Genomic DNA, 72,089 nt, shown 5'->3' with positions numbered 1-72,089 from the left:
AACTCTCTAAATAATAAAATATTTATAATATATGATAATAAGATAATAATTGCTGGTGTTTATTTAGCACAAACTACATGCCAGACATTTCACTAAATGCCTAATACCTTAATCTTAATTAATTAGTCAATTAGGATAGTATCCTAATTAAAAAAACAATTCTGTGAGGTAGTGTTACTGCCCCATTTCTTGAGTTTAAAGTGGTTAAGTAGCTGTTGTTAAAAACTCTTATAGAGGTAGCATAACATATAATTATGTATTTATAAAAATAAATATTTATTTATAAAAAATAAAGATATTTTAGTAATGTGGGAGTTGTCAACATTCATTGCCACCTGGAGCTCAGGGTTTTGTTTATGTGACAACAAAATAAATGATGTTGTTTGTGGCAGAGATGAGGCACAGTAAAATGAGCATAGATTTGGAATCAGGCAGTCCTTGGTTTGCATCTCATCATCACCATTTACTAGCTTCAGTCTCATCTTAGGCAAATTATTTCACATCTCTGAGCCTCAGTTCTCTTATCAGTTAAGTGTGGATATAGTATAATCTCTGCCTTACAGTGTGTGGAGGAAAGGCTAGATAGGAAAATATATGGAAAGTGCCTACCCCAGTGACTGGCATGTAATAAGTTATAGTTCAAGAAATCATAGCTTTTACTATTTTTCTTATAAGTGTCTTCATCTGAGAATAACAGATGTTCATTTTGTGGATACTATGGGTAAAACCTGTATTTTGATCATGGTAGTAGATCAAGATACATAAGAGCAATGTCAAGTTCATACCTGAATGAACTTAAAACTTATCTATGGACAGTTTACATGACAAAGATTACTTTCAAAATTTTTGAGAATATTTCCATTGAGGAGCTAAGAATTAAGATCATATATCTTGTACTCAGACAACATTTTTCAAGCACCTTTGGTGCTTGGGTATGGTATAAAGAAGGTAGAGAGAGAAATGAGGTTCACTATCATCTTTTCATGTTTGCTACTACTTACCAGTTACTAATACTGATACATGACTTTGACTTCTTGCTTAGAGTCTTTTAATAGCTTCCAAAAATCATGTCTCCATTTCAGTCTCCCTTATACAAGCCTGAGAGATGAATACTGCTAAAAGCGTAACTCAAACTGTCACAGCTTGCCCAAGCATCCGCAGTTTCCGTAGCCTGCCAAAGTCAGAATACATGAATTTTGGTTAGTGTCATGTTGTAGAATATTTCCCCCATTTTTACTTTAAAGTATGCCTTTGTATGTATCCAAAGCAAGATACATACAGATATGTGGGAACACAAAGTAATGTCCCAATTGAAGTTTTTTATTTTGGAAATATTTATAAATTTATTTAACAGGGTGGAGTGAAATAGATTTTTATTTTATACTTTAATAAATGTTTAAAATTCAGGAAAATACAAAGAATAGTCTAACAACACTCTTATGCTTCTGATATAGGATTAATCATTGCTAATTTTTTGTCACAGCACAGGTTTTTAAAGGGATAAAATATTACTGCTTAAGCTTACACCCTAAGAAACTAAAGACACCCCCTGTCCTGTTCACCTTTTTAGCCCCACTGAAGCTTCCTCTATGAAAAGTTTAATGTGTCTTCTTGCCCAAACAATTTTTAAAATAGTTTTGATTACTATATATGTTTACAAGCAAATATGGTATATTTTGTGTGGGTTTTAAATTATGTACATGATATTGTACTGTACCTGTCATTCTGTAATTTTCCTTACTTGATATTTTATATTTGAAATCTGTTTAATATAGATGAGAGACAGATATAATCTATTTCTTTTAGCTGTTGCATAGGCTGATATCATGAATACACCATATTTTATTTGTCTAGTCTCCTGTTGGACACTTAAATTATTTACTGTTTTCACTCTAAAAAACCATGCTGTAGTGAACATATCCTGAAATGCAAATATAAGAGTTTCTCTAGGGGTCTACCTGTAAGTGTGTGCTTATTTTTTATTTTACAAAATACAACCAAATTGCCTTCAGCAGGTCATTTTTTCCTCCCATTTTCACCAAAACTTTATAGATATTATTATTGAGTGGAAATAGTATTTTCATGTTTCTTTTAATCTGCATTTCTCTGGTTATATTTGATATTGAGACTCTTTTTTCTAATATGGTTGGTTTTTTAAAATTTTCTTCTCTGTAAAGTGCAAGTTATGTCCTTTGCTGAATTTTTGTTGTTGTTGAGTTATCTTTCTTTCTTTTATTCCCCCCCTTTTTTTATTGGATCTGAAAATAATGCCATGTGTATACCAGGAGGCAAGAACCACTGAGGATCAATTTTAAAAGATGGCTACCACAAAGTATTTTTTTCTTTCTTTTTTATTGAAGTATAGCTGATATACACTCTTATATAGGTTTCAAGTATACAACACAGTGCTGTTCAACAGTTACCCATATTGTTATATCCTCACCCCCACTAGTGTTGTTACTATCTGTCAACATAAGAAGATGTTACAGAACCATTGGCTATATTGTCCACGCTGTAACCATTTCTGTAACCAGCTTATATTATGATTGAGAATTTTTGTGCCCTTTTATCCCATATATACACTCCCCACCCTCCCATCCCAACCCCTCACACATGGTAACCACCAGTCACTTCTCATTGTCTATGAGTCTACTTGCATTTTGTTCATTTTTGTTTTGTTTTGTTTTTAGATTGCACAGGTAAGTGAAATCATATGGTATTTATCTTTCTCTACCTGGGTTATTTCACTTAGCAGAACACCCTTTAGATCCATCCATGTTGTTGCAAATGTCAGGATTTCTTTTCTTTATGGATGAATAATATTCCATTGTGTATATGTACCACCTCTTCTTTATCCATTCATCTATTGATGAACATTTTGGTTGCTCCCATATCTTGGCTATTGTAAATAATGTGGCAGTAACATAGGGGTGTATTTATCTGTTCAAATCAGGGATTTTGTTTCCTTCAGGTAAATTCCTAGGAGTGGAATTACTGGGCCATATAGTATTTCTATTTTTTGTTTTTTTTTTCAGAAGCCTCCATACCTTTTTCTACAGTGGCTTCACCATTCACATTCCCACTAACAGGTAATAAAATTGCCTTTTCTCCACGTCCTCACCAACAATTGTTATTTCTTGTCTTTTGAATAGTGGCCATTCTACCTGATATGAGGTGACACCTCATTGTGGTTTTGATCTGTATTTCCCTGAAAATTACCAAAGGTGGAATATCTTTTCATGTGCCTGTTGCCCATCTATATTTCTTTGGAAAAATGTCTGTTCAGGTCTTCTGCCCATTTTTTAATCAGGTTATTTGTTTTTTTGGTGTTGAGGTATATGAGTTCTTTGTATATTTTGGGTCTTAACCCCCTTATTACTTAAATCATTTACGAATATGTTCTCCCATACTGCAGGTTACCTTTTTGTTCTATTGATGTTGTCTTTTGCTGTACAGAAGCTTCTTAGTTTGATATAGTCCCACTTGTTCATTTTTTATTTTATTTTGTTTCCCTTGCCCAAGGAGATGTGTCCAAGAAAAAACTGCTCATGCTCATATTCAAGAGATTTTTGCCTATGTTTTCTTCTAAGAGTGTTATGGTTTCATGTCTTACATTTAGGTCTTTATCCATTTCAAATTTACTTGTGTGTATTGAGTTAGACAATAATCCATTCATTCTCTTGCATGTATTTGTCCAGTTCTCCTAACACCAGTTATTGAAAAGAGTTTGTTTTCCCCATTGTATATTTATGGCTTCTTTATCCTATATTAATTGACCATATGGGCATGGGTTAATATCTGGGCTTTCTATTCTGTTCCATTGATCTATGCGTCTATTCTTGTGTTGGTACCATACTGTTTTCATTACTGTAGCTTTGTAGTATAACTTAAAGTCAGGGCGCTAATACCCCCAGGTTTATTATTCTTTCTCAGGATGTCTTTGGCTATTCAGGATCTTTTGTGGTTCCATATGAATTTTAGGATTATTTGGTTTAGCTCATTGAAAAATGCCATTGGTATTTTGGTAGGGGTTGCATTAAATCTGTAAATTGCTTTTGCAGGTTGGCCATTTTGACAATATTAATTCTTCCTATCCATGAGCATGGAATAGATTTCCATTTATTTGGGTCTTGTTTAATTTCTCTAATGTGTGTCTTATAGTTTTAAGGGTACATACCTCTTATGTACTCAAAAAAGGTATTTCATTCTTTTTGATGCAATTGTAAATGTAACTGTTTTCCTGATTTCTCTTTCTGCTAGTTTGTTGTTAGTGTATAGGAATACAATGATTTCTGTGTATTAATTTTGTATCCTGCAACTTTGCTGAATCCAGTTACTAGTTCTAATAGTTTTTTGGTGGTTTCTCTGAAGGGTTTTCTATATGTAATACCATGTCATCTGCGAAGAGTGAGAATTTAACTCCTTCCTTAACAATTTGGATGCCTTTTATCTCTTTATCATGTTTGATTGCTGTGACTATGACCTCCAGTACTATGTTAAATAGAAGTGGTGAGAGTGGATATTCTTGTCCTATTTCTGACCTTAGAGGAAAAGATTTTAGCTTTTTGCCATTGAAGTATGATGTTAACTGTGAGTTGTCATATATGGCCTTTATTATGTTGAGGTATGAACCTCCCTTTATAACCATTTTGTTGAGAGTTTTACTTAATAGTCATAGGATTCTTAGCAAAAGCTATGTGACACTTTTAGGGTTCAGTTTCTCTTCTGTGATATTGGAATAATTATGGATGTTTAAATGAGGTATATATAGAAAGTACTTCACAATAAGCGCCCACTAATTATTACCCATTATTGTTAAATGTTATATACTATATTATGCTGTAAATTTTTGCCAATTATATTACTATGTTTTCACTGGTTTCTGTGGTAAAACTCTAAATATAGTCTTCCTGTGTTCAGTTGGGGAGTGAGGAGTCTCTGAGTCTGTCCAAAAAGGACTAGAGGAGGACTGTCTGTTGGAAGTAAAACTATGAAGTCTTTGGAATGCTCTCTGACTACTTCCATCTACTGACAGTATCATTTTTTTACCAGCCAGGTTTAGGTGTGGTTTCATGCATAAATCTGCTGAAATACATCATTAGAAGTAATCTTTTTTTCTTTCAAGCTTATTTGAACTTATCCCATACTACCTTATTGCATTTGTTATTATTAATATACATAGTAGACTTCCCCTACTATATTATGAACTCCTTGGAGAGAAGAGATTTCCTTGTCCTGAGTTTAACCATTCTCAATTTGAATTTCCTTAACTGTAAAATGTGGACAGTATTATGTATCTGGAAGGAGCTTTGAAGGTTAAATGAAATGATATGTGTGAAAGCATTTATTGTAAGTGCTTGGTACATAGTAGGTCCCCAATTAATGTTTATTCCTTGCTTTTTCTTTCTCTTTAAATTCATATGAAAAAATATGAGTGATTCTATGTGTCATACACAGTGTTCTGCTTTTTAATGGGTACAGAAATGACTAACACACAAGCACTACCTCCAAATAACTTGCAGACTCATTGCATGAATTAGATTAGAATAAAAAAGATTAAAATTCTGTAAGATAGTTACACAGTGCTGGAGAGCCCAAAGTTGGGGGAATAGATCCTATATGATTGAGGGAATCAGAAAAGGTTGTAAGGGCAGACCATTCTTCGGGGTGAAGTATGGAGAAGTTAGCTCCAATTTTGCCCCTTCCTGAAAGTGTGATCTGTGCTTTTAAAGAATATGCAACATAAACACTTTTTAAAGGGGTGAATCAGTGAATATTACTCTTGAAAATTATTGTGAAAGTAGTTTATTTTTGTTTCTGTTATAGACTAGTAGTTGATCCAAGACAGTGAAGATCCAAGAGAATATGGATTGCTATGAATCAGTAGAATTGAAGTGTCTGTTCATATCCTCTGCCTATTTTTTAATAGGGTTATTTGCTTTCTGTGTGTTGAGGTGTGTGAGCTCTTTATATATTTTGGATGTTAACCCCTTGTCAAATATGTCATTTACAAATTCATTTACCCATACTGTATGCTACCTTTTTGTTCTACTGATGGTGTCCTTTTTCTTTGCATTACAGAAGCTTTTTAGTTTGATGTAGTCCCATTTGTTCATTTCTGCTTTTGTTTCCATTGCCTGAGGAGATGTGTTCAGGGAAAAGTCGCTCATATTTATATTCAAGAGATTTTTGCCTGTGTTTTCTTCTATGAGTTTACAGTTTCATGACTTACATTCAGGTCTTTGATCGATTTTGATATACTTTTGTGTATGGGGTTAGACAGTAATCCAGTTTCATTCTCTTACATGTAGCTGTCCAGTTTTGCCAACACCAGCTGTTGAAGAGGCTGTCATTTCCTCATTGTATATCCATGGCTCCTTTATTGTATATTAATTGACCACATATGTTTGGGTTTATATCTGGGCTCTATATTCTGTTCCATTGATCTATGGGTCTGTTCTTGTGCCAGTACCAAATTGTCTTGATTACTGTGGCTTTGTAGTAGAGCTTGAAGTTGCTGAGCATAATCCCCCCAGCTTTATTCTTCCTTCTCAGGATTGCTTTGGCTATTTGGGGTGTTTTGTGGTACCATATGAATTTTAGAACTATTTGTTCTAGTTTGTTGAAGAATGCTGTTGGAATTTTCATAGGGATTGCACTGAATTTGTAAATTGCTTTAGGCAGGATATTAATTCTTCCTAGCCATGAGCATGGATTGTGTTTCCATTTATTGGGGTCTTCTTTAATTTCTCTTATGAGTGTCTTGTAGTTTTCAGGGTATAGGTCTTTCACCTCCTTGGTTAGGTTTATTCCTAGGTATTTTATTCTTTTTGATGCATTTGTGAATGGAGTTATTTTCCTGATTTCTCTTTCTGTTAGTTCATTGTTAGTATATAGGAATGCCACAGATTTCTATTAATTTTGTATTCTGCAACTTTGCTGGGTTCAGCTATTAGTTGTAGTAGTTTTGGGGTGGATTCTTTAGGTTTTTTTTATGTACAATATCATGTCATCTGCAAACAGTGACAGTTTATCCTCCTCATTACCAATCTGGGTGCCTTCTATTTCTTTGTGTTGTCTGATTGCCGTGACTAGGACCTACAGTACTATGTTGAATAAAAGCAGGGAGAATGGGCATCCTTGTCTTGTTCCTGATCTTAAAGGAAAAGCTTTCAGCTTCTCACTGTTAGGTATGTTGTTGGCTGTGGGTTTGACATATATAGCCTTTATTATGTTGAGGTACTTGCCCTCCATACCCATTTTGTTGAGAGTTTTTATCATGAATGGATGTTAAATTTTGTCAAATGCTTTTTCAGCATCTATGGAGATGGTCATGTGGTTTTTGTCCTTTTTGTTGATGTGGTGGATGATGTTGATGTATTTTTTAATGTTGTACCATCCTTGCATCCCTAGGATGAATCCCACTTGATCATGTTGGATCACCTTTTTGATGTATTTTTGAATTCAGTTTGCTAATATTTTGTTGATTATTTTTGCATCTATGTTCATCAGAGATATTGGTCTGTAATTTTCTTTTTGTGGTGTCTTTGCCTGGTTTTGGCATTAGAATGATGCTGGCTTCATAGAATGAGTTTGGAAGTATTCCCTCTTCTTCTACTCTTTGGAAAACTTTAAGAAGGATGGGTATTAGGTCTTTACTAAATGTTTGATAAAATTCAGCGGTGAAGCCATCTGGTCCAGGAGTTTTGTTCTTAGGTAGGTTTTTGATTACCAGTTCAATTTTGTTGTTGGTAATTGGTCTGTTCAGATTTTCTGTTTCTTTCTGTGTCAGCCTTGGAAGGTTGTATTTTTCTAGAAAGTTGTCCATTTCTTCTAAGTTATCCAGTTTGTTAGCATATATTTTTTCATAGTATTCTCTAATATCTTTGTATTTCTGTGGTGTCCATAGTGATTTTTCCTTTCTCATTTCTGATTGTGTTTATGTGAGTAGACTCTCTTTTTTTCTTGATAAGTCTGGCTAGTGGTTTATCTATTTTGTTTATGTTCTCTAAGGACCAGCTTCTGCTTTCATTGATTCTTTCTATTGTTTTATTTTTCTCGATTTTGTTTATTTACAGTCTAATCTTTATTATGTCCCTCCTTCTACTGACTTTGGGCCTCATTTGTTATTCTTTTTCTAGTTGTGTTAATTGTGAGTTTAGACTGCTCATATGGGATTATTCTTCTTTCCTGAGGTAGGCCTGTATTGCAGTATACTTTCCTCTTAGCATGGCCTTTGCTATGTCCCACAGATTTTGCAGTGTTGAATTATTGTTGTCATTTGTCTGTATATATTGCTTAATCTCTGTTTTAATTTGGTCATTGATCCATTGGTTATTTAGGAGCATGCTGTGAAGCCCCCATGTGTTTGTGGTATTTTTTATTTACTTTGCATAATTTATTTCTACTTTCATACCCTCGTGGTCTGAGAAGCTGGTTGGTACAATTTCAATCTTTTTGAATTTACCAAGGCTCTTTTTGTGGCCTAGTATATGATCTATTCTTAAAAATGTTCCATGTGCACTTGAGAAGAATGTATATTCTGCTGCTTTTGGGTGAAGAGTTCTGTAGATGTCTGTTAGGTCCATCTGTTCTAATGTGTTGTTCAGTGCGTCTGTCTCCTTACTTATTTTCTGTCTGGTTGATCTGTCCTTAAGAGTTCATGGAGTGTTGAAGTCTCCTAAAATTAATGCATTGCATTCTATTTCCCCTTTTAATTCTGTTAGTATTTGTTTCACATATGTAGGTGTTCCTGTGTTGGGCACATCGATAGTTATAATAGTTATATCTTCTTGTTGGTTTGACCCCTTTGTCATTATATAATGTCCTTCTTTGTCTCTTCTGACTTTCTTTGTTTTTGTAGTCTATTTTGTCTGATACAAGTACTGCAACTCCTGCTTTTTTCTCCCTATTAGTTGCATGAAATATCTTTTTCCATCCCTTCACTTTTATTCTGTGTATGTCTTTGGGTTTAAAGTGAGTCTCTTTTAGGTAGCATATAGATGGGTCTTGTTTTTTTATCCATTCAGTGACTCTGTGTCTTTTGATTGGTGCGTTCAGTCCATTTACATTTAGGGTGATTATTGATAGGTATGTACTTATTGCCATCGCAGACTTTAGATTCGTGGTTACCAAATATTCAAGGTTAACTTCCTTACTATCTGAGAGTTTAACTTAACTCACTTAATATGCTATTACAAATGCAATCTAAAGGTTCTTTTTTTTTTTTCTCTTCCTTTTTCTTCCTCCTCCATTCTTTATATATTAGGTATCATAGTCTGTACTGTTTGTCATTGACTTTGGGGATAGTTAATTTAATTTTGCATTTGCTTAGTAATTAGCCATTCTATTTTCTGTAGTGTTGTCTTATTATCTCTGGTAACAGCTCTTAAACCTTAGGAACACTTCCATCTATAGCAGTCCCTCCAAAATACAATATAGAGATGGTTTGTGGGAGGAAAATTCTCTCAGCTTTTGCTTATCTGAAAATTGTTTAATTCCCCCTTCAAATTTAAATGATGATCTTGGCAGATAAAGTAATCTTGGTTCAAGGCCCTTCTGCTTCATTGCATTTAGTACATCATGACACTCCCTTCTGGCCTATAAGTTTTCCGTTTAGAAGTCTGATGATAGCCTGATGGGCTTTCCTTTGTATGTGATCTTATTTCTCTCTCTGGCTGCTTTTAATAGTATGTCCTTATCCTTGATCTTTGCCATTTTAATTGCTATATATCTTGGTGTTGACTTCCTTGGGTCCCTTGTGTTGGGAGATCTGTGGATCTCTGTGGCCTGAGAGACTATCTCCTTCCCCAGACTGGGGAAGTTTTCAGCAGTTACCTCCTCAAAGACACTTTCTATCCCTTTTTCTCTCTCTTCTTCTTCTGGTACTGCTATAATGCGAATATTGTTCCTTTTGGATTGGTCAGACAGTTCTCTCAATATTCTTTTGTTCTTAGAGATCCTTTTTTCTCTCTGTGTCTCAGCTTCTTTGTATTCCTCTTCTCTAGGTTCTATTTCATTTATCGTCTCCACCACCATATCTAATCTGCTTTTAGTACCCTCCATTGTGCTTTTCAATGATTGGAACTCTGACCGGAATTCATTCCTGAGTTCTTGAATATCTTTCTGTACCTCCATGAGTACATTAATGATTTTTATTTTGAACTCCCTTTCAGGAAGATTCATGAGGTCGATGTCTTTTACATCTTTCTCAGGAGTTGTATTAGTAATTTTACTCTGGACCAGGTTCCTTTGGTGTTTCATATTTGTATATGGCACCCTCTAGTGTCTGGAAGCTCTACTCTCTAGAGCTCCTCAGCCCCTGAAGCAATGTCAGGGATCACAGGGGAGTGGTATTGTTGCCTGGGGGGAGGAAAGAGCTGTTTCCTGCTTCTCGGCTGCTATGCCTGTCTTCACTGTCCGAGAGCAGCCGGATATGGATCCCTACTTTCCATAAGTGGCTGGAATCTCAGTCTCTATAGGAATTCTGCGTGTCTTAGCTTTCCAACCCTCTAATCACAAGAGTATAATGTAAGCACCATGAAATGTAGGTTTGTGCTCCCAGAGCAGATCTCTGAAGTTAGGTATTCAGCAGTCCCAGGCCTCCACTCCCTCCCCACTCCCTTTCTCTTCCTCCCACCGGTAAGCTGGGGTGGGGGAAGGACTTGGGTCCTGCCAGGCCACAGCTTTGTTATATATATATATATATATATATATATATATATATATATGGAACCACCGCTGTTCCATAAGATCTGCTCTTTTCTCCAGGTGTATGCGGTCTGATGCAGTCCTCTTTCCTGTTGCTCTTTCAGGATTAGTAGTATTAATTATATTTTTGTATTATATGATGTTTTAGAAGGAAGCCTCTGTCTCAGCTCTCACACAGCTATGTTTAATCCCTCTTTCTCTCTGGGTGCCTTTAATACCCTGTCCTTATCCTTGATCTTTGCCATTTTAATTACTGTATGTCTTGGTGTTGTCTTCCTGGGTCCACTGTTTTGGGAGATCTGTGTACCTCCATGGCCTGAGAGATTATCTCCTTCCCAGATTGGGGAAATTTTCAGCAATTAGCTTCTCAAAGACACTTTCTATCACTTTTTCACCCTCTTCTTCTTCTGGTATCCCTGTAATGTGAATATTGTTCTGTTTGAATTGGTCACACAGTTCTCTCAATATTCTTTCAATCCTAGAGATCCTTTTTTCTCTCTTTTTTTCAGCTTCTTTGTATTCCTTTTCTCTATTTTCTATTTCATTTGCCGTCTTCTTTACCTCATGTAATCTGCTTTTAAATCCCTCCTTTGTATGTTTCATTTTGAATACTGTATTTTTCAAAACTTTCTTGAATTCCTCCCTGCAGTCTTGACTATTTTCTATAGCTTTGTGAGCATGTTTATGATTTTTATTTTGAAATCTTTCTCAGGATGATTGGTGATTTCATTTTCACTTAGCCCTCTTTTTGGTGTTTGTGGGATTTTGGGTTGTACCTTGTTCTTTTGACATTTCATATTTGTAATGTAATATGGAAGAGTAACTTTGTGTATGCAGCACCCTTTGTGCCCAAAAGCTCTACTTTCTGGAGCTGCTTGGCCCCTGTAACGATGTTGAGGGTCACAGGTGAGTGGTGCTGGTGCCTGCAGAGAGGAAAGAGCTCTTTCCTGTTTCCTGGCTGCAGTGTGTGCCTGCACTGCCAGGTCCAGTGGGCCAAGCATGCAGGGAGCAGCATCTCTCCTATTCCCCTGTAGCTGCCATAGGCGGGGCCACTGTCAGCTGGCCTGGCACACTGGTGGGGGTAGCAAGTTTGGGAGCTGGTTCCAGCTGGGAGGAAGGAGTGGCAGGCTGCTTATTGCAGTCTAGGGCCTCAGGAGTGCTTTGCCCACCAGAGGGATGGAGTGCCTGAAGCTCCTGAATGTTTCCAACCTTTTGGGCTAAGTTCTCCAGGACAATTTTATCGCCCTGATCTTTCTCCTGGGCAGCAATCCTTTCCCCTTTAGCAGCTGTCTCTCTGTTAGGAAGTCTCTCAGAGTGCCTGCATTTCTTTTGTCCCAGAGCAGCCAGTTGTGGGTAACTGTTCTCCACAAGTGGCTATAATCTCAGTCTCTCTGAGTTTTCTGCCTGTTTTAGTTTTCCAAACCCACTAATCTCCAAAGCACGATGTAATGTAGGTTTGTCCTCCCAGAGCAGATCTACAGGGCTGGGTGTTTAGCAGTCTTATACCTCTATCCTCTTCCTGCTTCTTTTCTCTTCCTCCCACCACTGAGCTGAGTTGGGAAAGGGCTTGTTTCCCACCAGATCACAGCTTTGATACTTTACCCTTTTCCATGAGATCTTCTCTTTTTGCCAGATGGTATGCAGTCTGTCATACTCTTTCCTGTTGCTCTGTCAAGATTAGTTGTATTTGCTATATTTTCATATTATATGTGGTTTTGGGAGGAAGTTACTGTCTCATTTCTCATGCCACCACCTTAAATCCCTTTTCCTATCCATTTCTTCTTTTATACCATCACTTTTGGAATATCATTCTATTGCCATAAATATTTATGCTATTTGCTTATGAATATTCTCATCACTCTTTTAATTTATTAATCTGTTTGTTCATCCATTTATTCATTTATAGGCATACCTCATTTTATTGAGCTTTGTTTTATTGCATTTTGCATGCAGATACTGTTTTCACAAATTGAAGGTTTGTGGCATCTCTGTGTTGAGCCAAGTCTATTGGCACCATTTTTCCAACAGCATTTGCTCACTTCATGTCTCTGTTAAATTTAGGTAATTCTCACAGTATTTCAAACTTTTTTATTGTGATTATATTTGTTAGGGTAATCTGTGATCAGTGATTATGGCTCACAGAAAGTTCAAATGATGGTTAGCAATTTTAGCATCAAAGTCAGTTTTTAGCAAAAGTCAGTTTTTAATTAAGATAAGTACATTGATTCCTGTTTTAGACATAATGCTGTTGCATACTTAATAGACTACAGTGTAGTGTAAACATAACTTTTATATGCACTGGGAAGCCAAAGAATTCACTTGGCTTGCTTTCTGTGATATTTGCTTTATTTCAGGGGTCTGGAACAAAATCTGTAATATCTACAATGTATGCCCATATTTATTCAACAATCTTAATGGACCTGTGTGATATGTCCATCACTCTGATAGGCAAGGGTGTATAATATTGATAAGCTTATGATCCCCACCTTCCTCAAGTGTTCTGATCTAGGTGGGATCCTGGACTCTAGAATTATTTTGGTTGATTTTCTGTTGTTCTTTCTACAATATTGAGCATTATCTTAATCTGGAGAATGCTCTGATTAATTATTATTCAACTTAATATTGTAATTTTTGTACTTAACATTATTGCAAGCCAACTTTGTTAACTCCTGTGTTACTGTAGCATATATTATAAGTTGCCTCAATATCTGCTTACCCTTTACACCTTGCTAATAAAACTTTAATTTAATTTGATATCCTCAGTGCTCATGTGATTGAAATGAAGGTTACTCCTATCTTAAGCTCAAGGGTTAATTCAGGTTGATTTAAGCCCATGGCCCTCAAAGTGTGGTTTGTAGACCCCTAAAAGTCTCCAGGACTCTTTCAGAGGTTCTCAAAGGTCAAAACTATCTTGATGATAATGCTAAGAATTATTTGTATTTTTTAATGAGTTGGCATTTAATAGTGAGACAGGAGAGGCAGAGGATAAAGCTGTTGGACCTTAGCACATACACAAGCAGTGACATTAAATTGTACTTAGTCATTGAATTCCTCACTGCCAAGCCCTTGCAGTATAAAATAATGCCTGTTTCACTTAAGAATGGAATTGATGAAGCAGTAAAAATTAATTTTATTAAATTTCTAAACTTGAATAAACCTTTTTGTTATTTGTGATTAAAAGCACTTCTGCTCTATAGCAAAGTACAGTGTTTGTACTCGAGGAAAACCATCTGGGCAAAAGGTGAGACCTGAACTAACACCATTTTAACTTGAAAGAAGTACATAAAAACTGTATTTATTCACACTTAGCTATTTGGAAAATATGTTCTCAAATAAGTTATGTAAAGGAAGAAAACCAACAGTATTTGTTGCCAGTGATAAAATCTGAGCTTTTATAAGTTAGAATTTTGGAAAACTTTATCTGTTATTGCAAGTTTGACCACTTCCTAATACTTGAAGACTTCTCTGATGAGGTTGTTGGTGGTATGTATTGATTTGAGGTTTTGGTATTGTATAATGAAATGTGTCAACATTTGGAAGATCTGTATAACTCAGGGAACCAATATTTTCCAAATCACCAATGCATGATATTAAAAAATCATATATAAAGTGTTACATATATACAAATATACAATTTTACAAGGGTAAAAGATCCATTCAAAATATAAAATATACCAATTGATATTTATTTAAGAGAGTAGCCATTTACTTGATTGTGATATGTTTTCTGAATCAGTGGATGGTTAAAAACACTTATTTTTAAATTTCAGTAAATCTCATGTCACTTAAAATTTAAATACTGATATCATTAAATTTCACTTTTATAAGGATGTTTTCTTTATTTATTACTTATTTGCAATTGGATACTCAGAATTTTCAAGTAAAATTGCTCCAATCCTACCCTTTTAAGTACTTGAATATTTTCTGTAAATATACGTTGTGGAATATTTAGAATTTTTTTCAGACTTCCTGGTCAGTCCTTCTCAAACAGCTCTGTTGTCTCTTCCTACTCTGCCTGATCACCAAAGCTTAGGGACCTCCACCCTACCAAGGTTTTATTTAGCTATATTCTTGTTTTAAGGTGATTTCATCAAGTCTTATAGGTGTAAATGCTATTTATAGGCTGATGATTCTCAGGTTTGATGTGTATGTACTGGAAATTACAGATTGATAAAATCTAATATCTTCTTGACATCTTTATTGGGATGGGTAATAAGTATCTTTAACCTGACATCCTAAACAGTTCTAAAGTTTTCTCTTTTTTGACAATAACAAATTCTTATTCCCTTAGGAAGGGACGGAATGATCTTTGGTCATGATAAAATTAACAGCATAAGATTTTATACTCATCCAAATGGATTAATGACAGCTTCCTACTTCCTACTAGGTCATATACCTCTAAAAGCCAGGCAAACAATAACAGCCTTACTCCAGTGACAATTACATGGCCATAGGTCAGTCAATCATTAAATACTCCCAACTGTGATATTTCACCATTTCTCCAAATCCATGGTCCCACAAACCCAAAATGATATTGATAGTTTGTTTCCCTCAGAGGCTTCATCTGGAAACAAAACTCTCCTTTGTTTAACGCACAAAAAAGTCAGATTTTGCTATTAGTTACTTAAGGAGGCCTTTTCCTTAAACAACCTCCAGACATTATCCTTTTCCAGTTTTCCTCACCCCATTATGGCAGCATCTCTTTGATTTTTCTCTTCAGCTTGTTTTGCACATTTTACATACATATCAGTAACTTCTGGCAACTGTATATTCAAAATTTGTTCTGAATTTATCCAGCAGAGCACAATGGTCAAGTATATAGATTAAAGCCAGACTACCAGCCTTCCTACTACTACACATGTCACTTAAGCTTTTTGTACATTTGAGTAATAACAGTACTTACTTCATAGGAACAGTGGGAGGATTAAATAAATCAAATAATATAAAGTACCTAGAACATAATGAATGACATATACACATTATCATTGTGATTAATACCCTAATCCAAGCTACTGTTATCTCTGCAATAAACCCTTAAATAGTGTGCTTACTTCCATCCTTGTCTGAGCAAAATCCAATTTCCACATAGTAGCCAAAATGATCTTTTTAGAAAATCAATTTTATTGAGGTATAATTTACATACAAGAATGTATCCATTTTAAACATAGATCTCTGTAAATTTTGAAAATTTATACACCCATATAACTATAACCACATTCAAGATATAGAACATTTTCATTATGCCAAATAGTTCTTGTATCTCTTTTTAGCCAGTCCTCCTCTCTAAACCCTAGCCCCAGGCAACCACTACTCTAATTACTGTCACTATAGATTAGTTTATACTTACTAGAATTTTATATAACTGGAATTGTACATTATGTGTTCTTTGGTGCCTGGCTCCTTTAAATCAGCATAATGTTTCTGAGATTCATCGTGTTGTTGTATATATCAGTAGCTCATTACTTTTTCATGTTGATTGGTACTCCACTTTATGAATACACTACAGTTTGCTTGTCTATTTATCAGTTGATGAATATTTGTTTTTTCCCCTACATTTTTGGTTATATTTTTTCTTCTTCTTCTATTTGTTTCTGTTTGTTTGTTTGTTTATGATTAAAGCTACAGTGGATATTTGTCTAAAACTCTTTGAGTGGAATACGTTTTTATTTTTCTCAGGTAATTCTAGGAATAGAATAATAAGGTAGAATAGTAAGTGCATGTATAATTTCAAAAGAAGCTGCCAAACTGTTTACCAAAGTACTTTTACTAATTTACATTCCTACCAAACATGTATGAGAGTTTCAGTTTTTCTATATCCTTGTTTACTTTTGATATTGCTGGTTTTTAAAATGTTAGCCATTGTTAAGTTTATATAGTAGTATCACATTGTGGATAATTTTAATTGGATTGTTTATTTGGTATTGAACTATGTGAGTTCTTTATATATTTTGGTTTTTAACTGCTTGTCAGATATATGATTTGCAAGTATTTTTTTCCCATGTGCTAAGTTGCCTTTTCATTTCATTGATAGTTTCCATTGCTGTGCAGAATCTTTTTAATTGTTGCCTTTGTTTTTGTTGTCGAATCTGAAAAACATTGGTAAGACCAATAGCAAGGGAATTACTCTTTCTATTTTCTTCTAGTTTTATGGTTTTAGGTCTTTAATCCATTTTTAGTTGATTTTTGTGTATGGTGTAAGATAGGGGTCTAGTTACATTCTTTTGCATGTGGCTGTCCAGTTCTTCTAATACCACTTATTGGAGAGAATATCCTTTCCCCACTGTATATTTGCTTCCTTTGTTATAAATTAAATGCATAAGTTTATTTCTGTGCTATCTAATCTTTCTTTGATCTATGTGTGTATGTTTATGCTAATAGCATACTGTTTTGATTCCTATAGCTTTATGATATAGTTTGAAATCAGGAAGGGTGATGTCTCCAGACTTGTTCTTCTTTCCCAAGATTGCGTTGTCTATTCTAGATCTTTGTGTTCCATATGAATTTTAGTATTTTTTTTTCTATTTCTATGAAAAATGACATTGGAATTTTAATAGGGATTGTATTGAATTGCTTTGGGTAATATGGACATTTTAATTATATTAATTCTTCAAAACCATTAGCACAGAATTTTCTTTCCATTTATTTGAGTCTTCTTTAATTTCTTTCATCAGTATCTCATGTTTTCAGTGTACTGTAATTTCAAAGTAAGTCTTGAAATCAGATAGTGTAAGTTCTTCAAGGCTGTTCTTTTCTTTCAGAAAATTTTTTGATTATTCTAATTCCTTGTAATTTCCGTATAAGTCCATATGAATTTTAGAATCGTCTTCTCACTTTCTGCCAAAGAAACAAGAAGTCAGTTACAAAAAATATGTACTATATGAATCCACTTACATAAGGTACATAAACAGATAAAAACAATTTATGCTGTTAGAAGGCAAGGTAATGTTTACCTTTCAGGGATATAATGACTGGAAGAGAACAGAAAGGAGCTTCTGGGATACAGGTAATGTTTTCTTGATACTGGTTCTGATACACATTGGTGTATTTGTTTGTGGAAATTCGTCTAGCCAATGACAAAAGCCAAGGTTTGCATGTCTAGAGAGGAGTAGGAAAAAATGTCAACAGTATAGTGTGGAATAAATAACTTCAAATAGCCCACCTTGGCCTTATTCTATGTCCTCATGTGTAAGAACATATGTAAAATAACACTCTTCCCTTATTTCTTTGTTCAATAGTTGATTATTGAAAATTTACTATGTGTCAGATCTAGTTTTAGCTCATGAAGTGGATAAAACCAATAGTTTACTGCTTTCATGGAATTTATAATCCAGGGGGAAAGATAACAATTAAACATTGTAACATTCCATTGAAAATTAAAATAAATCAGCTAGTGTTAAAAGTTATACAAAGAACTTATAATGAGAGACATGATGGTGACTCAGCTGCTACTTAAGGCTGGGTTGACAGAGAATGCCTAGCTGAAGAGATATTTAAACAGGGATGTGAAAAGGTGTCAGCCTTAAAAAAAAACCAAACAGGTAGAGGTAACAGCAATTTCAAAGAAAAAATGACTTCTGTGTTTGGACACAGGCAGCTGGGTGAATCGGTGTTGCTGTTTACGTAGGAGTACAGGAAGAGCATCTGGCTGGTGCAGTGGTAGGGATGGGCTGCTGCATTTCTCAAGTATGAAATAAGGTTTTAGCTGCTTTTGAATGACTTTGTCCTTGATATCTTTGAAATTAATTTGAAGAATTCAAGTCCTCAGCAGGTGTAAACAGGGTTATACAAGGAATTGGGATTGGAGGAATATACTAGGCAGAAGAAAATTCATATAAAATTTGAATCAACCTAAAAAGAGGCTGAAGGCTAGTTGGGAGATTAATTAAAAGGAAATGTTAAACCAAAGTTTGTTATTGCAGTAACAATGAGGATATAGTTTAAGATACTTTTTCCTTATAAGGTGGAGTGTTTGTTTAAGGGTATAATCTTGTTTAAAGGTTTAATATTGTCTTCTTGTGGCTTAAGCTCATACAGTAAAGTTGTTCCTGGGTCCTTTGTGTCAGCTCTGGGATTGATTCGTTACAACTGATACTCTGGGGAAGACAGATTCCATGCTTTCATTTAACAAATATTTATTGAGCTTGGTAATTCTTCAACTGCATGTTTAAAAACCCATTGTTTGCTCTAAGAAGATGGTTTTGTTCTTTGGTCTAATCTAATGGGATATCCAGTAATACTGGTCCTCTATTAACTCACCTAACTACCTATCCATCCACAGAAGTCCTTGATTCCTACTTCACAAAGAGAATAAAAGCTACTAGACATGACCTACCCCAAATGCTTGCCTTCACATGTTCAAATACATCTTTATCTGGATTGTCCTTTTCCTTAAGCCTCAGAGAACACTGATAATTAACTTTTTAAAAATTAATTTCCATGTGCTTGTGCTCTTTATCCTCCAGTTTCCTCCAGTACCTTAATAATCCATCATTTGTTGCCTCCCTCTCTTTTTTTTTTATCTCCCTTTCTATTGGCTTCCTATTCCTCTCTATTCCCTCTCACCAGAGCATTTGAAAGTGGATACAAAACATTCTCATTTTAAAAAAGAAAATATTAATTGGATATGTTTTTTCATTCAATGAACAGTTTGGAGTACTCAGTTTGTTTGACCTCTCTATAATAATTGATGTTGATCATCCCTCTTTTCTGAAACTGCTTCCTTTCTTCATTGACATGATCCACTCCCAAGTATAATTGCAAATCTCTGTCTGTTGATTCTCAATCTAGTTCACAATGCCTCTTTCTTTAACCCCCCCTTAAGTGTTGACTTCTCAAGACTTCATTCTTGGCTCTCTTTTCTTTGCCTTTTCTGTGTTCCAGTTAGTGATCTCACTCCCACACATGGCTTCAGTTATCCTCTGCACCCTGATGATGACCGACTACACATCTAGCTCAGCCTTCTCAACAACAACTCTAGGTACAAGAAGCAATGAAATACTATCTTCAAAGTATTGAAAGAAAAAAATTAAACCTAATATCTTAAAATTATCACTTAAATATCAGAGTGAAGTAAAAATAATGTCAAAAATACTAGGTTTCAGATGACCTAAAATATACTCTAAATAAACACTCTTGGAGAAACTTCTTTAGCAAAAAATGCAAAATAACTAGAGAAGAATCAATAAGATATGGGAACTAAATGTTAATAAATAATTTAGTAAAATTTCTTGTCTAAATAAGCAATGAAAATGCCAACTTGAGGGAGGTTGGTGGTAGAGTTCAGAGGAAGAAAAGAACCTGTTAAAGTATTTCTTTTGCAGGTGAAGGGGATAAGGGTACTGTAGATATTGATAAGCTCTTGAATTGTATTACTATAGGAAATAAATACATGAATAATAAATATAAGAGTGGATTTTAATAAGTTGACATAACTACCAGAGACTGAAATCATGTGTGATTTTCAAAAAAGCAGAGTAAAATACAGTCTACCTAATGGAAGTTAGGAAAGGAGGTGAACAGAAGAAACAAAAAAGAAATAAGTGAAATGGAGAATATGAATGAAGATAGCAGAAACAAGTTCTAACAAATAAACCTACATGAATTTGTTAAATTCCCTTATAATAAGATGGGACTCTCAGATTTTGAAAAGATGCAATAATATGGTAAAAATATATATATTTTTGGTTTTATGTGCCTTTAATACTTTTTTTCCTTTCCTCTGTGTTCACTAAACAATTAAAATTTTTTTTGTAAAGCTACTTTCCATAGCCTTTTGGTTTCCCTTTGTATTTATCATGCTTTTAATTTCTTCTCTGAAGAGGAATTTTCTGAATCTGTATCTTCCAATTCGACTTGGATATTAATTGGATATGTTTTGAGACCTTTTGAGACCACTATGGCCATGAACAGCCCTGCTGCTGTCTGTGTCTGGGGGGTCAGTGAGGTCCTCTCTTGTTCCAGCACCGGGGGGTCTCACAGGCCATTTCAGACCCACAACAATCTTTGTGTAGGAGTGCTATTAATAGAGACACACTTCAAATGATAATATTATAACAGTTCCAAAATTACCTATGTGTAAAAGAAAACATGATAAATGTGTTATACTTGTAGCAGGTAAATGAAAAAGACAAGATCAGTGGACTCTGAAAGATTTTATTTTGCTTTATTATAACTTTACACAATAGTTCACTAGTTCAAAGATTGTCTTAACAGAACTCCTTGTCTCTTTCCTGATTCCTCCCAATATATTCTGCAGCACCCTCTTTTTAAATAAACCATGATCTTGTCCTCCAGCATTTTTACTATCATTCCCCCATTGCCTACAGGATAAAGCCCAAGGTCTTTGGCATTTTATTCAAGGCCTTCCTTGATTTGTAGCTTAGCTACTTCCTCATTGCCTCCCTACTCCTCAGCCTACTTCCCTCTCCTCTTCCTGCTTTGGGAACACAGAAATGTTTTCACTTTTCCAAATGGACCATTCCATCTCTTGTTTCTGTGCCTTTCCCTATTTGGCTCTTTCTGATTGGAATTTCCTTCTTCCCTTTCTATTTGTCCTTCACGACTTAGATGAGGTGCTACCTCTCCTATGATACTTTCTCCTTTATACTCCTCTAATTATATTACATCATATCTCATCACATTAAATTGCTTTGTCTTCTTGACTAAACTGTAAGCCACTGGAGGAGCAGCCTCCAGCATGGTACCTCTCATACAGTACAAACTGTGCTCAATGGATAAACTGAATCCAAGTCTACAATTATGTTCCAGGTGCTAGATGGTGCTAGACTCAGACCAATAGGTAAGAAACAAAAATTTAGGAAATTATGTGTACAAAGGTTATAATGAGTTATTTATTCAGCTCAAATTTCTTCTAGTGCATTTCAGATGAAGTCTAGAAAATGCTTTAGGAGCAAAGAATTTGTTCTTTGGTTGAGTTAAGAAAGAAACATTTCCACAAATCAGCTTTTCTCTATCTTCTCTGCATTTAAGGACTTTTAAAAAATCAGATTGTGTCTTGATTACTAGTTTAAAAAGGGACAATTGCAGATTCTCAAGTAATTTAAGGACAATTCCAAAGGAACATTGGCTTCTTATAGAGATTTATGTCATTGTCAATGAATTAAGTCAAAATATGATAGTCTTTTTTTCTATTAGACCTGCTTTTTTACTTGATTTAAACCATTTCAGAAGGTAATTTTTTTCTTTTAACACAGAAAAGGAGTAAGAATGTAAAGTGTCCAAAGCCACTTTCAGGATTCTGATTTAGTCTTGTTAGACTCTCAAACCAGCTACCCCAAGATGTTAGGTCACCTGATTTAAAAATCATATTTATTAAAATAACTTTATTTAACATCTTTTATAAGAGTGGGAGATTCATTTATATGTAAATAAAAAACGGAGAATTGAGAGTTTTCTAGATCACAAAATAGGCTTCTGCACTGTGGGAAATGAGTAATTTTAGAGCCTTCCCCAGATTTTCTGCCTATCCTGTTGCTCATACGATTATCAAATACTCTGTACCACGTTAGGTAGACATGGTTAAAACCTGTGGAAAGACAGCCCATTCTATTGGATACATCCAACTAACTGATACCCTTCTTATTATTGTGTGCCATTGAATCGGTGATTTACAGGACACTTCATAGTATGTAGTGAAGGAACCATGTTGCCATAGACAGACTGAAGAAATAAATACCATTGAGTTGGTTGAATTATTATGTGACCTGCAATCTCATTGACTTGGGTTATTCTAGTGATACAGTAATTTTAAGGAATATGGCTTCTTGTGTTTATGTTGAAGCATTTCTCTTTTATCTTCTGAACATGAGGCAGTACTGTTACCAAAGCAGCAACTATCCATTTGAATTTTCATGAAACTAGAGTAGCCAAGAGCCCTTTCCATTTGGTCCAAAGATTTACTGGAAGGCAGCCAATTGTTTCTACTTCAGAAAGTAACTCACAGAAAGCTCAGAACCAGCCCAACTTCAGATTATCCAGGATCCAGTGCAGTATTGTTTTGTTGCTAAGGTTTTCGATCCAGATCAGGTTCTGAAACTATCTGGGGGATGATTTCCTGAAGTCTGGAATGGTCTCAGGTGGGCAGATGCATTAGGCTGTTCTGGGAGAATGAGTCTTAGCCAGTCTGATACTTCTCATTAGTATTTCTATTGTATCTGTCAGCTTCCATTATCTGTAATCAATCAGGAATAAATAACATGACTGAACTTTTCACTTAACTGACATCTAACTCACTAAGCAAACTTAATTTTAACTGATTTCATGCCTCTCTTTCTAAAAGGGAGTATATTGAGTAGGATTTATTGAAGATAACTTGGGTAATGTAATGGGACCTGAGTGAGTGCAGGTTCCAAGAATCTTTATGGATGCCCTCTGGTAGGCACCAAGATCACATACTCCCAATATTTAGCCAAAAGGACAAACTTTTTATTGAGGCACACAAATATTTTCACAGAGAGAAAGTGCCAGATTTTCAATATTTTAGTTATTTCAAAAAAGTTCATATGGTTATTAGTTATGGAGCAAGGGAGTGAAATACAACAATACAAACTGCTAGACAAACAGGTTATGTTATATTAGCAAATTTGATCCACATACTATCATTTACTTGGCTTCTTCTTTGAGTGTGTCTTGGTTTTTCCCCTCTGTGGCATCTTTTATTTACTGTTCAAATTAGTTTAGGTTCAAACTTGGGATCATCATTCTCTAAATCAACTTTTGGGGTCTCCCCTGGAGACCAATACAGTGTTCTTGGTAATCTGCTAATCTCTGTAGACGTGTGTGGTGTTTCGTGGGCCTTTAGCCTGGGACAGTGGCCCCTGAAGGCACCAATGAATGTTGTCCTTATGTTGCAGAGATGAATATTATCCATTTTCCTCATTTCTGCCTCTTTTCTGCCATCCCAATATCCATTCCTTGTTGCCATGTTGAATTTCTGGCAACACTCTTATGTTTTTTTTTCTTAACATGTTTTCACTTTTGTCTGTGTAAATTGTTTCTCTTTTAAATGTAAAATCTTTGTTCTGATGATAAATAATATGTTTATTCTAAAAAAATGGGAAATATTACAAGGTTTGAAGAAGGAAATGTTAATTACCCATTATCTTATAGACACATTTTTTTCTTAAGCAATTAAGGACATATTGTATATTCAGTTTTGTAAACATTAAAAACTGAACATATAAACATTGAATGACTGTTTTGGAATGAGAAGAAAGATGATGATGGAGGTGATGAAATAATAAATATTTACTTAGTGATTCCTCTGTGCCAGGCAATCCTGTTCTAGCCATTCTGCTTATATTCAATCAGTTAATCTTTACCTCGGTCCTATGCTGCAAGACTGTTATTATTTCCACATTACAGATAAAGAAGCTATGGTACCAAGAGATAAGTAACTTGCCAAATGTTCCATAACTAATGAGTATATATATTTTTAAAGCATTTTCTAATGTCAATAACATATTTCATAAATCCTATTTTAAGTGATGAGTAGAATTTCATCACATGAAAACATCATAATTGACTATTATTGTTAGAGAATGAAATTGTTCCCAATTTGGTTATCTTTCAGATAATGCTGGTATGACCATCTTTGTTGGTAATTTTAATTATTTCCTCTTGATGGATGTCTGGACATTAACTGATGTGTCAAGGGGTGAAGATTTTTATGGGCCTTGATATTGCCAGTTGCTTTCTAGAAAGAAAATGTCCATTTATATTTCATCCAATAGTATTTGAGAATATACACCTCATTTCACTTTACAAGTATTAACATTTAAAGATATCTTTGTTAGCTTGAAAAGTAAAAATAGTGCTCTCTATACATTTTTAATTTTGTTAACATGGATTTTGTTGTTACCAATCAATGGGTTTGGCAATAAAAACATTTGGGCTAGAAAATACCCTCATTCTCAGATGAAGAAATGGATTGAACCAATTAATCCTAGTGCTTAGGATATTCCATTTGTTATTCTTGGTTACCTCTGTCACTGTTTGTTACTCAGGATCACTGATTCATTAGCAGGTTTGCATATTTGATATATGACTTTCCACATAGATCCAATCCCATCCACTAACAAAACCGCAACAATACAAACTGCTAGACAAACAGGTTATGTAGTATTAGCAAATTTGATCCACATACTATCCTGCACTAAAACACAAACAAACAGGCAAGCTAGGCAACGAACTCTATACGTTAAATAAGCAAATTTGATTGACACTCAATTCTGGAGTTAATAGATATGTTGAGAACACTCTTTTGCAACAATTCTTCTGTGAGTCAGCAGGGTTTTCCCCTAGTTTACTGGTTCATGGGTGTACTGTAAGTGTAGATAAGGAAGAAACATAGGACATTGAATTAAATGTAAAATATTTCCTGCGTAGGGAAACTTAGCTACATGATAAAAAATTAGGTCTATAATGGGAGCATTTAAAAATTCTTTTCTGAAAAGTAAAATGCAAGGAAAACTGGCTAATGTGAGGTTTTTGTTAGTTATGTCAGACAAAGTAAAATGCTATTAAAAGTCCCCATACTATTATTCTAGAAATATTTATTGATCATCTTGTCTGGATCAGTTTCTTCAGTTCCACCTGCCTGCAAGTAGACCTCACTAATATAGAGATAGATCTATGTACAGAGAGAGGTGGTTCAAAGTAGCAGAACTACCTGGGTTCCAAATGCTGACTTTGTCACTAACTAGTGGGTGACCTTAATCAGTTTGTTGGACCACTCTTTGCCTCAATTTCCTTATTTGTAAAATGTGGATAATAATATTACCAACCTCATAGAGTTTTTGTGAAGAAAGAATGAGATAATAGGGTACAGCAGAAGCTCTTACAGCAGTACCTGGCATACTAAGTGCCAAGTATTAGCTTTTCTTAATATTACTACTAAGTAATAACAAGTATTCTTGTTATTTCACATATGCTAATTATTTTACTAAGAAAATTTCCTTGTTTCCTTTCTCTTCATCAAGCTAATGTTTTATGAGTAGCATTTCTGTAATTGCAACTATGTTTCTGGAGCCAGCCTGCCAATGAATCAACCTGCAAGAGCCTCTTGGCTATGGGGAAAAGAACACCTGACAATCTGAGGTTTGTGCAGTGTTGGCCCAGTTCATGCTTCTGTTTCAAGAGGGAGTTGGTAAACTGATTGAAGAGGTTGGTCTCCAGATTTCAACTCACTGGTTTACTTACTACTTGTCACTTACCAGTTGAAACTGTAGGCAGATTACTTAACTCTGAGCAGTAGCTGCCCATTGATGCAGCCTTTTGATATGACATTCCTTCACTTTAGAACGCTGTGGTCTGGCCCTTTGCTGGCTGAGTTTCTCCCAGGGCTGCCTTCACAGGCGTGACCTGGGTAGTCACATATGACCCTGAACTCAGAAAGGTCCTGTGCTTGGTTTAATGCTTTGCTGTAGTTGTCTTGAAATCTGAAACAATTTTGATTTGGAGCTTATGTTTTGTAAGTGAAGCCTGATGGGACAATGGATCATGTCTTTAAGTAGAAGAAATACATGCAATACGTGTGTCCACCCTTTCGAGCCACCCGATTTGCATAATAGCATTCAGGATATCCCATAAACACAGAATTTGGGTGGACCACTATGCATTGGACTTCAGTGAGACTCAAAGTGAGTACACGGTAAACATGTTACATCTGCAAGGGAGTTGGCGGCCCCCTGACAGCCCTGAGAGGCTGTGCTCTCAGACCCAGAGCTTTGAACTCACAAAGATGGCAGTGACATTCTAAGAAACACAGATGACCCAAAACTTCATTGTAGCCTTTCCTGTTCATGTTATTTCCCTTTGTTAATCAACTACTTATATTGAAAATGATGACAGAAGGAAAGGGAAGAACAGGGCAACCATAGCTCCTCTTCCTTCCAGACTTTTGTCACTCACCAATGAGCCACAGGTAGCGACCATATAGCAAGATGTGAAACAAAGCCACTTGACTCAGTTTTGTCTGGTGTTTTGACTATTCTGGCAAAAATGGAATACATGTGCATGTATAAGCTACAAAATAAAAATTGTGTATTCCACAAGTTAAATGCTTAAATTTGCATTTGAAACTGGCATTGTATAATATAAAGATAAATGGTAAAATTTGTCTTTAAAATTTGTAATTTTTCTTTATTTAGAAAAACTTTAAATAACAAAAACACCATGACAGATGAGAAAAATGAAGGGAAAAGCTTTCTATATTATATATATATATATATACACATATATATATTTTAGTAGCTTCAATAGTATTTTTATTTTTATATTAAATATATGTATTTAGCTTTAATAGCTTTATTTTTTTACTGCTGCTTGAACAAGGGATCCTACATATTTATGTTGCACTGGGTTCCCCAAATTATGTAAGTAGCTCTGCCCTCTTCCTATGTAATTGACACTCCTTCTACAGTCTGCATGGCCCAGAACTGATTGGGTGCCAGGGTCAGTTCTCTCCAGGGCAGACTGTATTAAAGGTGTGTGCACTTCAAGGCTGGAGTGATGGACAAAGGCAGCTGTTGATGTGTGTTTGGGCTGCAGAGGGCACACCATGAGCATGAGGACCCTCGAGGTGAGGACAAGGTGGAGAGGGTAGGATGGAAAGAGGGTGCTCCATGGTCCATCTGTTCCTGAGCTGCCATGTTCCAGCATGACACTGACAAGAGGCCAGGAAGTTTAAATTTGAACCTGGCCTTCCAAGACACTATGAATGTCTGTTTCTCAAGATAAGACATAAACACCTTTTAACAGCTTGTTAGCCTAATTTATAGTGTTTGTGTATTTAGATACATGATATGTGATCTCCATTTGTACTTTTGTCTCAGGCCCTTCAAATATTAGGGGAAAGCCTGGATATGAGTATGTGAAACACTCCATGTTTGGCACTTAGTGAAAACCCTGTAAATGGTGGCTACTACCAGCACCAAATAATATGACCAATGATGATAGTAATAGTGTAACACCATTCTCTTCTTGGTCAAGGCCCTGAAACCCTACTCACTGCTCCCTCCTCCTACACTTCTCCCTCACACACACAGTTGGTGGGGTGGTAGTATTCTGCTTTCCAACCCCCAGATACTAAAGCCTTGCTCTGCATAGATGGGCCATCTGGATCCTAATGTGCTGCCCTGCATCCCGCAGCAGCACCCCAGGAGTAGGATGAGGTGTGGTCCTGTGCCTGCCTGGATTGTGCAAGAACTTGCTGTGCCCTCTGCAGTTTGGGTTGTGCTGTCCATTCTGGAGCTCATCACTTGCTTTTGTTTTTTTCCTAATGGATTTGGAATTACTTTTGAAATTTAGGAAAAGATTTACCTGTAGTGACAGTTTAAATAGGCTAAGAAGACCATTTAACATGTTTCTCTTTTTGCATTGGGTGTCAGGAATTGGGCTAAATAGATTTTTCTCCATTACAATAACTGTGCTTTGCTTAGGCTTTCTAATTCAGTAATTTTTTGTCCTCATTATCTGATTCTTACCTGGATTGCCATCTTTGACTCTTTCTGTGAAATTTTACTGTAAGCCTCCTTGAACATTGTTTTGTTAATTTGCCTTCTCTTTCTTTGTCTTAATGAATCACTCTAACAAACATGCTTGGAAGTCTGAAACCATATAAAGTTATTTGGGGGCAGGTATAATTCATTGAAGCCATATGTCAGGTAGTAGTGCTTATATGCTCACTCTCTCTCCCTTATTCTTTTGCTGGTATTGATATCATCAGATTATACTCAAGTGAATGAAAAGAATTAGATCTCTAGAGTCATTCCAGATTGCACCTGGCAGTAGATTTTGCCCAAACGTGTAAGATGTAGTATTGTTTAGAGAAATGGAGTTTTGATTAGGGTTATTTTGCTCCTTTTCTATCCCTTAAAATTTTATACTAAACACATATATTTTGTAGCTTTAATAACATTATTTTTTACTGCTGTTTGAACAAGGGGTCCTTCATTTTCATGTTGCACTTGGTTCTCCAAATTTTGTAGCTGTCCCTGTCCTCTGTCTTTGGGGTGAGACGTGCCTTCCTTATTGTATACTTAAAGCCAAGCACCATGAAAGTGGAAGCATCACTTCTTTTGGTATAGATTAGCTACCAAACCATGGGCTCTTAAAATAGATGTTTCCCCTAAAATAGCACCTATATATTATGTGTTGTTAATTGTGTTTGCTTGTGTATATGCCTGATTGGCCATAAACTCCATAAATGCCCAAACTATATCTGGCTTGTTTTTACTCATTGTATCCTTGGCGTCTACTATAGTGCTTGGGACACAATGTGGACACTTAAAAATTATTTGTTGAATGGATACATGAATGCCTCAGGCACACAAACAGTATGCTTAATGCGAAGCTAGAATTTTGAGGACAGGTATAAAAAAAATAGATGAGGGAGTTAAAGGATTTGTTAAAAGAGGACTTGAGGTCATACACCAAGACATATAGAGCTGTATAGAGGAAATAATGGACTGGATAAAAAGAGACAATCAAGTGAAGAGAGGTCATCATGAAATTGCAAAACCTGTTCAGTGGGTTAGGAACTGAGTAATTCAGAGTTAGGAGGTTGTGGCCAGAATAGGTTTCTGGATGTTAAGGTTTCATAGGTGGAGTTGTTTTAGACTATTACTAGGTCCAGATTGTGTCAAACAATATGAAATTGACAACATTCTATCATTTTTTATTTATATAAAGGCACTTGCATGAGTTGATCCATTAGTTTGCTAAAGCTTAGTGGAGATGGGGTAAAGGTCAAGGAATTTTGAGGCTAAGGTATTGATTGACTTATTCATATAGATTCTGATACAAGGCACAGTGATTTTAGGAGGTAATGGGGGAGAAGTGTTGTGACCCAGAAAACTGTCTTGGATGAGATGACAGTGAAGAGAAGGGGTGAAGGATGGCATGGATCAATAACATAGGATAAAGTCTTTTACAAAAAAAAAAAAAATGAGACCATAGTAGCAATGGCCTTTGGAAGTTGCAAAGGATGCTTGGAGAATACTTCTCCCCACCCACCTCTGGTACTTGGGTATTAGAAGAAGGAGTTGCCACTTCTAGAAGAAAGGGAGCCTTCCAATAAAAGTTCAGGCTTGGTTAGATGAGGGAGGCAGAAAAAACATCCACAGAGAAGTGGGGTAAAGCTGTGGTTCCAGATGAGAAAGCCTAGGTAAGTCAGACCTTTAGTTGAAAGTCCTAAATTATCAAAATCTAGGGTACATTTATCAGATTTACCTAATCAATCACTTAATTGACCTATCAGAAACTAAAGAAAATTAAGGTCATTGTAGGGTAATGATGTCATAAAGCAAAATTTTGGCTTATTTTTTCATATATGATAGTCCAGATCCATTCTGCAAGAAGCCGCTCTATATCCGGAGTACCTAAGAATGTTTTCCTTTGTTGTTCTCTACTGTCTTATCTACATGTTGACATTTACCTCTTTTCTTTGAAGTAACATCACACATACCTATGTAGTTCCCACTATATTCCATGGTGCATTCCACTGAGTTCAACCAAATGGGAAATTCAGATCTCAACAACTGACATAAAAATTCTCCAGGTCAGCCCCATGGCATCCATGTTCTATGGCACTGAGCTGTGGCCTTGGACTCATTTGTCCACACGAGGCAGGTGAGTGGCCCTCTAGTTAGGTATGTGCCCTCGTTTGGTTTTGTAATTTTCAGAACACTTCAGTCAGACCCTCTGTCTATTTGATTGACATGCCCTCAATAAATAATACTGAATTTTAGCACAGCAGTGTTTTCCTAGCCTCAGAACTTTCTGCTATTCAATTATTATAAGAAACTTGTGTGTGAGAAAAACTAGTCATAGAAAATGGCCTAAAGAACTTAAAATACAGTCACTCCAAAATTTATCTTTGGTGCAAACTTAAGAACTACTTGCTAGGCTTGTATTGTTTGAGCCCTTGTGTAATTGTCTTCTCTGAGAATGCTGGGTGTCACTCCATTGCAACAGCACAGTGAAGTGTGATGGCAGTGAAGGATGTTGTGATCGGTGCTATATTAAACTTTGATTATTATATGACTGGTATTCAGGCTGCACAACTTAATATCTCAGTACCCAAATTACTGAAGATTGGAGATAAGCCTTCACAGGGGTCTCAACTAGAAAAAGCCATGCTTCTCCTAAACTTCTGGTTTGTTTTTCACTGTAGACTCTTAATTTTGTTAGTCTCTGTGTATCTCCTTTGTTCTGCCTGCTCAAAATAAAATGTGTGTCCCGGCTGTAGCAATTGTATAAAACATTACAGTAAGCATTGGATACGCTGAACCTTCCTCTTGTTTTTATTATATATTCACTTTATTTTTTTGTTCTTTTATAATGTAAATCCTGTTTTGAAGTAAGGAAAATGTATAAAGAAATAAATTTGTAGTTTATGTAGAAACAATCTCCTAGATATTTTGTTTTCAGTCAGAGCCACCAACATCTTGAACTCATTATGTTAATGAGCTCAGAACTTGAAACACCTTTTCCAGGAATACTTCCCTTGGAGGCCCTGGAATCTGTGATTAGTTGTTAATGGGGACTGTCATACTGACAAGTCTATTTGGCTCCTTTTTACCTTTTCTTCTGCTTCCTCTTTTATCTGTCATGCCACTAGCCTCTCCCAACTTTATTCAGTTCTTTACGTGGTCCTCAAAAAGCTCCCTTTCCCAAGCACAGCTCTGATTATATTGATCTCCTATTTTTAAAAATTCCTCAAATTGACTACAAGAAAAAGGCCAAACCATACTCATCTTTTTGTATTCAGGACCTAGCATAGGCCTGGGATATACTAAGCAGCTGATAAATGTTTGTTGAATGAACTGAATTGTATTATGTAAGATAATTCACATAAGGCATTTGTAGAGCATTTGGCACAAAGTACACAAGAATATTTATTCTTCAGTCACTTTCTTAAAAACCTGGACTGAACCTACCTCTTCCACCTCATTTTCCACCACTGTGGGTTTAAGCAAAAATCACTGGTTCTTCTAATTTCATGCATATAACATACAGTTCTTTGCCTGTTGTAGCCTTCATCATGCTGTTTTATCTTTCTACAATGCCGTCTTTTCCTTATCTATCATCCTTGCCCAAATCTAGAGAAAGGAATGCATATCCTAGTGATGTTGATCTGAATCTCCTCTGTAAGAAACCATGTCTTTTATATTTAAATAGTTTGACCTAGTTGGATATTTCTGGCATCTTTCACATGCAACTACATGTTCTTTCTAATTGGCAAAGCTCTTAAAATGAATTAAAACATAGTTCCATTTATTGAAGCAAGCACCCCTTCTTTCTAGTATTCAAAATCTTTAATAAATGACTTAACAGTGATTAAACTTCTGGATTTGAATAGTTTTATACATGTGTATCCAGTTGTTTAGCATTTTATTTCATTATATCTCCCTCTACAGGAAGTCTAAAATACATTGTAGACATTTTTATAGTGAAAAGGATGGATTAATTACTTATCTCACAAAAACTTAGCCCAAGGCTACTGACAGCTGCAGTTCTCCTAGCCACTTCCACATAATTTTTAAAATGTGAATACCAGGAATGGTGCTGTTGATGTTAATATCAGGACAAGGCAAAGAAGGACTAGGTGTCTCTGAAGGAGTTGGTGGGGGAATAAACAAAGATACTCGTGCAATGTTGGAGATTTCTGACTTCAAGTTGACCTTATCAATAGCTTGAATAGCAATGAAGAGATCTGTGCCATTTTCAAAAGTGATGTTTTCTGGTTTAAACACAAAGACTTCCTCAGAGTTGGCTTCCTTTGGGATGAGATCAGTAGTGTTCACTTGAAGTGAATCATTGAAGTTGTCTCTGAGTTCAAGAATATTTGTACTTATTCCAATGATATACTGGTGAGCTAAAGAAAGAAAAGGATATGAAGACATTAACTGTAGTTCTCAAGTCTTAAAGAAGTTTTGAAAGTCTGTTAGAAACTATATCACCATCCCATAAAGTTCCAATGAATAAATATAATTGATAGTCCATTTTTACAAGTGTTAGTATACTTTTTACATTCTTGTTTGTGTATCTTGACAGAGTGATAAATGCAAAGCTGGATCAGGCATGAGCTAAAGCCTTGGTCAGTATTTCTGGGCATAGTGCCTGGCTGAGAGAGGAGGTTGCTTAATTAGTGCTTATTTATATTTTGTTATTTATACAGGAGATTTTGGTACCAGGCTTCTCAAACTTTAATGTGCATACAAATCACCCAAGAATCATAAAATGCAGACTCTGGTTCAGTAAGTCTGGAGTGGGACCTGAAGTTCTTCATTTCTAAGAAGTTGAATTTATCAATAGCTTGAATTGCATGAAGAGATCTGTGCCTTTTTCAAAAATGATGTTTTCTGGTTTCTGTGATGGCCATACTGCAGTCCCAAGACTATGCTTTTAAAGGCAAAGTCTAGGACCTAAGATTTCTGCCAAAGGACAGCTCTCCTGTATAGATATCTATGCCCTGTTCCCAATCCTCTCCATGACTCATGACTGAAAGTGCGAGTTCTTGAGAGACAGTTTGGCAAGATTTCAGGAAAAAACTGAATTGTCTGTTCCTGGTTGAAACTTCTTACAACTAAAGTAGGCAGGTTTTTCATATACAAATCCTTTCATATTTAAAAATCTTAACCTTTCATTTCAGAGGACGTTCAAGATTCCTGCTGCCTTATACCCTCCATATGCATCACAACACACCTGCCTTCCTCTCCTCCTCCTGCACTTCGCTTGGCTGCTAAACTCCTCTAAAGGGTCCATACCACATTCATCTTACCTCTTCCATAATCATAATCATCCCCAGGAGCCGTCCAAGTCAGATTAATGAACTTGTCGCCTTGGATTTTTGCCTTCAGGTCGGTGATTTGACACGGTGGGAAGAGATCAGGTATGGGAGCCTTTGGGACATTGGAAGCCACAAATGAGCCTCCTGAGGATGTTCTGCTGAAGCACACTTGCTTTCCTTGATGATCATCCTTATTGATTTGAGGTCTTGGTGGATTCCATTTTACTTCACCTGCATTACATTATAATACCTGGTAAGCAACACCACTATAAGGCTATACTTCCCTACTGTTTTATTATCAGTTTACCCTCCCCCTTTCCTTCCTTCTTCCCACATACAAAATTCATTTTAACTATTTGTTGTAAAGGTCCCAAATTGGTTTGCATCAGACAGAAATAAAGCAAAGAGACAATCACAGTTCTTTATCTCACACATATTTCCTGGATGTATAGTAGAATGACTGGTAATTTATTTTTATAACACTTGTCATGGAATTATTTTTTTTCCTATTTTTTTGCTTTTTGAGGTCAATTTAAATACTACCTCTGTTTTAAACCTTTACACACTGCCTCAAGAAGTCTCTTTAAACTAAATGATATGGTTGATTTCATTATCTTTCCTATTTATTTGGTAATTAATCATCTGGGCCTTTAAAAATTGCCTTGATCATTTGTTCTGTGTGTTTTTTTTCTCTTCCAACATGTTTGTATTTTATCTTTCTTATTAGATTGTAGATTCTCATGAAAGTTTTATATTAGGGATTCTCAAATTTTATGCTTTTGAAGGACTTCTGATTTTGTCAACATATACATAGGAATCTAGTTTTTGTAGCAATCCCAATTTCCTTCACATTCTTGTTGAAAGGTTGTATAAAAGTAGTCCTGGAATTCAAAGAACACCCTGGCCTGCTCAGTCAGTAGGGTTCTCTGATGGTCTCTTTAGTAAAACTCTTCCATAATACCCTAACATGGGCACTATACAAAATTTATTTTCTCAGAAGCTTTACTGCTTTAGCCCTTAAAGATTTTGTTTATAAAGACAGATTGATTTTCATGCTCATTAATCTGGTCTTGGGCAAAGATGAAGTGGGTACTTTAGCAGGACATTTTTAGTATTCAGTTCACTAATACTGAATTAAAGGATGGAGGAAAGAACATGGCTTCCCAATGCCAAGCCAGGTGCTATCACTATTAGTTATGTGGTCCAATAACCCCTCTAGCCTCTGTAAAATGAGATGATTAGGAGAAAGCAATGTACTTACGTAAGTAAAGCACTGAGCATAAGGTTAGATACAGCCCCTAAACCAATCCCCTCCTTGCCTTCCTCCCCTAACTCAAAAAGAAGGGCAAATGAGAATAAAATAAGCTGAAATACATGAAAGAGCTTCGGAAGCAATAGTGTCCTTTAAACCGTTTTTTTCTATGATCACCTTTGCATGAGGAGATATCACATGTCACAGAATTTTCCCTTTACTGAGCATAAACTCAAGAAAGAAGACGGTGGGAAGCTTCATGGAGGAGCTTCTCTTGTTACACATCAGCACTAGGAAAAGACCTGCCCAGGACAGAGGAGAGATCGATGGCCAACTGGTCCATCAGGGATGATCGTGGTCCCAGTTCCAGCTCTAGGCCAGGACAAGTGTTCATGACCAAGAGTATAGTGGGGCTGTGGTTCTTAGAGCAAAATCTTCCCACCCGCTGACATGTGGGCTCAGTGTGCCGGCCAGGATTGTGTACATCTACTGTTCTCCCTGGTCTGAGCCAGAGGACAAATGAGGAAAGGAGGCAGTGGGCTTATGGTGATGTTGACATAGATAACAAGCCCGAATTTGTGTGTTGTTGTTATTCTATGGAAGTGCCAATATCATGGAGTTACATTACAGAATGTTTTAAAATTTATCAAAAAGAATAAACATTTATTGGACATTTATTATTTACCAGCAAAAGCTTATTAGGTGCATTTCCTTGTTTATTCCTCATAACCATCCTATGGGGTAATATTATACCTACTTTCCAACTGAGGAAAGTGAAGCCCAAAATACTGTATCTGGGAGAGGGCTGGCATTTGAACTGAGGCGGTCAAAAACGACTTGCGATCTGTGGTTTTTAACTGGGGCTAGTTTGCCCTCAGAGGACAGAGGATGATGTCTGGAGACATTGTTGATTGTCATGACTGTGGGTGCTGCTTCTGATAGCTGGTGAGTAGAGGCCAGGAATGATACTAGAATCCTACAATGCACAGGGCAGCCCTCCATAGCAAAGAATGATGTGACCTAAAATATCAATAATGCTACCTTTGGGAAACCCTGATTTAATCCTGTACCATTATCCACACAGGCTTAATAGTTTCCCCTGATCCCAAGCCCTTTCACTTAAGCCAGGTGTGCTATTCCAGATTACTTACCATTCTCAATCCAGCCAGGAATGTACATGGCTCCATTCTGCTGGCGCATCGCCCTTTGGCTGGCTGCATTCTTTCCTCCTAGAGCCCACACTTTTGTACTGTATCTACCATTTGTATCATAAGCAGTAAAATACCTTGAATAGACACCATCATCCTTAGTAGCATCAGCACCTTGTCGGGGAAATGAAGGAATTAATGAATATCCTAAATGTTACTGGACATTTGTATATTTCCAACTCATATGTGGGTTAAAAATTTTCAAAGCAAAGATAATCCAGCATTATCTCCCGTAGTTTAGAACTTTACTTCTTGTGTGTGTGTGTGTGTGTGTGTGTGTGTGTGTGTGTGTGTAGTTTCATATGTGTACATCTTCTCTTCCTAAATTACTGTTTTTATTTTGGAAGTCAGAGATTCATATCATGTGTCTCTGTTACATCCAACACAGAACAAAGTAACAGTACAGAACTGAACAGAATTGCTGTATATTACAGGGGATGAAGAAATGTTATATGATAATTTTTCAAAAGTTCACAGCTTCTCACCAGGGCAGATTTAGGTAGGGAATTCAGTTACAGAATTTGTTCTAATAAGGTTACTTGCATCACAGTAATCCTTGAAGTTCCTCCCAGAAGGAGATGTAGAACTCTCTTTCTCCCTCTCCCCTGTTAGATCTCTTAAATACAAAAACAATGGGCAGGATTTTCACTTTGGGGGCAAGATAATATAGAGTCCATTAGATACAGGATTAACATATAACTGCACTCATATCAGTCTCTGCTGCTTCAAATGGGAAAGCCTCATGTCTTCATCTGTAGTGTAGGGATAATATCTTGAAAGTGTGTGGTGAAGATGAAAATGAAGATATATATACATATATATATTTTCACACAAAAACCTAACACCAAGTAGCGATTAATTTTCCTATTTAATTTAAATTTATTTAATTTTCATTCTTCCCTTTCTAGAGAGTATGGAATACCCTCTGACAACTGCCTGGTGTCTTTGAGCATATTGAACTTGAGCCACTAATGTGTTTGGGCTGAGCAGAAGCTAAAGGTAGGCATTCTTCATGTTTCCCAATATTTTGAAATACAGGAATTGGGAAGCAGAAAGCTCTCCCAGCCAGACCCCCAGTGCTGGACTTCCTGCTTCTAATTGTCCTCACCAGACCGTTGCCTCCTGCTCTTCCCTGCTTGCTTCTTGGAAAAGAAAGGTGCAGTTTTCAATTTGTTGAGTGGTTACCTGCTCCATTGTCCAGTAACTCCAAAGTAACTGTTTTTCCATTCACTGATTCTATCACGGCTGTGACACTGGCCCTGAGAATTGGTGAGGCTCCTTGGTGAATCTTTGCATAAACTACCATAGGGCTAGGGAATTTGCCTGTGTCTTTGTTCATTGTAGAGGTCACTGTAATTGGAGGCAAAGTAGCACTTGATGCACGAGAGGTAACAGTTAGAGTCAGGGTTTGTGAGCTTGCTTGCAGACTGTATTTCCAATTGCCAACCTGACCAAACAAATGGAGAGATTTCCAGTCAGTAACTGCAGGTGATACACAGACCTAACTTTAGTACCATGAACAGGTAGAGCCTGCCTGATGTAAATGTATTACAAGCATATCTGAGGAGGTCTTTGATATTCAGTAAGCCAAGGAACCTTTGGTATGTTTGGACTACTACTTGGTTTTTGTTGTGAAAAAAATCCTAGGTGGGGAAAATAAAGCCAGAAAGCTTATGTCCTTATCATTGCCTTGCTTTTGTAAGAACAGGGTTCAATTGATGGGTTCCTGAGGTAGAAGAAATGGTTTCCATGATCCCAAAGCTTCAAGGAACACTTTGCATCTTGACTAAGGTAATTTGAAGGTTCTCCTTTTAGTACCTGGGAGAAATATCACCAATTTCTTTTCTCTTGTCTTTCTGTCATCCTGAGTGATTTCAGTTGGATGGAGAACTTTCCTTGTTCTTCTATTTAATACTGACTCTCCTTTTACCAACCACTCAATTAAAAAAAGCTATGGTCAACTGAACAAAAAGGCAACTTTCAGTATGGGAGAATGTATTTGTGAGTGATTTATCTGATAAGAGGTCAACATCCAAAATATATAAAGAACTCATATGACTCAACACCAAAAAAACACAAATATCCTGATTAAAAAATGGGCAGAGGACCTGAACAGACACTTTCCAAAGAAGAAATACAGATGGCCAACAGGCACATGAAAAGATGCTCCATTTCATTAATCATCATGGAAATGTAAATCAAAACCACAATGAGATGTCACTTCACACCAGTCAGAATGGCCACTATCCAAAAAACAAGAAATAGCAAGTGTTAGTGAGGATGTAGAGAAAAGGGAACCTTCCTACACTGTTGGTGGGAATGTAACTTGATGCAACCACTGTGGAAAGTGGTATGGTAGTTCCTCAAAAAACTAAAAATAGAAATACCATACAACCCAGTAATTCCACTTCTAGGAATTTACCCGAAGAATACAAAATTCCTGATATGAAAAGATATATACACCCCTAGTGTTTATTGCTGCATTATTTATAAGAGCCAAGATATGGAAGCAACCAATGTGTCCATCAAAATTAATAGATAAGGAAGAGGTGGTACACACATCAACAAGAAAAAGGACAAAAATCACATGATCATCTCAATAGATGTTGGAAAAGCATTTGACAAAATTCAAGATTCATTAATGATAAAATGGGTATTTTACAAATGCCCAACAAATGGATAAAGAAAGTTCCTCAACATAATAAAGGCCATATATGATAAACCTATGGCCAACATCATACTTAACAGCAAAAGCCGAAAGCCTTCCTCTAAGATTGGAAACAAAACAAGGATGCTTTTTTTCAACATAGTGTTGGAGGTCCTAACCACATCAATCAGACAGCACAATGAAATAAAAAGCATCCAGATTGATAAGGAAGAAGTTAAACTGTCACTGTTGGCAGATGACATGGTATTGTACATAAAAAACCCTAAATAATCCACCCCAAAACTACTAGAACTAATAATTGAATTCAGCAAAGTTGCAGGATACAAAATTAATATGCAGAAATGTGTGGCATTCCTATATACTAATGATGAACTAGCAGAAAGAGAAATCAGGAAAACAACTTCATTTACAACTGCATCAAAAAGAATAAGATACTTAGGAATAAACCTAACAAATGAGGTGAAAGACCTTTACCCTGAAAACTACAAGATACTCATGAGAGACATTAAAGAAGATGCCATTAAATTGAAATACATCTGTGCTCATGGCTAGGAAGAATATTGTAAAATGGCCATCTTGCCTAAAGCAATCTATAGATTCAATGCAATCCCTATCAAAATGCCGACAGTATTCAACAAATTAGAACAAATAGTTCTAAAATTCATGTGGAGCCACAAAAGACCCCAAGTAGTCAAAGCAATCATGAGAAGGAAGAACAAAGCTGGGGGATTATGCTCCATAACTTCAAGCTCTACTAAAAGGCCACAGTAATTGAAATAATTTGGTACTGGCACAAGAACAGACCCATAGGTCAATGGAACAGAATAGAGAGCCCAGGCATAAACCCACACATATATGGCCAATTAATACATGATAAAGGAGCCATGGATATTCATTGGGGAAAAGACAGCCTCTTCAACAGCTGGTGTTGGCAAAACTGCACAGCTACATGTAAGAGAATGAAACTGGATAATTGTCTAAATGCATACACAAAAGTAAACTCAAAATGGATCAAAAGACCTGAATGTAAGTCATGAAACCCTAAAACTCATAGAAGAAAACATAGGTGACAATCTCTTGAATATTAACATGAGCAACTTTTTCCTGAACACAGTTCCTCAGGCAAGGGAAACAAAGCAAAAATGAACTCATGGGACTACATCAAACTAAAAAGTTTCTGTGTATCAGCAGAACAAAAAGGTATCCTACAGTATGGGAGAATATATTTGTAAATGACTTATCCAATAAGGGGTTAACATCCAAAATATATAAAGAACTCACATGCCTTAACACCCAAAAAACAAATAACCCAATTCAAACTGTGCAGAGGGTCTGAACAGATGGCCAAAGGCATATGAAAAAACGCTCCACATCCCTAATTATCAGGGAAATGCAGATTAAAACCACAATGAGATATAACCTCACACCAGTTAGGATGGCCAACATCAAAGACAAGAAACAACAAATGCTGGTGAGGATTCAGAGAAAGAGGAACCCTCCTACACTGCTGGTGGGAATATAAATTAGTTCAACCATTGTGGCAAGCAATATGGAGCTTCCTCAAAAAACTAAAAATCAAAATACCATTTGACCCAGTAATTCCACTGCTAGGAATTAACCCAAAGAAAACAAGATCCCAGATACAAAAAGACATATGCACCCCTATGTTTATTGCAGCACTATTTACAAAAGCCAAGATAAGGGACTCAGTGTCCATCAGTAGATGAATGGATAATGAAGAAGTGGTACATATACACAATGGAGTATTATTCAGCCATAAAAAGAAAACAAATCCTACCATTTGCAACAACATGGATGGAGCTACAGGGTGTTATACTCAGTAAAATAAGTCAGGCAGAGAAAGACAAGTACCAAATGATTTCACTCATTTGTCAATTATCAACAAAGCAAAACTGAAGGAACAAACAGCAGCAGACTCACAGACTCCACAAAAGGACTTGTGGTTACCAAAGGGAAGGAGTTGGGGAGGATGGGTAGAGAGGGAAGGAGAAGGGGATTAAGGGCATTATAGTTAACACACACAATGCAGGTAGGTCATGGGGAAGGCAGTTTAGCATGGAGAAGACAAGTAATGACTCTATAGCATCTTACTATGCTGACGGACAGTGATAACAATGGAGTTGCAGGGGACTTGATAATATGGGTGAATGTTGAAACCATAATTGTTGCTCATGTGAAGTCTTCATAAGATTGTATATCAATGATACCTTAATTAAAAGAAGAGGTAGTACATACACACAGTGGAATATTTTTCAGCTATAAAAAAGAAACCTTGCCATTTGTGACAACATGGAGAAACCTAGAGGGTATTATGCTAAGTGAAATAAGGCAGATTGAGAAAGACAAATGCCATATGATTTCACTTATTTGTGGAATCTAAGAACAAAACAAAACAAAAGGAGTAAACTAGTACTGAGAGGTGACTGGTGGTTAACATGTAGGAAGGGTTGGGGTGGGTGGTAGAGAGGTGAGGGAGATAACACAAAAATTCTCAATCATAATATAAGTTGGTCACAGGGATGGTAGTACAGCGTGGAAAATATAGCCAATGATACTGTAACACCTTCCTATGTTGACAGATAGTAACTGCACTAGTGGGGGTGAGGTGGGTAACTGTTGAACCACTGTGTTGAATACTTGAGACCAGTATAAGAATGTGTATCAACTGTACTTTAATTTTAAAAAAGCTGTAGTTATTCTATCAAAATGTTATTTTATTGTGAGAAGGAAAAAGCTGACTCGTTACCTGGGCAGTGCCTGGGATTTGGAGGTAGGCCATTTTGGTGTTTGTGTCCACTACAAAGCCACTTTGTCTCTTTCCACTGGGGTCCCAGAGAAGGATCTGGGGAGGCTGTGTTGTCCAGGTGATGAGGAACAAAGTGTCATTTCCCACAGTGCTGTCCACAGTCACTGTCCCGTTCATCCACTGATTGTTCTGAAGGATTGATCCCTTACTCTCAAGCTGTTAAAACAACAACTCTTTACTTTCCAGGGAATACAGCTCCTATCACATAGTTCCTTCCATTCTGCCCCCAACTCCTAGTTGTCCAATTAAAAAGCCTTCAGTGATGCCCAAGTCCTTGGTTTGATATTTAGGACTTAAAATTATGATCCAGCTTGCCTTTATAGCCTTAGCTTCAACAAAGTTTATTCCTACACTCAAACCAGACCACTTCCCTAAAGTATCCTCATGAATCCCTGACTCTAAGACTTTATCATATTCTCTGAAATCTATATGTTCATTCCACTTGTCTAAGCCTTACCTAGACTCCAAGATTCAGTTAAAATGTTACTTTTTCCATGATGCTTTCTCTGATGTCCATTTCACCAACTGCAAATAATCTCTCCCTCCTACTGTAGAATCTTAGTTTCTGTCAGCCCTTTGATATTCTCAAATTGTGTTTTGCTTTATACTAACTGGTATATACAACTCATCTCATTTGCTAGACTATAAAGTCTTATTTTCACCCATGTGTGGATTATTTGAATTGCCAGTAGCTAATTGCTAGATCAAGTATTATTGCAGTCCCTGTAAAGATAAATGAAATGAGTCAAGGGCCTAGGCTGATTTGTTTTTTGGAGTAAAATGAATGAGCTACAGAGAAGGGGTCAAAGTAGGGAAGGGTTAACAAGACTTCTGTGAAAATGTGATTTTGAGGATTATCTCCTACATATTTACTGTCCTTAAATTGCTATCTATCAGATGATAGGGTGGCCTAGTCATGGAACTGGACTTTCTAGTTCATAGGTAGATTACAATGTTGGATGTAGAGAAAGTGAAGGGCTTTTAAATCTGATTTATTGTGGCAGGTGGGCAATGAGTCCTGCTTATTTCTCTCTCTTGTTAGGTCCCTTTAACTCAAAAGTAATGGGCACAAACTGCTTAACTGTGAACTTGTCCTTTCATCAGTTTAATAACTTTTCTAAGACACATTCCTCCCATTTCCTAAACATGTTCTTGAGTTTAATTTTATAAATCTGAACTAGGATACTCAAATGAGTACAATTGCTATCTTCCTTGATTGAATACATACTACATTGGTAGACCAGAAAGCCTACTGTTTTGAAATTTTGTCATTATTTGGTTTTGATGTTATATTATTTCTATACCTTTATCCAAACATTCACAATAAAAATTATAATTCACACAGGTATGAGTGCTGATCATTCATTCTTCACTTTAAAAAATACAAGTGAGTAACTTTTGCAACTATTAGACAAAAGCATTTAAGATACATTTGTCTTTTTTTTTTTAATAGTCCTAAGATTTTTGAAAGAAAATTTGGTTTTCTTGAAATTTTAGAACCAGAAGGGCCCATGAAAGTTTTTTGGTTTATATCTGGCTGAGAAACGGAGGCCCAGAGGAGTGAACTTCTTTGCCCATTGCTACAGACCCAGGATCAGGATCCAGGTGTCTGGATGGACACCATGGGCTTTTTGTCATACAAAGCACTTCCTATCCACTGTATAAAAATCTTGGCAAATATTAGGGATTTGAGGTAATGGAAAAATAGAGCAAGTAATCCCTCAACACTTGTCCCATAAAATTTGTATTGAGATGATCTACTCTGAAGAAAATTCTGAGCCAAATATATTGCTATTGGTGCCAATTAAGAGATGTTAAAAAATAAATCTTGGACCCGTTATAGTTTATGTTGCTAATTTCTATGAGGCAGTCACTTAGTATTGTTTCCAAACAAGTAAACACTAATTCACCAACTGCCTTGTTTAAATGAGTAGTGTTGTGTTTTAGGAATAATGTCTAATAGCCTGAAACTTCTATATTTTACTTTTAATTCACTACTAGAAGAATGTAGATTTAAAACTCTTGGTCATTAAACTCTTCATTGGCTGTATTTATTTATATACATGAAAAACCAAAGGGTGAGAACTCTGACCTGGACAGAGCGCTGGGAGGCAACTCCATTTCCTGATGAAAGGGCCCCGAAAGCATCAATGAGGCCATTGTTCTGAGCCTGATCTGAAGCATATGTCTTTAAACCTCCTAAAATGCAATTATGTTATCAGAAGTTATTCTCTAGAAAGCAAGTATTTGCAACATTTTAGCTATTATTAAGATAGCAGAATATATAAAGTAAATGTGCTATTGTGTTATTAAAGTATTAATTATTAACATCAAATAGGTGTCCAGATTAACTCAGAAGTCAATATTAATTTTTTAATTCTACTAAATAATAGCTTCAGCAACATCTTAGTCATTTGGCTACGTCAACTGTCTGCAAAGCAGCCGTGAATTTCTGATAGGCCAAAACTAGTATAAAATTTCATAATTTAGAGGTCATTCACTTTCATAAGAGAGAACCCGTTCAGCCTTACTCTAAGCCTATTGCTTTCTTCTTATTTTAGACATAATCCTAGCAAGTTTGACTTTTGAGTTTTCTCCTAAATCAGAAAAGATGTGTATGTTACAACAGCCAAGAAATAAGAGCTGACAAGGGCTAGTGATAGAAAAATACAATATGTAGTAAAAATGAGGTTATACACCAGGCCTGGCAGTCTTGGTCTATTTAGAATAGGTGTAACTAAGAAAGTTGATGTGAAAGCACTTTTAAACTATTAATGCCATCCAAAGTCTAAGGGAAGTATTTTGGGAGCGCTGTTGGTGCCTCACTTGGATACCCTTACTAGGCCCCCCTCTCTCCGCAGCTGCTCTAAGTGTTCACTCCTAACGGCATATAGCTGCCTCCTCCTCCAGAGAATCGCCTTACCAAAAGGGGCCACCACGTTAGACAAAGAACATGTGCCTCCCTTCTGCCCTGCCCTGACAGTCCACAGCCACTGACCAACAGACACAAAAGGTCAGCCCTGCTTGCCTCAAGATGGGACCAAGTCTGTGATGCGGTTCTAAATGCAGAGCCTGCTGTTGGGTGAGGTTTAGCTAGATTCTAAATCCGCATCTGTGCCTAGGTGCTTGCCCGGCCCTACCCTACTTCCTACTTTCCCTTTCTCCTGAGAGCTCTCCCTCTGCAAATCACATGCACCCAAATCTCTGTGTCAGGCTTGCTTCTAGGAAACCCAGATTAAGACAGGGAGTTTTAGGAGCAAACAGTCCTGCCATTTTAGCTGCTTTGGAAGGCAACTTAGCATAATAACTAATATCCACAATGCTGGTCCTAAGTTAAGTGAAATTGTGCCTACCTACTCAGCTAAAGAAGCCAGGGACATACACGATCTACTTTAACCATCTGTCTGAGTGTGGGAGTTAAAAGCATAGTATATCAATGTTTTACAGAGAAACTGCGTTGTAGTGTACATTTTCTGAGTGATTTCTGCATGGTCCAGTAGGTGCCCTTTGCCATTCCCTGCTATTCCTTGTTAAAGTTGCAACTCACATGTCATTTTCCCGGACCCTTCTCCTCCTGCACATAAAGTCAAAGGCTCCATTCTTTGTGTCTCATTGTACTTTCTACTGCTAATAAACCTCCATGTATCATGGTCTTCTGTAGTTAGTGGCTTATCACCTGTCTCCCCTGACTCTCTTGGCCAGCTGTCAACTGGAGGCGAGTACTTCCACTAACTTCTTAAATTCTTTCCAGTCCTTAAAAAGTGTCTTGGAACTAGAGTCCCAAGTCCTCAGTAGAATGCTGAGCTGGCCGCATCGTCTCCAGACTGCTCTAATCCTAGAACCAAGGTCTTAAAATAAATGAATGGAGTTAGTTTTAATGGCCATTGGGGATTAAGGGCAGCTAGTGGCCAATAAGATTATCCCCATCTCTCCCTATCCTGCCCTTCCCCTACTCCCCAGTTCACTGGAGCTCACAGTCCAGTGGATGAGACAATATAGTGGGACTTGGCAGATCATGTGTCACCTGTCATTTGAGAAAGCTGCTCTAGTTCTCCTGCTGCAGAGGGTCCCAGGGCGACTGTGTGGATGATGGCTCCACTCTGTTTCACCTCATTAAAGCATGAGCTTATAGTGTTGTCCTCCCCATCCGTCAGTAGCACAATTTCAGATCCATCTGTTGGGTATTTCTTCCGAATCACCTAAGGACATAATTCAGGACATGAATTATCAGACTCAGAGTGCCCAGTGTATTTGGGAAAACTGCATTTAAAGGGAATGAGAAAAGAAGTTTCAGAAGGGATATACAGAAGCATCTGAGATTGGTCAAATATCTCTCTGTCTGGAAATGATACAGTTTAAAATCAGCAGCATACATTTAACTTGAGAGTGGTCTTTTCTCTTGGTTAGCCTGCTCCATAAGGGTCTCTACAAAGTGGGGTGCAGAGCAGGTCCAGGGATGGATGGCACTAGGGAAGCAGCAAAGAAGGTTTTTCTAGTTTCCTTCTCATGATCTCTTCTTGACAGGCTTTCAGAGGTTCCCAGAGACCTTCAGAAACTGTCCTCATTTAATGGGGATAATATTTGGGGGTATTAGACCCACGGCAGATTTTAGTTTGTATGATATTCACCAGCCAAATGACTGACATTGGTTCTGACTGGTCAGTACCCATGTCACATGAGTTACTAAAATTTTTATATCCCCTGTGATTAAAACAAAACATTTTATACCTATTAAGCCCCAGTTCTTAGCTGTCCTATGACACCTATTTCTCAACTATTCCCACTGGAAACAGATTATAGTTTTCTACATGGTATAGAGAAGGCACTCCTTCTGCCAGTGTTGGAAAAGATTATGATAGAAGGGAAATTAGATTAAAGAGTAGCATTATTCATTTAAGAAGAAGAAGGCAAGAGTCCAGTCTTCCCCTAAAAAGAGTGGAAGGGAAGACCCAGAAGTAGGGGAAACAAGCAATCAAGCCTAAGTACCCTCCCACTCCGGACCAGACTCTCAGAAGGAAAGTCATCTTAAGTAGGTTGACAGGAAAGCTGAGAGCAGAGGAGACTTCCACCCAACTCTGAGAAACTCAGAGGGGGCTGCACACAAGGGAAGATAGCAAACCTGTGACTGATGACACTGAGGGAGCCCAGAGCCCAGGAGACTATCAGCTGTGGCTGTGGCGTCCACGTGACCAAGCTGCCAGGGCCTGAGAGGCCAGAGACGGGGCTTCATTTGGATTCCCTTGTCCCACCCCCCATCACTGCTGAATGTCATGGAGACATGCAGGAATCTCTGCACACCTCATAGCAGAGACAGAAGGCAGCTGACTTGAGATTTAACAGGCCAAAGAACAGGTCATTTTGCCATAGAGGCTGAGGTTGTACAGCCTGCCTGGGGGCTGGATGGAAGACGTGGGAGTGCTCAGGGCTGTGCTCCAATAGTGAGAGCCAGCTGGGGCTGAGTGAGCAGGGAGAACCACTGGACCCTGATCAAGCCAAGAAAATAATCTAAGTCTAGTGGCCACGCCTTAGCAGACACCACTGCCAGGAGCCCAGGACAGACTTGACCAGAGTCCTACAGCAGGACCAGTGGAGAACTTGAGGACAGTGTAGGACCCAAGGTCCTTTACCTCGTAACCCTAAAGTTACATACAAGCTCCTCCTGCCCTACACCCAGACTCCACTGGGCAGGAAGAGTGTCTAAATTTCAGTGTACCCCTCACCCTGTCTCAGCCATCTGAGTGGAAAACGTAGAACCAGAAGTATTCTCTTCACCACCAGGCCACGTGGTGTTAGTAGTCTCCCCTAGGATTTGCACAGCCGGAGTTTAGTGTGATACATCAGTAATTTCATCATCAATTTCCATCCTTCCTTTGCACTTAAATTAAAGCTTGGGTGGGTATCAGAGGCCAGAGAACCCAGATGCACACACACTGGAGAGAGGCTTTGCAGCTGACTATGTACACAATATAAACCACTTTTAGGCAACTGAGCTTCACAGTGGAAACTAAATATTCCTGTTGCTTCTTTGGGATCTGGAAGAGCCCCACTGACAATTCAGTTTTATTTATTGAGAGCCTCTGGTATAAAAGATATTGTGCCAGCAGCCTGGGAGGTAAAAATACAAGTCCTATCTCTAAAGAAGTTTTGCTTGAGTGAAGCATGTGATTAGGAAAGGCAGAAAAGCCTAGAAGTCATAAGAGATTTTTAAAAAATAGTCATAGTATTCAGAAAAGAGCTTCTATATGGTTAAAAGAATCATATGCTGTCAAGAAGTAGGTGATATGTGGATGAATCTTTGAAAAGTGAGTGTGATTTGAGTTACAGGGGAAGTACTCTAAGTGGTGAGTTGGTTTGGCAAAGGTGTGGAAGCTCTGAATGACAGGTAGTCCAATTTGCTTAAACATAGGATACCTGGAAGACAGTCCCTGCTATTTAAGCCTGAAGAGGTAGATTAAAGTATATTACGGAAGAACTTAAATACCAGATAGAGAAATTTTTATTTAATTTTTCTGAAAATGGGGAGACTTTAATATTTAAGTAGAGAGATGACACGATTGTATGGTAAGATGGTATCTTTGGATAGACCCCAAATACAACTTGGGTACAGTTCCTACGGCCTCCTGCTTCAATAAATAAATTGCTACTTGCCCAAAAGGAGGTCCTGTATACCCAAAAGTTTGGAGTGTTAAACTACCTCAACATTTAAACATAATTCAGAGCTCATTTTTCTTTATAGAAGATAACTCTCTGACCTCCTTGTGTACCTTTCCTTCATTGCACTCATTACAGTTTATCAGTGCACACTTATTTGGTGACTGTGTAGTTAATGTGTCTCCCCCAATAAGATTATAAACTCTGTGACAGGTGTGGTGTGTCTGTTTAGCCTTCATGGTATTTTTAAAGCTCAGGCTGATGCCTGGCATGTAGAAGGCACACCATGAATGTTTTGAATGCAAGCATGAATGCAGGAAAGCATGAATGCACAGATGCAGAAGAGCCTAGAAGTGTGAATGAATCAGTTAACAATGGTTTTGGGTGCCTGTGTCTTTGCATCATTTGAACCTTTGATCTGCTCTTGGTTGATTCATCTAGATGCTAGGCATGTATGAAAACACTGGAGAGGGGAATTTCTTAGATGTAAATTGCAAACATTCGCAAGCTATGGTAGGGGAAGTTGTCTCACAGTAAATGCTGATCGAAGCCCGGAGCAGATGGATGTTCCTCCTGTGGCCACACTGGGTAAACTTCTGATGAGCGCCTCCCTTTCAGTGCCACTCTTTATCTGAATGAGTTCACTTTGTATGTAGGCAACACTGTCAAATGTCACCATCCCAACCCAGGATCCTTGCTCAACCGTCTGCAGCAGGAAAAGTTTGCCTGCTTGATTCAGTCGTTTAAGGCGATCACCAATCTGGATGGAAAGCAGAAGAAAATCAGTCAGGCTGGGTTTAGATAGGCAGACTAAAAACAGTTTAGAGGGAATTTGGAAGTGGCAGCCTCAGTGTTGAGTAAATGACAAGTTTACTCAAGGTATATCCTTCTAGGGAGGAATATTTCTCATTTATACTTAGTAGCTTCTTTGGGTAGAATTTCAGGGCCTTTCTATAAATGGCCCTAAAAGATAAAGCCAGAATTATGCTTTATTTCAATCATGTGTTTAGTACTTTAGTAACAGTTCAATAGACCTATATATTTCAGTGAAACAAAAAATATCATGACCACATCATTTATCAGATCTTCACTCATAAACTGAAAGCTAATTTAATTTGGCAAGTGAGACACGATGGTAAATTTTTGTTGAATAAAGTTGAGGTGGGCATTTCTGGTGTCAAAGTTAGTGTTGTAACTATTCTGACCCTTAAAGTTTTGTTTATTCCCCTCCTGGCCAAGCTTTGGCCAGATTGTAATGCCTGCAAGTGTGAGACCAACATCCAGAAGACAGGGACTCACTGAACATACCGACATGCTTCCAGACTTATCAAGGACTAAACACACGATTCTTTGTCCAATCTGCAGCAGCGAGAAGGTGGGGTTGGGTGGCTTTGTCGTCATAGGAGTGGTTTTCTTAAAGTCCTCAGAGTCTTGAATCACTTCCCACGTGCTTCGGAGATTGCACTTTTGGTTTTGGAGGTTTGGGGCTTCTTTATTGTGGTTTTTTTCTGTACAGAATTGAACCACCTGAAATTGTCAATAAAATGATACAGAGAATGATATTCTCTCTATGATAGACTTATTCAAACCTTTAATAATTTGATTAAAGTACTACAAATCCACATTTAAAATATTATATCCCTTGTAGTTAAAACATTTTAAATCTCCATTTAAAATATTTTAATCCCTTGCCCTCCTTCCCAGTCTGCCCTGCTAACCCCAAACCTTGGCTCAGGTCCACACTCTCTGCAGCACACTGCTAGGGAAAAATCACAGTCACCATCCAGAGTTTCTATCCCAAACCATGTCTTCAACCTCACTGGACCCTAAGTGCTCTTCAGCAATCTATTTATCTGCTTGTGGCTTCCTTCCTCCCTTTTTCAAGCCATCACTATTGTCTTCAAGCCACCTGCATCTCAACATTTCTCTCCTGGTACCATCTTATCTCTCTGTCCTTTTACTTCCCACCCACCAACACCTTGCAATTCCCACTTTCAACACCAACAGTGTTCTTAAATGTCTATATTCCTAGCATTTGGGGATTTTAAAAGGAGGCACAGTGTATAAAGTAAGTATAACCTTATTCCTTCTCTCAGTGATTTTGTGGTATTATTATTCAATTAAAAATCCTAAATATCTGGGTTTCCAATAATTTAGCAAGTAATCCTTAGCTGTAAAACACTTATTTTTCTTTTTATTTGTGTATTCCAGGTCATTTTGGTAGTGTTTCCATATTATCATATAGCTACATTTTAATAAAGAACCTGAAAAACTTTTGAGTAAACCCTAGGCAGAAGTTCTCAAACCTAGCTAGCTGTACATCAGGTTAACTCTGTGGTTAACTGAAAACACAAAATCTGGACCCGTTCTTGAAGTCTGGGAATGAACTGTAAATCCAGACCAAAGGATGGACTGCTGAACCATAGTGCTTCACATTTTTAAAACTTATGCCACATTGTTATGGAAAGACTCTTGCAAGTTGCTTCACCCTTTATTCCAAAAGGAAACCATATTTAACAAAAAGGGGCTCCCCACTAAAGTCAGTTAGCTAATGTATTTAATCTTTGCACATATTTGCAGATGTATATATTTAGCAATAATAAGGATAATTTGTCAAGTTTATTTTATGATCTAAACTTGTGATTTTATTTTAGTCACTAAAAATACAATAAGAACTATTTTTAAACTATTAAAATTATGTACAATCTTCCTAAGGACACCACAACTCTTAAAAGCAGAAAATTTCAGTTAACAAGCAAAAGCAAATATGAAGGCTGAAAAGAGATCTCTGAAAGTTAAATTAAAGGCTACTGATCATGCCCTTATTGACTGATAAAAAGAAGGGCTTGACCACTCTGGGAAAATTTCTTGTTTAACTAAGAATTTTTGTGCTTATTTGCGTTAAAGATATTTGAAGAAATTCTAAGCACTTAAACTAAAAACTAGTCAGAGGGAGATGATGGAGAACTAAGAATGGCCCTAAGGAAAGGTTAAGGGAAGTTATGACTTTATCCCTGGTTTTGTACTCCCAAGAGAATCTGCTGATCTGCTGATCTGCTCTCACTGATGATTTCCTGAAATCTGATCCTGCCTTGCAGCATCTGGGGTAAGAAACCTCACTAAATTCATAAGTGTCAAGGAAAACAAAAAGGACAGTTACTTACGGAATCAATCTTTTGTAAAAACATAATGGAAGCCTTCTCAGTCTGAGAGAGATCAGGTAGGAACTCACATCCTTCTTCATACAGCCCCGTTACTCTGTTGAGTTTGCACGATTTGGTGACACAGCTGCCTCCCTGACACGTCTGTACCCTATTTTTACCAGTAATAGCTGCTGAACACCTGAAAATATATCAAGATTAAGTGTGTAGATGATGTGATCATTTCAAAGGGTCAGACTGTGGTCAGGTTCTACAGATGTCCTCCTTACCTGAGATATCCTCTCATAATTCAAGAAACAAATACATGCCCTTAAATAGCAAAATCATTAAATTCTCATCAGTCATTTCTGTTTGCAGGAAGTATCTGAGGGATTCTCAAAATGGTATCAGAATTTGTTGCCATGCAGCCAAAAGGCTGTCTGGCTTATGGCTGCTGTTGGAATTAATAAGGACCAAAGTCCTGAGCCTCTTCCTAATCTATTCCCCTCATTCCTGGAAAATCAGAAGCCTTTTTCCCTCAGGCTTGCTGACATTTCTTGTTGTTGGTTTTTTTTCTCTAATTAGTTTATGCCATACAGTTTTTGCATAGTTCTTGTATGTTCGTGTTTTAGATTTTTCTTTATATTATATGCTTATGAGTTTTGCTGCTATCATTAATGGAATGCCTTTCCCCCACATCTTATTTTTGTAGTATATAAACAATATAGGAACACTGTAGAATATTTGGAAAACAGCAAAAAAGTATAAAGAAAAAAAAAAACCATGTCCCACCATAGGAAACAAACTATTTTCAACATGTTGAAGCATTTCCTTCTCTATGTATCAGCATAAACTTGCATATATATATATATATATATATATATGTATGCATATATGTATATATAGCATTGCTTTCTCCTTTTAAAAAACTTAGTATGTTAGTAAGTTAAAAATTTTAATATATAATTCATAATATCCTTCAAAATATGATTTTAATAACTTCATGTTTTGATACTGTAATATGAACATAGCCTAATTTATTTAATTTGGCTCCCCCAATTTGCCAGTACTAAAGATAAAACTTCAGTGAATAAATAAAATTTCACGTAAAATTTTGACTTTATTTCCATGTTTGCTACATGTTGGAGTCCCAGAGTAAATGTTTGAAATATAGGAAGTCTGTGGATACAGCTCATTCTATCACTTCCCTTAAAATGGATTTTTAAATATGAAATCTCTGGATCAAGAAATGGGAAAAATTTTAGAGGTTTGGTATGTGTCACCACATTGCTTTCCAGAAAAGGTGTGCCATTTAAGCCTCTGACACAACTTTTGTCTATTTATGCCTGAAGTAATATAACAATGAGGGAAAATGCAATGTAAGTGGCCCAAGCTGACAGTCTGAATGTAAACTAGAGAGGGGAAAGAGAGCAGTAGTGCTCCTGTGGGACAAATGGGAAACCAGGACTGAACTCGGAGCCCAGTGCAACTCCCCTTGGAAACAGCCGAGTGCTGACAGTGACCCAACCAAGCTGAGCGCTTCTCCTTAACCAGTCACCAGGTGAACAGAATTAGAAGCAGAAGTCGAAGAGGGGTGTGGTACCAATTTTCAGCCTTTGAAAAGAGGTGTTTATTTTTTTTAGCTTTGGCATAAATGTGCAAGGTTATCAAATTCCTTTCGAGAATCTATTGGAATAATCATTTATTTTTCTTCTTTGCTCTGTAGCCTACATTATTTACCTAATATCACAACAATCCTGGATTCCTGGGAAACATCCTACTTGGCCTTTGTGATTCCCTGAATTCTGCTAGATGTAATTTATTATCCTTTTATTTAAAATCTTTTTTAGAAAGCTGTATCTACAGAATTCTTTTTCATGCCATCTGTCAGGTTTTAGTATCTGAATTATGCTAGCTCTTCAAAGTAAATGAGGAAGTTTCCTTTTATGTTTGTACTAAAGCAGTTTATGTGCACTGAAACTGTAGGGTGAAAGAACTCATTCATAAAATCGTGGCAGCCAAGAATGCTGCCGAAGTGATCAGTTTGCTTTCTACTGACACCACTCTAGGCTTAATTCAAACTGGAGAAATTTTCTGTTTTGTTTTGATATTTGGGCTGTCCTTCAGGTAAATTCCTTAATCCCTCCCAAGTCCATCATCCCGACAAAGTCCACAGATACCAGTCTGACCACAAGGTACCGAAGATCCCCATTAGCTGTGTTTATATCATCGATTCTGGTGTAGGAAGACGGAGACACTGAGCATAGCACCTGTGGATTTCTTACAGTTGTTCACACACATAAAAAGAAGCAAATGATTTGTAGCTGCAGAGTAGAGAATCCAACTAATTGAAGCACTTATGAACTGAACAAAAATGATAGTTTTGTAAGAATCTGAAAAAGAAGGAACTAAGAGAAAATGACAGAAAATAAGAAAACAGACTGGTATTTTTAAAATCAGTTCAAGAAAAAATTGCTTGCAATTTAAAATATTTTGTGAAGAGTCAAATCAAAATATACATACATTACTGGTTTGTTTTTTCCATTGAGTAAGTAGAATTTCTGGTTATTATTGTATTCATTAAATACTCCCCATCGTAGATGAGCCCATTCATGGACAAATGTCCTTCCTGTGAGAAAATATTTTAAACACCTGATTACAAAAAATGGCAAAATACCTTCTCACTCTGGGAGAAAGTAATTCTTCTGAAATTAATTATACTTTGTTATGTTAATTTTTTTAAGTTAAAGATTTGATTTCCTTAGAAAAATCTAATATGGCAACTGCACATTTCTGTAAAATAGAGCTACTTATTTTGACTCATCCAATGTTAATTAGGCACCTAGTAAGTGCCGGGCAGTTAGTTATTCATACAAAGATGAAATCAGTGTACTGTCTTCACATAGCTCACAGTCTAGCAGGTGGCACGCAGGATCAAATCACTAAAATGTCTAGCAGTGCAAGTGTAAGGATGAAGGTCCATGCAGGCTGCCGTGGGAGCCGGAGGCATTCAGAGGGCAGCCGGCAGCATCCCCAGCAGGTCCTTCTCCCTCATGGCGCCTGCCTGGTCAAACCTCAGAGCCTGCCTCTTCTGCCTCTGCCTTTCTGCTCTGACCTTTTCTCATCTTTCCAGTCTTATGCCACTTACTCCTAAATTATTGCAACAGCCACCCAGTTGGCTATGTCCCCAAGTCTTGAGTGGCTCCCCCGTGACACTCAGGGTTAGGCCCAACTTCTGAGCTGGCATAAAAGGTTTCAGGTGATCTAGGCCTGTTTCTCTCCATAACCATATGTCTTGCTGTCCTCCACCCACTTCCAAAACTCTATAATCACAATGAATTCCTGAACTCCTTTTTCTTGCTAGAGACACACCATGCTCTTTTACATATTTTCCCTCTGCTTGGAATGCTCTCTCCCTAACTCTCCCTGGGTAACTCCTACTCTTCTTTCAAAGTCAAGCTTATCTCCAACTAGAAGCCTTCTCTGACATCCCCAAATGAATCCGTACCCTTCCTTTGCACTTCCCTTCCATTAGGGCACTTATCAGGCTATATTGTCATTGCTGCTCACTTGGAAGCCTCTCACACCAGACATGTGTCTCCACGAGGACAGGCATATGACTTCTTCATTGTCATGTCTTGGTACATAGTGTCTAGAAGTTACTAGGCATTCAGGGAGTATTTGTTGAATTTGGATGGATCTTAGTGACTCATATACAGCTCAGTTTTTCTGGATTCTAAATTCCTAGATAGGCTAAATTTAGAGGGTTAAGTGAGGGGGAATGTGCTAAGGAAGCCCAAGTATCTCACATTAGGAATTACAGCATGCTGTAGGTGCTGGGGAACAACTGATGACCTGACCTCTCAAAGGCAAGAGAAGATTGTGAGGGAGCAGGCATGGAGTCACAGTATAGAAAGAGATTTTAAAGGAATGACACTATATATATGGTGACGGCGACGGCAGGAGTGGGCTCAGGAGGGGGGTGAGGCAGAGCAGTTAGGTAAATCAAGTCAACACGTGTTTATTGAGCCACACATTGGGCATTTTCTGCTCCTGTTATGGAGGTGAAATGGAGTACTGTAAAAGAACAACAAAGAGGTGTGTGTGTTTGACACCTCTTTCTGGTAAGGTCTGTGAAGGCTCTGGTGTATTGGAGGGTGGGGCATGGGACGCCAGAGCTCTTCCATTTGCTTGTTTTCTCTGCCTCGACTATTTAAATGAAGAACATCAAACTGGTTCTAATCTTTTCAAGATATTAAAGAAACTTAGTAGTAGTTATTAGTTAATTAGTTAATATTTGAGTATACTTGGAAAGTACGTATTGTATATACTCCATTCTTGTTTCTTTTAATATTTTCTCCAAATATTGCTCTATGTAGTTCACATGGGAGTAACAGTTTGTGAATGAAAACTGAACTTTTTACTTAGTCACAAGGTTTTGAGTCACAAAGATATTCTGCCTAGTACTCAAAGTATGGTCCACAGTTGGCCAGTATCCGCATGTTAAAAATGCAGATTCCCCTGAGTCCTGTCCTAACTACTGAGATCAGACTCTCAAAATCCTTTGAGAATCTGAATGCACAGAAATGTCTGAGAGCACGGTGAGACTCCGCCATCTGGTGGCTACTACCTGAATTACAGGCAGGAGGTTTGTTTACTTTGTTGAGGTGTCTCTCCACAGATCCACAAAAACATACACTATGTATTAAACTAACTTACAATTATTATCTGATATTTTATAATAATTTCTAAAAATTAAAAATACTGTATTTATACATCTGTGAAAAATATTAAAAGTTAAATTTCTGAGAAATTCACTGGTTTTAAGTGAAAAAACACACTATAATAGTTTTTTGGGCTTATATGTACTTACTCAGAAAGATAATACTATTCTTGATCTATTTTTAACATAAAATTATTAAATTATGAGACAGGAGGCAGAATACTTCATCTCTATGCATACCTTGTGGTCCATATTCAGTCAACTTTTTTCCTGCTAGGAAGTCGGGAGTGAAATGGATCCTCTCGCCCTTTTCTCCGCATTTTCCCATCTGCTCTGTATAGGGTTCATCATTGCCTGGAGGGTTAGGTTCAGCAACTACAACGTCAGCCTGGAATTTTAAGTTTTTATCATAACAAAATTTTAGCAACTAAATTGATCTTATTCATACACCAGAGTCATTTGAAACAATTTCATTTGCTTCTAGAATATTTTAATGAGAAAATGTGAATCAAAGGAGAAATTTGAAATGCAAACTTGATATTCTCACATGTTGGTACGTCTCGAGTTTCGGTCTCTGATACTCAGGTTTTGTCTCCCATTTTTCAGGAATCAAAATAGCAACATTTTTGAAGTAGAATCTATTTTCTGTAGCTTCAAACATATATGGAGATGCCTGGGTCACCATGTCCTGGGAAAAAGGATACATAATAAGAAAACTGTGACAAAATTGCCAACATTCATATTTACATTGATATTTCATATTTCCAAAGACAAGTTATCAAGATGGGAAGGGGGAATGTGGAAATACCTTTTAATAATAGTAGTAGCTAAACATTTTGAGTACTTACCACATGCTCTATGTCACAATATAATGGTTGACAATACAGACTCCAGAGGTAGACATTAATCCCGGCTCCACCACTTATGTTGGGACATCAATTTCCTTGAGCCCTCTTGAGGGCTATCTAACTAAGTGTTATGATAGTATTTATTTTTAGTACAGTGCTCTTAGATATGAGGAAGTGGCATAATTATATGATTTCTTTTCAAATTACACCTAACTTTACTTCTGTAAAATGAAAGGCTGTAGTGCTAAATTAAAATGCCTGTGCAGATTCCCTGAGATATACATCATAACATGGTAGTAGAGAGGGTATTAACACGGTATTTATTATAGAAAGGGGCACTGGGTCTATGAAGACTGAAAAATGCAAAAGTGAGTGTAGACAAAGGAAAGAAGAGGACTGAAGACTGAGCTCTGGGGGCCCCCAGCGTTTAGAGGTGGGAATTTGAGAAGCCCACAAAGAAGACTCAGAAGGAGCGCTGGCACATGGGAAGAAATCAGAAGGCAGGGCTGAGTGTGTCAGGAAGGAGAGAGTGGTCACTGTTGTCCAATGCTGCTGAGCAATCAGGTAAGATGAGGACTAAGACTGAGCAATGGATTTGGCCACCTGAGTGAGCCATTTTAGTGGAATGGAGACGACAGGTAGAGGTGAACGAATTCAGAGAGTCGGAAGTGAGGAAGCAGAGGCTGTGATTGCAGACAGCAGGTCAAGATGGTTTTCTATAAATTAAAGGGGAGTGGAGAAATGAAGCAGTAGCTGAAGGAGGACTTTAGGACAAGGGAGTTTTGTTTGTTTTTTAAAAAGGGAAACTATCATAACATATGTATATGTTAAAGGAAAGAAACTGATAATGCAAGAGGTAAAAGGGATCATTCAGGAGGGAAGTCCTCACTGGAGCTGACCAGACTGACCAGACTCCAATGCCCTTAGGTGCAAAAACTTCATCATTACTTGGGGAGATAGTACTTGGGTATTGTTACAGGGGTGAATCCTGCTCTGTCACTTGCTCATGGAAAACAGGAAATTAATTTCATCTCTCTGAACCTTACTTTCTCTTCTTTCAAGTAGTGATAATAATGACTGCCTTGTTAATTTAAAAAATGTTCTCATAATGATTTGCATTTCCTTCTTCCAAAAAAACCCCCAGATTTTTAACAATCACCAGGAGAATTTAACATGGTAGAATTTTAAAAAGTAAAAACACTGAGCCAAGATCGCCAAAAAGTTGAAAAGTAGGTATAAAACTTCCTATGTTCGACTATTATATTATAGTTTGATTTGCAAAATATGATTTTTCTTCTTCTGCCAGGAAGAGGAATAAGCAGCATGAAATGCTCGACTTTCATATTTTAATGACAACATTAATAAGGGACCTTTGCTTTTGCATATGTTCCAGATTTTGAGAAGGTGTCTATATTCAAATAGATATTTAAACGTTTGAAGTTTGGAGAAGTTTGAGGATGACAGTTTATAGGACAAGCTGGTAATTCCTTAAGGACAGGGATAGTATATTGTTCACTAGATTGCTGGTACCTGACATAATGTAAGTGCTCTGTAAATATTTGTTGGTTGAATGAACAAATGAATAAATGAGTGAGTGACTCAATGAATGAATGATCAATGACGTGGCTATGGATGAGTGGTAAACTGTCCAGGAGTGCCAAGACCGGAGATGCCTAGGCTCCCTTGTATTGAGGACACCCCAAACTACTTCTAGTGTGTATCTTTCGTGTGTGTGTGTGTGTGTGTGTGTGTGTGTGTGTGCGCGCGCGCGCGTGCGCGCATGAGAGAGAGAGACTGAGCTTATCTCTGACTTATTTTATAAATGTGTTCCTACTACTTCCACAGCTACTGGCCAGAGGGTAGGTGCAGTGGATGGAACGGCTTCAGCGCCATCTGCTGGTCCTGTAGGTGCAGAAACTTTTGGGACCGTCCTGCTGAAGCAAGTGTTAAACAGCTGAAGGACACAGCGCACCCGGAGAGTCTTCCTCAGAAAGCAGGGAGTGAGGGATGGCCAGGAAAGGCGGCACAGGGTCCATGAAGACCTGTGCCAGGGTGAGGTCCCTCTGGAGCAGCAGGCAGGGAGGAACTCAAAGTCAGGGACTCTGAGCACACTTCTGCTCAAAAGAGTGTTGTGTTACAGAGAAGGAAATGGGGAAAACAACTTACCTCATCCTTAACTTTTTTAGGACTCGTGCCAAAAGCCAATATAATAATTATAGTGAGAAGTACATTTCTTAGGAGGAAAACTCCTAAAGATAGTGAGGTGAAAACATTTTGGAAGCTCCAAAGCACCATATAAATACAAATTCCCATTGTCATTAGAGATGATCTGTGTTCTCCTTCTAGCATGTTCCTGAGCCCCATAGACTGTCTATCCAGAGACAGAAACATGCCGGCCACATTTTCTCCCACACTTACCTTATCCCACTGCTCCAAGTGGCTACTTCATTTTTGCTGATTCCATTTCTAAGTTTAGAGGCAATCAAAAACTCACCCAAGGTTTCTGATTGTTGAGAGACTTCAAAAAGTATGAATTTCCCTTCCAGCAGTGGCGGAAATACCTGACAGTCTTCCAGTCAAACAGGTCAGCTTCCCTCCCCCTCATCTGGTGCACGTCTCCAGCCCCAGACTCCTCTTGGTGGCAGAGATGGTTCTCTCTCCAAACTCCATCTCTTTGGGTTTGCTTCTGCTCAGAGCATGGAACCTTTGGGAGCAAGCCTTGGGGCCCTTGCACTATTCGCTTCTGAATTCATACTTAGGAACTTTGCCCAGAAACAAGCTTCAATCCCTTTGGACTGGTTAAAAAAAATGAACCCTTTGCATCTGGAAGGACTAAAAGGGTTCAAGTGACTGATGACTATGCCCACTATTTGTCGAACTCTTACTATGTACCAGGCACTGTACATGCATTTTTAAAGTTCTCTTTAAATTTTTAAGATAATTTTAGATTTACAGAAGACACAAAAAGTACAAAATTCCCATGTACTCTTCACTCAGCTTCCCTTGTATGAACATGTTGTTAAATTTAATCCTTGCAAAGTCTATTGTGAAAGTCTTATTATTATCTCCATTTCTACAGACCAGCTCTGTGCTTATCACACAATAGTGCCCCTCATTGTGCTATAGCCTGATTCCAGGGTGATCTTTCATAAGGCATTTCCCTTTTACTCTGAGCTGCTTGCTATGTACACAGCCTCTGTAATCTCTCTGTGTTACAACAGTCAGACATCTCTGCCAGTGCGGCAGGACTCATCTCCCCTAGTTTTCCTTCCCCTGACAGAAGTAACAAGCGAGGTGAGGCTGCTAAGCAGCCCTAAGGATAGCCTGGTAAAATGCAGGGTTTCCTCCCATTGGAAGGGTCAGAGCTGTTCTTAATTCAGAAATTTACACCTTGTGTTCCTATATTGGGATCAAGAGGGTTACAATTAGGATAATAAAATGGTAATCTTCTATAAGCCACTGATAAAATTAGGCAAAGAAGTTATCCTCTGTGCATCTCACATGGTCAAATGTAGTTGGCTCTGGCCCTGCCTTAGTGCAGAACTAAATAATTTTCAATGACATCATCCAAAGCCAATAAATATAGACTAAGCACAACAATGTATCAACTCTGAGTTGTGCATCAACTTATGTACATTGCATTTATCATCTCATCTGTCACAGGAATCCTAGTGGTTAACTATGTTGTATTATTTCCATTTTATAGCTGAAGAAACTGAGACTCAGACATGAAAATAATTTGACAGTATCATCCAGCTGAAGTTATAGAACTCATGGTTACTCTATCACAACATTACACTTAAATTTTTTTTTTAAAAGCATGGATAATTACCATTTCAAACTTACCTTTATATGTTGGATGAGTGTTTCATCTTCTGGCACATCAGGGTCAATCGCAATGACAATGCCTTCATAGCCATTATTGTTAAGCTGGATAAGTGAATTGCTCAGGACCCCTTCCAGAAGATGAAGGACCAGGAAGGAAACAGAACTTTTAAATGGCCCCATTGCTGTACATCACTCTTTGATTTCTCTCTTTGGAAAAATGTTGGTCTGGAGGTATCTTTCTTTCCCCCTATATATATGAATAGGTAAACACACATTTTTCCAAGTTACCAGAAGTGGCTTATCATGTGATTTAACCCCTTGACCCAAAATTGTTTCACTATTGCATTTGTCTCCCATACGAGGAACAGTAACTATCGCTAAGTCTCAGATTCTGTGTACTTTCCAGTATTGCATTCTGAAGAGATCATTATCCTTGGCTTCACCTGTGCCAGATGCCAGGAAATGAGGGTGGGGAGCCCACATCCGGTTCCCTGGAAGGACTCACAGGTGACAGGCAGCTTGGCCATTGAAAGTTGTTTACTCCTCACAAATGTTTGCTAAGCCAGGGTCACCAATCCACCCAAAACCACCCTCTGACCCCTGCCTGCCTAGTGGAGGCCTGACTGTTCTGAGTGTTCTATATGCATTCGTTAAGTGTAAACCATGTATCTGGTTATCCATCAGGTTGTTCTTTTTGTTTTTTGTCCTTGTTGATTATTACATAACCTCAGCACTCCTTGGGCTCCCCTTAGGCAATTCACCTGCACCAAAAGCACTAGCAAGCAACATAGATATTATTAAATATTTGCAATTGAGAAAAGATAAAATTTCTCTCACTGTGCAAAGCAGTCTCCCTCGAGTTTCCTCATCAGACCTCTCTTTCCCTATTCCATCACAACTGTATGTCAATGAAATTCAAATTGATAACAAATTGTTTGCCAAAGTTAAATGTCTCTCAGAACATGAATTAAGGACTGATAGCTGCTGCATAGATCCTTTGGACAAACCTCGAATGGAAACTCAAATTAGTCTACCACTTTCCTATATTCAAATTACTTGAAGTATCCCTTAAACCCAGACTTCATTTGGTCTTCATTTGGTGGTAAGCATCAATTTCATCTTGTCTGTCCTTTCTTCTTTGACTCTGGATCATAAAATTTAAACTACTACTCACTATTAATAATTAGTACTTACTGTTTAAGTACATAATATTTTTGCAATGAAAAGTGAAGCATTGAAATAAACTGAAAGTACTCAATTATAAGTGGTTGTCCAGATGATCCCAATATGCTTTCATATAAAAATAATTTATTCACTGCTTATTGAATAATTGTATGCACTTATTATGCATGACAGAAAACATTCAGATTCTAAAGTATCTCCAACCCCCAGCTATTATGTGTCTTTCCTGGGTTCCCTGGAAGACAGCCTAAGGCAAGCTTACATACTAATGATTGGAGAGTTTAATTCAGAGCAGTGAGAGTGAGGGGAAAGGGGAAATGAATCAGGGATGGCTGGGAAGCAATGAAAGGTGAAGTGCTGCTAAGCTGGCCACTGTGCTGCAGTGAAGAGACGCAGCAGGCCGTCTTGCAGGTGCACCTCCCCTCCCCTCCAGGATGTTTGCTATTGGGTTTTGCAAAGAAACCATGCTTTGAACAGTCCATGGGAGTGAGAAAGGGAAAGTGGCCCCTTCTCATCTCCTATAGGTAATCAACTGCCCTGAATTTCCAATTATGTCATCCAGCCCCTTAAGTAGCAGCTTTGAAAGAGAGATCCCATGCCATGTGGTGTAGGAGGAGCTAAGGCGCCTGCAAGGAGTGGGTAGGGACTGAGGAGGAACAAGTGGTTGAGGGTCCAGTAGACAGATTGGGCCAAGAAAATCTAAGAGGTTCAGTAAGATGAGTCAAATATAATTCACCCCTTAAACTGCTCAGATACATTCATGTCCTTCATAATATCTAGTGCCAATATTATAATGGAGAGTTTGCATTGTTTTATGAGTATAAGCTGTCTTGCTTTTTCCCTGAGAGAAGGTCCAAGTCCAATCATTCATAGAATCTCATTGAAGTGGTGGCCAATTACAATCTCCTGAAATATCTAAAGCAAGAGAATTATTGAAATAAATTTCAGTGTCTGCTGCTAGAGCTCATCTCAAGGCCATTATAGATATTTACATATTCTTCCTTTGTCAACAATTTCCCTCACTTTTAGCCAGCATTTTGGCTGATCTGTGTTGTTTGCCTTTTGATGTAACCCAACCTTTCTTTCCTAAGGGCTCTGAGTCCTTAGTTGTCCTTCCCTTGTTGGTTGTGGCTTTTGCAGTTGCCTATGGCAGGGACCATCAGATGTGACAGACCCAGTTTAGGTGCCTCCCCAGATTTGCTTGTCCTTCCCTGCTGGCTGGGCCTTGGCTGCTTGCTCAGTGGAAAGCCCATGCTGCTGACATGGCTGCCTCATCTCCTTACACCATTGGCTTTTCTCTGCTTCCCCAGGGAGAGAGCCTAGTTTAGCATGACCTCCACTGGGCCAGAGTGGCAGCACTACTCTCTGGTGCCCGAGTCTAGCCAAAAGAGATTCACAGAGGCTTTGGCTCAGGTAAAGCTTTGCACCGTAGCACGTGGGATCTAGCTCTGTCAGAAGCAGCCAAGGTGGGCCCGGTGACACAAACCAGAGGTGCAGAAGTTGACAGCCTGAGAAACAAACTTTCACCAAAAATATTGAGTATTTCTAGCATCCCAGAATCTGTTTTGTCTTTTTTCTAGTTAAAACCTGTAAGTAGTAATTACTACTCTGACCTCCGTCACCACATAGATTAATTTTGCCTATTTTTGAACTTCATATAAACAGAAATATCCTACATGTTCTCTTGTGTCTGGCTACCTTCACATAGCATTTTTGGCATGAAATTCAGCCAGTTATTGCATGTAGCAGTAATATGTTCTTTTTCCATTGTATTCCCTTGTAAGAATATATCACAGTTTACTGATCAACTGCTGTTAATGAACATTTGGAGTGCACTTCCTGTTTAGAAGAACTTCCTGTTTGGAAGTATTTATAAATAAGAATTCTATAGACATAAGCACAGATTTCAGTTGGATATATAACTAGAGTGGAATTGCTGGATCGTACGGTATACATATGGCCAGCTTTAGTTAATCTGCCCAACACTTTTCAAAGTGGTTGTACTGGTTGCTTCACATTTCTACCAGTACATGTCTTTATAATTAGCTACTCTGGGAATGTAATCATATTGTTCTGTGGTTTTAATTTTTTTTAATTTTCTTTGATGATTGATGTTGTTAAGCACCTTTTCGTATACTTTTGGTCATTTGGATATCCTCTGTTGTGAAGTTAAGCCTTTTTGCCCAACTTTTAATTAGGTTGTCTTTTTTGTTTTGATTTATTGGAGTTCTTTATATGTTTAATGGATATTGAGTCTATTGTTGGATATATATAGTGCAAATATTTTTTCCAGTTGGGGCTTGCCTTAATGGTGCCACTGGATGAACAGAGGTTCTTGATTTTAATGGAGTCCAATTTAATCTTTTCTTTTAGGGATAGTGCTGTCTAGATCATATTTAAGACAGCTTTCTCAAGTTCATGAAGCTATTACACAGTATTTTGTTCTAGGAGCTTTATTATTTTACCTTTCACATTCAGGCCATGTTCTATTTCAGATTATTTTTTGTATATAGTATGTGGTAAGATTCAAGATTTCATTTTGTTTTCTTTTATGGATAGCTAATGGCCCCCACCACTTACTGAAAGAACCATAATTTCCTCCACTGAATTGCAGTTGTGCTTTTATTACAAATGAGGTGATTGCAAATGTGCAGGTCCGTTTCTGGACTTTCTTTACTGTTCCATTGGTCTATGTGACTAGCTTTACCTCAGTAGCATATTGTCTTAATTATTGCTACCTTGTAAGTCTTGATATCTGGTAGTGTAAACACTCCACATTTGTTTTTCTTCAAGATTATTTTGGTTATTTTAAGTCTTTTGGATTTTAATATAAATTTAGGATCAGCTTGTCAATTACACACACACAAACAATCTGCTGGCTTTGGTAGGATTGTATTGAATCGATTCAACAGTTTGGGGAGAATTGACATCTTTATCATATTGAGTCTTTCAATCTATGCACATGGCATATGTCTTCATTTTATGTTTTATTTAATTGATCTCAACCAACCATGTTTTAGTTTTCAGAGTAGAGGTCTTGAGCATCTTTCATCAGATTTACTTGTAGGGCTTTTTTTTGTGGGGAGGAGTGCTATTGTAAATGGCATTTTTATAAATTTTCATTTTGTTATTGTTTTTTGCTGATATATAGAAATATAGATTTTTATGTATTGACCTTATAATAAGTGAATTTGCTAGATTCACTTATTTCTAGATAGTTTCTATATTATTTTGGATTCTGTATGTAGTTAATCATGTCATAATTATGTGAATAATACCATGTTTACTTCTTCCTTTCTAATCTTATATCTTTTGTTTCCTTCTCTTGTTACACTAGCTACGATCCAGTACAGTGTTGAGTACAGATGAAGAGAATGAATATATTTTTTCTTGCTCCCAATCCTAGGTGGAAAAGCATTCTATATTTCACCATTAAGTATACTATTATCTAGAAATATTTTGTAGATACTTTTATCAGATTATGAAAGTCTCCTTCTACTCCTACTTTACTAAGGTGTTTCTTTTTAAAATCATGAATAGGTGTTGAATTTTATCAAATGCTTTTTATGCATTTATTGGGATGATCATGTAATTTTTCTTCTTTATTCTGATAATGTGTTGACTTACATTGATTTATTTCTTGATGTTAAATCAACCTTTCATTCCTAGATTAAATCTTAATTGATCATGATATAGTATCTTTTCAGTTTGCTAATATTTTGTGATTTTTTTTGTCTATATTCATAACAAAGATTGGTCTGTACTTTTCTTTCTTGTAATGTCTTTGCTGGGTATTAGTATCAAGGCTTTCTGGCCTCATAAAATGAGTTGAGAAGTGTTTCCTCTTTTCCTATTAACTTGAATGGTTCGTTTAAAAATGATACTATTTCTTCCTTGAATTTACTTCTGATTATTGGTTTAGTTTTATCTACAGTAGTTTTGGCATGCCATATTTTAATTATCATTCAGTTCCAAATATTTTCTAACTTCTGAGTTATTTTTTAAAATATCAGCCATACAGAAATGTGTTGCTTAATTTCCAGGCATTGTGGATTCTCTAGTTAATCTATTATTGATTTCTAGTTTAATTCCACTATAGTCAGAAAACATACTTCAAGATTTAAATCTTTGAAATTTTTTGACATTTGCTTTTGCCTCAGGTTATGGTATATTTTGGTAAAATGTTCATGTGTATTTGAGAAAAATGTGTATTTTATAGTATAGTGGGTATAGTGTTCTATATATGTTAGGCCAAGTTGGTTAATCATGTCATTCAAATCTTCTCTACTCTTACCAGTTTTCTTGTCTACTTGTTTTTCAGTTACTGAGAGAGGTATGTTAAAGTCTTCAATTCAACTGAATTTATCTATTTATTTTCCTACTTTTTCTTTCTTTCTTTTTTTTTTTTTTAGTTCTATTTGCTCTTGCTTTATACATTATAAAGCTATGTTATTTGGTGCATACAAATTTAGGATTGCTATATAATTAACATTATTAAATGTCTTTCTGTCTCTAATAATATCTTTCACATCACATCTGCTTTTTATGATATTAGCAATGGTATACTGGGGTTTTGAGTATTGAAAAATTAAAACAAAACAAATACAACACAGCTAGTACAATGCCTGGCACAAAGAATCCATTTAATAAACAAAGTATCTTTATACTTCCCTCTCCCTCTCACTTACCCAAACCTTAGCCTTGGAGGGGAATACAGGAGAAGAACCAATAAAATGGAAAGCTTGGGCTTTACATTAGATGGCATCAAGTAAGAATGACCAAGATATATTTTAAGGAAATAGACATTTAAAAGTCAATTTTAAGCTCTTTGCTATGCAGTATGTTAATATGACTCCTGTTTCCACACACCCTCCTACCAGTTCATTACTTCTTTTAGTAATGATAATAAGGCCATAAAGAAAAAGGTATTCATATACTGTTGTTGGAAGAAAAACTGGTACAAATGTTCTGGAGGGAAATACTCATCAAAATTTAAGTGTATATATCTTATAACAGCAATTCTGCTTCTAGGAATATGCTATGGATATACTCACACAGGTGTATAAGAGTATATATAACATGTCCTCAAAGCCTACTTTATAATAGCAAGAAACCAAGTTACTCCAATATCTATTAATAAAAGAATAAGATTATTTAACATCTATTTTATTTATCACATCTTACTTAAACATCTGTTTCTTTATAATAGCATGTTTTTAACTTTTGTAGCTGAAACAAATGTAATAGCTTTTGTAATTGAAACAAATTTATACATAAAAATTTTTTAATTGGACTAAAGATCATTTAAAAATCTTAACATGTTAACATAAGAGTGGTAGTCCTGTCTTCTCTACTCTTAATTTCTAGTCTTTTTTTCCTTTACTCTTCTATTTCACTCTCTTCTTTCCCTTTTATCTTCCTGTTGTTGCTTCTTTGTTCCTGTATTTGTGTGAAGTAAGTTAATGTCAGTTTTAGAAATGTTCCTTTGGATGTTTGTGAATTTATACTGCTTCTGCTCCAGACAACCAGGAAGGCAGAAAGCAACTGCCTGCTATAGTGGACAGCTTTTTCCTTCTTGTACCCTTACGGCAATTGTTCTTGGAGAGCAGATTTTTTATAAGACTTAGCAGCCATAGCTGAGAGGAAGTGGGAAATAAAATTGGCCACCATCTGGGTCAGTCTCCACCTACGCAGAAACCACCTTCCTAATAAGAAATATACTAAGTGCAGGAAGGATTTACGGAGGGAGGCATTCATTTTGAGCTTTGGGTACAAGCTCTAATTACCTCCATGTATATAAGCATGTGTTTGTGTCCTTGACTGCTTCTGTCTCTATCATCATGTACTCTATAATCTGTATCCCTAATTTTTATGTCTTAGTTTGTCTTTCTCTTTGTACCTGATCTGTGCTTTATCAACTTCCTGTGATACATACACAATAAATCAGATTCTCATTTTTTCAGAGTCCATCTCTTATGCAACTGCCCCTCTGCTTGTGTTCCATTTCCCTATATTTTACATTCACAGATCATCATATGGATCCTAACAGATAATTCAGCATCTACCCAAATTTATATCCTTTCCTCTTCTTTATCTTTTCTTTTTTTTTCTTTATCTTTTCATCAGTTGGATTTTCTACTAGACTTATGAATCCAGTCTTCTAACATGGACCATCTTCATTTTATTTGAAATATTTATTTTTCATTCATGTCACCTTAACTTCATTTAAATCCAGTTCACAGGTTTGTGCCCCTTTTCCCTGACTAAGTTCACTATGTCTTATCTTCATGTATCAAATATCTTTATGAATGACCCCTTTCTTTTACTCAATATTTCTCAATATTGAGACTACTGACATTTTTTGGCTGTGTAGTTCTTTGTTGTGAGGGCTGTCCTGTGCATTGTAGAACATTTAGCAGCTTCCCTGGTCTCTACCCATTAGATAACCCCCCTAATTGTGAGAATAAAAAAAAAAAATTGTAGACTTTGCCAAATGTCCCCTGGGAGGGCAGAATCACCTCTGGTTGAGAACCATTGTTATAAAGCTTGCTACAGGTAAGGGTATAATGAATGCATTCATATTTTCTTTTGAGGTAAAATTTATACAATGAAATGTACAGATTGAGTGGACATAAATGACTTTTGACAAATGTATATACCTGTGTAAACTACCATCCCGATCAAAGCATATAAATTTTCATTGCTCCAGAAAGCTCCCTTGTGCCCTTCCAGTCAACTGTCATGCATTTGCTCTGAGACAACCATTGTTATGATTTTTATATACAGAGAATATTATTTTTCTTAAATTTCTTATAAATGGAATCATATAGTATGTGTTCTTTTGGGTCTGACTTCTTTAGCTTAAGATAATGTTTTTGGGATTCCTATATGTTTTTGCCTGTATAAATAGGTTTTTCCTTTTTATGCTGAATGGTATTACATTGTGAATTCATACAAATAGCAACACTTGTTTTATACATTCTGTTTAAAAAAACTTGATGGTTTCCAGTTTAGGACAAGTGTGAAAAAAATGGCTATAAAAATTCTTGAGCAAGTCTTTTGTTAGACATACCTTTACACTTCTCTTAAATTGGAATTGCCAGGTCATGGGTTAGATACATACATAACTTAAAAAAAAACCGCCAAACACTATTCCAAAGTGGTTGCACACTCACCACTGTAGAAAAGTTCCATTTGCTCCATATCCTTGCCCACATTTCTAATTGTCAGTCTTGATAATTTAGCTGTTCTAGTGGGAATGAAGAGATATTTCCTGATCATTATCATTTTCAATTTGTAGATGACTGATGCTGTTGATTGCCTTTGTATGTGTTTATTGGTCATAGGATATTCCCTCCATATTGTAGGTCTGTATTTCCACCAGCCCTCATTTTCCTACAGCTAGAAGAAGTTTCTTTGGTATTTCTTGCAGGTGAAAATTACTTTGTCTTATTTATCTGTCTTCATTTTGAAAGATATTATTGCTCAATATAGAGTTCTCCACAGACAGATTTTTCTTTTAGCACTCTAAGATGTCATTTTGTTGTTTTTTGATTTCTGTTATTTTCTCAATTGTTCTGTGATAAGTAGTCAGTCATCAGCCCTATGATTTACCTAAGTGTTACTTCTTTAGATTGTATTTTAAGTTCATTTAGCATCTTAGACCTGTGGGTTGATAGTTGAGATCAAATTTGGAAAATTTTCAGCCAATATGTCTTTGAATATTTTTATGTCATATTTTTCCTCCTTCTACTTCTGGGACTTATTTACATGTACATTTGACTGCTTGATAATGTCCCACAAGTCATTTTGGCTTTTCCGTTTTTTAAAGATGAAATGCTCCAGTTTGACACTTTCTATTTTCCTGTCTTCAAGTCATTTGATCCTTTATTCCATAACCAGTTTGTTGTTAATCCATTACAAAATGTTTTTCCATACATTGTATTTTTTAATTTTAGGATTTTCATTTGCTTCTTTTTAAAGAGTTTCCATATCATTCCTGAAATTCTTCTTCTATTCATCACTTATACCTCTCTTTTCCTATAATTTCATGATCATATTTATAATAGTTACATTGTGAACTCATTGTCTGCTAATTCCAAATCTGGATCATATTTGTATCTTCTTCTATTGACAGAATTTTATTCTTATTAATTTTAAGACACACTTCCTGCTTGCTGACACGTCTATTAATTTTTTTTATATACTGGGTTTTATGTTATACAGACTACTATTTTTCTCTCAGTTATGTCTTAGTAGTAGTTAAGTTATTGGTGAATCATCTTGATTCTCTGGAGACTTGATTTTAAGCTTTATCAGAGCAGATCTATTTTAGTTTTGCCCTTGGTTCTAGGGCATAACTCTTAGTCTGGAAATGTAGTTTTAATGCTTAATGTGTTCCTTTTAGAGTTTCAGTGGAAATACAAACTGCTTACCAAGCCCCTCCTACTTGAATGAGGCTGAACCTTGAACTTTGTCTCCCCTGAACAGGGCAGTTGCTGAAATCTCTGTTTAGCTTTTAGCATCCAAGCTATTGTTTTGCCTTAGATTCCTTTGCAGTTTAGGACTCACCCAAGGATTGAGAGATGCAGACTGGGGAACTTCTACTTTGTGAAAGCCTCCTTCCTGGGATTTCTTCCTTCAATTACCAATTGCTTTTGCAACCCAGACTCTTCTGGCTTGTCAACTCAGTAAAAGCTTCCAGCTTTTTTTTTTTTTCAAGGGTTACATCTCCCCAGTTGTTACTTGCTTTTGTTACTGTCCAGAACCTCCAAAGAGTTGTGTTTTATATTTTTTACAGCGTTATAACTGCTATCAGCAAGATGATTAGTTTGCTATGAGCAACTCTGCCATTAGTGCATTTAGATTTGTCACATTAAGTTTTAAATGAATGATATAGTTAGGGATTAACTCTTCTAAGAAAAATTATATTACAGCAGAAGGCAAGGCCAAAAACAAAATATTTTTTGGTAGACTTTCTAGTAATAATATGCAGGTGTAAAGGGAATTTGGGGTACAGTCTCCTCAGTGCATAGGCTATATCAACACATCCCTTAAAAATCTCTTATCCCAAGGGAAAAATGGGGCATTACGATTAGCACACATAATGTAGTGGGTGGGGGGACACAGAAAAGGCTATATATACAGAGAAGACAAGTAATGATTCTATAGCATCTTACTACGCTGATGGACAGTGACTGTAATGGGGCATATGGGGGGACTTGATAGTAGGGGGAGTCTAGTAACCATAATGTTGGTCAAGTAATTGTACATTAATGATACCAAAAAATAAACTCTTATCCCCTGCCTCTATCTCTCTCCCACTGAGATTTAACATTGTTTTAATAGCTCTAAAAGAATAAGGCAAAAATGGAATATTCTCCTCAATTTCCAGAACAAATTTCTATTACTGCCTAACAATAACCACTACAACATTTGAAAATAATAGTAATACTTGCCTATGTCACCTTCATTTCCTAGACTTCTCTCCCCTCTTCCAGATAGCTGAGCATCTGGCTCCCATTTTTCCTCCTCTTGCAAACTCAGATCAAATATTCACTGATGTCATGTAGTAAGTCTACCAGTGACTGAGGCTTCACCATTCCTCATTCTCCTTGACCCAACTCTTGTCTGCTTTGTTTCTAGTCTTTACTGTTTGTTCAGGATCAGTGTTACTCCTTTTCAGTGGCTTTGTTCTATTGATAATTGCTAGGGATCTCTAAATCAGTATCTTCCCATGTATACTACATCTTTCTGTTACCTAATGCTTCACTCCCTCACAACCACTGGACATTTTTTACACTATTCACTTGATGAGATCACCCTTTGTACCTGCTATATTTCAGTTTGATATTTTACCATCTTTAACCTATCTTAGTTTTGACTCTTCCAATTCTCTTATCTCTGGATTATGTCCATTAGTTCATTCCTGTACCCAGAAGATGGGAACACATGCACACACAGCAATGCAGTTCCTTAAATCTAGATGTGTTTTCCTGCTAATTAATCTTGAAAGAGTTAAATATTTCTAGGTATAATCCCTAGTGTCTTCCCTTACCTTCTTAACAGACATGAGTGAAAGAGCTGTGTGAGACCCTGGCTCCTGCCCTTGTACAGCTCTGCCTTTAACCAGTGCAGTGCTTTATTTGGATTACTCCCTTGACCTTCCATTTTCCTGTCTGTAAAATGATGAAAACATTAGAAGACTTAAAACTCATTACACCCCATCTTGGTATTTTA

At 37.0% G+C, this 72,089-nt stretch overlaps 1 protein-coding gene and 1 long non-coding RNA gene across 2 annotated transcripts; one reads left to right on the top strand and one right to left on the bottom strand.

Moving 5' to 3' along the window:
- Window positions 1-31,986: 31,986 nt before the first annotated feature.
- CLCA1 (chloride channel accessory 1) lies at window positions 31,987-60,905 on the bottom strand. The gene is made up of 14 exons (XM_036890313.2): window positions 60,687-60,905; window positions 56,540-56,680; window positions 56,233-56,380; window positions 53,793-53,898; window positions 51,294-51,471; window positions 49,438-49,656; window positions 48,662-48,889; window positions 45,503-45,677; window positions 43,571-43,677; window positions 41,419-41,634; window positions 37,169-37,430; window positions 35,927-36,097; window positions 33,515-33,754; window positions 31,987-32,608 (listed from the first exon to the last, which is right to left on the bottom strand). The coding sequence occupies exons 1-14, from the start codon at window positions 60,846-60,848 to the stop codon at window positions 32,220-32,222; spliced, it is 2,742 nt and encodes a 913-aa protein (XP_036746208.2). The 5' UTR covers window positions 60,849-60,905; the 3' UTR covers window positions 31,987-32,219.
- On the top strand, window positions 33,653-38,592 carry LOC130683377 (uncharacterized). The gene is made up of 3 exons (XR_008997051.1): window positions 33,653-33,776; window positions 36,892-36,982; window positions 37,692-38,592. It is a non-coding gene; the product is annotated as an uncharacterized LOC130683377 (long non-coding RNA).
- Window positions 60,906-72,089: the final 11,184 nt, after the last annotated feature.

Source organism: Manis pentadactyla, chromosome 4, assembly GCF_030020395.1.
Source record: "Manis pentadactyla isolate mManPen7 chromosome 4, mManPen7.hap1, whole genome shotgun sequence".
Lineage (NCBI taxonomy): Eukaryota > Metazoa > Chordata > Mammalia > Pholidota > Manidae > Manis > Manis pentadactyla.
The sequence above is the reverse complement of the archived record's forward strand: the minus strand, read 5'-3'. Positions and strand labels throughout refer to the sequence as shown.

Excerpts from the sequence above, each read along its gene's own strand:
- CLCA1 (XM_036890313.2), bottom strand. The coding sequence starts at position 60,848 with ATGGGGCCATTTAAAAGTTCTGTTTCCTTCCTGGTCCTTCATCTTCTG. Across the intron at positions 51,472-53,792 it reads GGAAAAAACAAACCAGTAAT|GTGTTCAGCAGCTATTACTG; the intron begins GTATGTATATTT and ends ATATATTTTCAG. Across the intron at positions 32,609-33,514 it reads TGATTATGATTATGGAAGAG|CTCACCAGTATATCATTGGA; the intron begins GTAAGATGAATG and ends TTCTTTCTTTAG.